The 72,089-nt window shown below is 36.7% G+C and overlaps 1 protein-coding gene and 1 pseudogene across 1 annotated transcript; both read right to left on the reverse strand.

Moving 5' to 3' along the window:
* Positions 1–7,391: 7,391 nt before the first annotated feature.
* On the reverse strand, positions 7,392–13,006 carry LOC128558052 (uncharacterized; annotated as a pseudogene).
* A 3,616-nt stretch (positions 13,007–16,622) lies between these two features.
* On the reverse strand, positions 16,623–42,056 carry LOC128557778 (ribonuclease P protein subunit p40-like). Its single transcript, XM_053546051.1, has 8 exons — positions 41,908–42,056; positions 36,743–36,884; positions 35,375–35,443; positions 32,465–32,557; positions 30,555–30,674; positions 26,389–26,602; positions 23,386–23,517; positions 16,623–18,571 (listed from the first exon to the last, which is right to left on the reverse strand). Exons 1-8 carry the CDS (start codon positions 42,040–42,042, stop codon positions 18,382–18,384), a joined length of 1,095 nt encoding a protein of 364 aa, XP_053402026.1. The 5' UTR covers positions 42,043–42,056; the 3' UTR covers positions 16,623–18,381.
* Positions 42,057–72,089: the final 30,033 nt, after the last annotated feature.

The raw sequence follows: 72,089 nt of genomic DNA on the forward strand, positions 1-72,089 counted from the left end.
CTCTCATCATCGAAGAAATTTTCACTGCATTTGCAGCCCCCGTGGCATGGTCATATACCAGCCTCTCCACACCCGTAGAATGTTTCAGTTGCTTGGCAATCTGTTCCCTCATATGAGGGAACCTCTCCCCGATTATCGAAGCAATGCGCTTTCTATTGTCAGTTGACGTGTAAAGCCCATAAAGGGCCCGCATGCCCGTCTCCTTCCACACATGGCGGAGTTCTCGGCATATCCGTGATGTAGAGAATCTTGTTCCGGTACAGGTCACAAATGAATGGGTGGCGGATGGAAAACGCCTTCTCAGGAATATTAACAGTTTTATAAGACACCTGTATTCCAATCTGTCGCATGGAATTTGAAAAGGGCCATTGTAGGCCGTCTTATGGTCCGATATACTGATAATATAGGAGGTATGGGCATCTTTTTTCACCTTTTTGGCATCCAATATCTAATTTATTGTCATATTAGCGATCGCCCCAGATCGGGCGCCACTATTCAAAAGCAATCTGGCAATTAGATGCCTTCTGTTAGAAATATTGAACGTAGTAACTTTCTCGGCCATCCCCTCCAAGCATTTTAGGGCTCCTTTATGATTAAAAAACTGATGCAGGTTAACTTTGGCAATCTTGGCTGCCTTTCGGCCAGCATTGACTATTCTGTCTTTTTGTCTCAGCTTAACAAGAGTTCTTTTCATCCCAGAGTGCGCAAGCTTGGAAGTTTGCACACTATGGGATGAAACATTCCCTTTCCCGACTAAGAAAGTATTAAACTTCTCAATATGAAGTATAATGCTGTACCCCCAAGAGGCGGACTTACGCTCGTGTTGAATACAAGATTCGATTTTATTAGAGTTTACTAAGACCTCTGGGTCATAAGAACCTACAAAAAGACAGTACCGTTGGAGAGCCCTTGCATACTCAAGGGCCTTTCACGTCCAGTGCTCCCACCCTGGAATGATTGGAGAAACTCAAACCAGTCATTAGTGAGATCGGAAAGACCAGACGGCATTTTACATGACCGTTTCAACCCAGTATATATAGGAATTGATATAGGAGAGGATAAAGGAGACATAGCATTGGAAGAAGGGTTACTGGAAGATATAGGGTGACGGGCTCGGGTTGTTGGTCTTGGTCTGGGTGATTGGTTTGATACTGGGGAAGGTTCCCTACTAATAGGGGGTCTTGGTCGGGGTAAATTGTCTGATACAGTGTGGTGTGATCTATCCCTCACAGGTTCCCTACTAATAGGGGATCTTCGTCTGGGGGATTTGTCTGATATGTGTGGTCTTCGTCTGGGGGATTGGTCTGATATGCGTGATCGTTCCCTCACAGGGGAAGGCTCACTGCTAATGTCCGAGTACACATCCGACCTAGCCACATCAACCTCCCATGTGAAGGAGGTGACGAGCTTGGCCATCTTGGATAACTCCCGTGACCGAGAAGATGTGCAACAGTGCAGATTTCTCAGGTGCACTTGCATTTCGGCCACTATTGCAGGACACCCCCTGATTAGACATACCCGGTATGCGGTACCCCTATAGGAAGTCTCCCCCTCAATCATGCAAAATTCCCAAACAATTTGCACCGGTATGTGGACCCTAAATCGTCCGTGTGAACTCTGGTGATGTGAGGTGTAATCCTCACAAAATCTTTCTTGCAAATTGGGCAAATAAAATTATTTCGTCCCATTTTGATCTGTAGAGAAAAACACCTCTTCTCTGGATGAAAACTAGAAAGAGACTGACTTTATCATGCAAAATCGAACAAGGACAGAAAAAGTTTGGTATCAAATTGTTGGTATGAAAGAGACAAATCATTTGGTATACTCGACAGCATTGTGCAGTCCTTGGTTCAAAAGATATTAAGATTTTGAGTTTGGGCCTCTGTTCAAATGGCGTTAAACATCAACCTTGTCCGATTTTCTTAATCATGGTCTCAAATTATTGGTATTAATGAGGCAAACACTTTGGTGTGTCACTTTTAAATGTGCGACTTCCGGTTCAAAAATTATAAGAGATTTTGCATATTCAGCTATCCGGTGTCATTTTGTTCTCAGTGTTTAATTTCTAAACCCTTCATTAGATTTTCCCTCATCGATGTGGGTTCGAAACCTCATTTGGGGCGTAGAATTCTTCACGTGAGGAAGCCATCCAGCTGGCTTACGGAAGGTCGGTGGTTCTACCCAGGTGCCCGCTCGTGATGAAATAGTGCACGGAGGGGCACCGGGGGTCTTCCTCCACCATTAAAGCTGGAAAGTCGCCATATGACCTAAAATTGTGTCGGTGCCACGTTAAACCCAACAAAATAAATAATTCATTAGATTTCCATTTTCTCGCTTATTATGTTTTGTTCTTACTAAGACGAACAATTTGATGTTACATTCAACCTTGTGCTAAATCCGGTTCAAAAGTTATAAGCGATTTTGCATATTCTGCAAAGTGGTGTCATTTCGTTTTCAGTGTTTAATTTCTAAACCCTTTATTACATTTCCGTTTTCTCGCTTACTATTTTTTGGTCTTGCTAAGACGAACAATTTGATGTTAATTCAACCTCGTGCTACTTCCGGTTCAAAAGTTACAGGCGAATTTGCATATTCAGCTAACATCTGGCGTTATTTCGTTTTCAGTGTTTAATTTCTAAACCCTTTATTATGAGACATATTGTTTTTGCCCTGTCCGTCCATACGTCAGACTTCATTTCCGAGCAATAACTGGAGAACCATTTGACCTAAAACCTTCAAACTTCATAGGGTTGTACGGCTGCTGGAGTAGACGACCCCTATTGTTTTTGGGGTCACTCCATCAAAGGTCAAGGTCACAGGGGCCTGAAAATGAAAACCATTTCCGATCAATAACTAGAGAACCACTTGACCCAGAATGTTGAAACTTCATAGGATGATTGGACATGAAGAGTAGATAAAAACTATTGATTTTGGGGTCACTCCGTCAAAGGTCAAGGTCACAGGGGCCTGAACATTGAAAACCATTTCTGATCAATAACTAGAGAACCACTTCACCCAGAATGTTGAAACTTCATAGGATGATTGTTCATGAAGATTAGATGACCCCTATCGATTTTGGGGTCACTCCGTCAAAGGTCAAGGTCACAGGGGCCTGAACATTGAAAACCATTTCTGATCAATAACTAGAGAACCACTTGACCCAGAATGTTGAAACTTCATAGGATGATTGGTCATGAAGAGTAGATGACCCCTATTGATTTTGGGGTCACTTGATCAAAGGTCAAGGTCACAGGGGCCTGAACATTGAAAACCATTTCTCATAAATAACTAGAGAACCACTTAACCCAGAATATTGAAACTTCATAGGATGATTGGTCATGAAGAGTAGATGACCCCTATCGATTTTGGGGTCACTCTGTCAAAGGTCAAGGTCACAGGGGCCTGAACATTGAAAACCATTTCCGATCAATTACTAGAGAATCACTTGACCCAGAATGTTGAAACTTCATAGGATGATTGGTCATGAAGAGTAGATGACCCCTATTGATTTTGGGGTCACTCCGTCAAAGGTCAAGGTCACAGGGGCCCCAACATTGAAAACCATTTCCAGTCAATAACTTGAGAACCGCTTGACCCAGAATGATGAAACTTCATAGGATGATTGGTCATGCAGAGTAAATGACCCCTAATAGCGATTTTGGGTCACTCTGTTAAAGGTCAAGGTCACAGGGGCCTAAAAATGGAAAACCATTTCCAATCAATAACTTGAGAACCTCTCGACCCAGAATGTTGAAACTTCATAGGATGATTGTTCATGCAGAGTAAATGACCCCTATTGTTTTTGGGGTTACTCTGTTAAAGGTCAAGGTCACAGGGGCCTGAAGATTGATAACCAGTTCCAATCAATAACTTGAGAACCTCTCGACCCAGAATGTTGAAACTTCATAGGATGATTGCTCATGCAGAGTAAATGACCCCTATTGATTTTGAGATTACTCCATTAAAGGTCAAGGTCACAGGGGCCTGAACATTGATAACCAGTTCCGATCAATAACTTGAGAACCACTTGATCCAGAATGTTGAAACTTCATAGGATGATTGAACATGCAGAGTAGATGACCCCTATTGATTTTGGGGTCAGTCTATTAAAGGTCAAAGTCACAGGGGCCTGGTCATGTAAAATCATTTTTTGGAAATAACTTGAGAACTACTTGACCTAGAATGTTGAAACTTAATAGGATGATTGGACATGCAGAGTAGATGACCCCTAACTATTTTGAGGTCACTTGATCAAAGGTCAAGGTCACAGGAGCCTGAACAGTGACTTGAGAACCACTAGGCCAAGAGTGTTGAAATTTAGCGGGATGACTGGACATGTCAAGTAGATGATCCCTATTGCAGCCAACCATCAGTGTCTCTTTGACTTTCGCTCCTGACCCCTATTGACTTCTTGCCTATAGGACTTAGCATTGGGGGAGACATGCGCTTTTTAACAAAAGCAATTTCTAGTTAAATTTCCGTTTTCTTGCTTACTATTTTTTGCTCTTGCTAAGACGAACAATTTGATGTTACATTCAACCTCGTGCTACTTCTGGTTCAGAAGTTATAAGCGATTTTGCATATTCAGCAATCCGGTTTTCAGTGTTTAATTTCTAAACCCTTTATTACATTTCCGTTTTCTCGCTTACTATTTTTTGGTCTTGCTAAGACGAACAATTTGATGTTACATTCAACCTCGTGCTACCTCGGAGGCTTCGGTTCAAAAGTTATAGTTTAATGAACATTCATACCATCGCATAACACATTTTTCTTCCTATATAAAGGCCTTCCCGTGCAAAGGCCCTGTATGTGTTTGTACTTTGTTTTAAATGGAAGGGGTAAGAAGGGGTAAGAGTGGTTTTGTGGCTCCTTCGATAAAGGGATCATGCACGCACAGACAGCCACAGCCTACTTGTAATGTTAGCATCTTCCCGTGCAGAGGCCCTCTATCTGTTTGTACTTTGTTTTAAATGGAAGGGGTAATAGTGGTTTTGTGGCTCTTTTGATAAAGGGATCATGCACACACAGACAGCCACAGCCTACTTATAATAATACAATCATCCCGTGCAAAGGCCCTCTATCTGTTTGTACTTTGTTTTAAATGGAAGGGGTAAGAGTGGTTTTGTGGCTCCTTCGGCACAGACAGCCACAGCCTACTAACCCTGCTTGTAATGTTAGCATCATCCCTTGCAAAGGCCCTCAAGTTATTGCACTTAGGGTTCTGTGGTGGTTCTGTGGTAGGGCCTTTATATAGGAGAGGGCTTTTGTATAGGATTGATTCCCATACAAAGGTCCTTGCCTATATAAAGGCCTTTACCCTAACCCTTAACCCCTTTCCCATATAAAGGCATTCCCTTGTGATAGCCCTAAAGTTATTACACTTAGGGTTCTGGTGTAGGGCTTTTATATAGGAGAGGGCCTTTGTATGTGATTTAAAGGCCTTTATATATGAATGCATTCTCATACAAAGGCCTTCCCGTACAAAAGCCCTCACTTTATTACACTTGGTTTTATTTCACAAGGCCTTTATACAGGAAAGGGCCTTTGTATGTGAGTTAGGGGTCTTTATATAGGTAATGCATTCTCATACAAAGGCCTTCCCATACAAAAGCCCTCATTGTTCCCATATAAAGACCTTCCTGTACAAAGGCTCTTACATTTTTGCACTTTGTGAGTTCTAGGGTTAGCTTCCTATACAAAGGACTTCCTATACAAACGCCCTCAACATATTACACTTCGACCTTTTAATACATGTCACATCAGCATGTTTAGTCATGGTTTCCGTCCATGGGCGTAACCTTGACCACCTCTATCACCCCTGACCCTAACCAGAGGCACACTCAAGGCCCTGTGCCCAAATTCACAGAGTAGGCGGGGTAAGGGGTAGGGTGGGAGGGGTAGTAAGGGGTAAGGTGGGGGTTGGGTGTCAGGGGGGGATACATGGCCTCCCACCCTAAGGGGCGGGGTCAATATCGCTCAAAAAAATGAGTTATGGCCAAATTCTCAGTAATACTTAGACTCTTTAACAGAACTATCTCTCATAAGTCCAATAAATGTCGAAAATTTACAAAGTCCCTGAATGAGTCCCTTTTTGGTGTGAGACCTTGACTCGAGGAGCCTGACCTTTGGGTAAAATTCAAGGTTGCTCAACCTTGAACTAAGGGGTATAATCCAGGGTCGAAGTTCAAAATACCGTACATAGGCCCATTGCTGTTAGGGTCACTTAGAGCAATGGTCAAGGTCAACTTGAGGCGGCATCATAAAGGGCAAGTGCGCCAACTTTCTGAAACAAGTTCGATAACTTTTATTCATCACAACAATGAGTTATTGCCCTTGAAAGTCTGCCCTGGGGCCACTATATAGGAAAAACAATTTGTAACCCCCTTGCAGACATTCAAACTTGGTTGCGTTTTATTGGACTTTTCCCTGGCCACCAAGCAAACGAGCCAGCCCGCGGGTCCGATGAAAGGTCAAGGACTTTTTTAATAAGAGGGCCTTTGTATAGGCTTTAAACCCTAACCCATCGTCCTACCCCTTACCCCTTAGGACCTTTGTATGGGAAGAGGAAACACCTGCATTTTTAAAACTAGGTCAGGCAGTGAACCGACCTAGGTTCCATTTTGGACCATTGGATGGCATCTAACACTTGGCATACCACCGACCGGTCCAGCTCCCTCACAACTGGGAACTAGGGTTTAAGATTAGGGTTTGAGTTTGCCACGAACTGCGACCTCGCAAGAAGGCAAACTAAATGCTATTGCTGCTGTAACATTTGGGGGCTCAACTCTGGCTGGTGTCTTCGTAAAATGCGAAGTCGGTGAATTTCAGGTATGTCATCCATTATTAGTTTTCTATAAAACCTAGTGTTTTTTTTTGTTCGTAACAAAGTTGATACAGCGGCAGGAAAAGCACTACGTGAAAAAGAAGACAACGTGTAAAATGGGGGATAAAGGACTCTACAGGTGGGGGAAAGAAAGGGGGACAAGAGGGGAAAAGAGGGGCAAGAGGGAAAAGTAAAATAAAATCACCATAAAACTTTCTAGATCTTTAATATTTAGATATATGTATATAGACCCAATATATGTTACTTCCCTCTGTAGCAATAACAAGAAATATCTTTCAAAAAGCTCGCCGGCGAATTGCAATAATACAAGACGTTTATAAGGGGTTCATACATTTTTGTTTTTCTATCCATTATCTATCATTTTGCAAATAGCAAAATTCAACAACACTAAAATGCATACTAAAACAATGTAAACAACTATCTTTTATTTTTTCACAAAAGTGTTTCGTAGAGCTCTTAAAACAGACGGTTTGGTCGAAAAAGGGGAATTTTGAATTCCTAGGAGTTCTCACAGAGGTATGGTGACTAATATATGCCATTTCCCATTTTCAAAATATAACAACAACTAAAATATAACTGAAATAAATGGTAAAAGTTTAGCAGTGTTAAGTCCAAAAAGTACAGAATATTCATTGAAAAGTAACTAATCCTTATTAATAATTCTTTCTTTCCATTGCTCAAGTGTTTCTCCTGACGAGGGACAATACCATCTTCCTTTTAACTGAGTGTGGCCAGTTTGTTTGGATTTGTACTTGCCACATTTTGTGCATTGATAATGGTAATTGTCCCCCATATAGTGGCGTTTCTTTGGTGGCTCACCGCGTTCATGTCGCTGCTCATCTTCTGTAAGCGCTCTTGCTTGCCTCCACTCTCGCTGGCGGGATGGCTGAACAACTGCAGAACACTCTTCTGATGGTTGAAACGGCGGTGGTGGGGGCGGTCTGGGTGGTGGTACAGTATGCTGTGGTTGTTGCGGATACCATGGCTGTTGCCACGGGTATCCATAATATGACCATGGTTGATAAGCCCATCCACTATACTGAGAATTAGGACCCATCCATCCTCCATACTGACCTGGTGCACCAGTCCATCCATAATCCTGACCTGGTGCACCAGTCCAACCCCATCCGCTACTTTGACCAGGGGCACCACCCGTCGCTGAATCATATGGGTCTTGTGCACCCGTGAATGAGATTGCCTGATTCGCTCCTTCTGTAGAAGCTGCAAGTGATGGGGCAGTGGCCATAGCAGTAACAGTTGTTTTTCTGCATCTAAAAGGCACCTCACCTTCTCTATTTGGCTGCTCTTCAAATTCCATTGTCCTGTGACCATGAGTCAATTGTTCAGTTTGTCGCTCCTTTGATTTCAGTAAAGGTTCCTTTGCAACAGATACCTGGGGTAGAAGTGCAACTCCCTGAAGCAACGAATCTCTGTCTGCTTTCTTCTGCTTACTGTTTAGCCTGAAAGACAAAATCGTTATCACACAAGAGGGCCATGATGGCCCAATATCGCTCACCTGAGTACCACTCCAGCCCTGCACAGCAGCCAAACAAATCCCTATGGCAGGATCAATTTTGACACCAGGGCTCATGTTATGAGTAAATTTGGTAGAGGTGTAGTACACAATGCTACATGTCAAATATCTAAGCTTTAGGCTTTTCGTTTTGGTTGCCATGGCCACATTAGTTCTGCATAGGACTGACTTTGTAACAATTGGGTACATGCAATGAACATACCTGTAAAGTTATGTAAAAAATTACCAAGTGGTTTAGTAGGAGATATTTAAATAATTTGATTACGAAACAGCAGACAACGACGCACGTCATACGGTCACAAAAGCTCACCCTGAGCACAAAGTGATCAGGTGAGCTAAATTGTTATCAAAAACATTAGTTGTTTAAAAATAACTCTCTTCACAACCTTACAAGCGGAAGGAATGACTGAAACTTCATATGACTTTAGACATAAGCAAATAACGTTGTCTTATATGGCAATGCTGATGAAATATGCATACACGCACGCACGCACGCAAGCAATGTTTATATGCAGGAAATTTGATCTAAAAGTAAGGCTGAACTATTATAACTTACCATGCAGACACGGTCGTTGTGTTTATTGTTACTAAGACCAGATTTGTATCATTCTGAACCTGCCTACTATCTTGCAGCAGCTGTTGGATATGGCTGTAGACTTTAACTATGGAATGTGGAATTGGCAAGGTCTTTCCACTGTTGTCTTTTGGCCTATTTCTGGCTTGCTCGAATTCTTTACTGAGATGCAAACAAACACACTCTGATATTCTATTGGAGTCTGGCTTCTGGGCTGCTTGGCCGTGTACCATAAAAAGTCTGCATGAAACACAAAATAACCGCATACATGTATGTAGTGTAATTTATCAAATATAAATGTCTCATGGCTTTAGAAAATCTTATACAACTTTGGATAACGTTAGGGGTTCGAGAAAATTGCGAATCGTTCCTGACAAGACGTTAATTACTGCCATTTCCAGGGTAATGTTTAGGGAAGTTTCAACACACCAATGCACATCAATTTATAGTCTTACTTATTTCATGGTAAATTTTCTTTTGTATTTGTGCAACACATATATTATTGATAATGAATGAAATACACCCCAGTTGCATGATCCATCATATATCATGAACAAAAATTCTACTCGTTCACATATTACTTTTGATTTTGATCCACTGTAGCTGAATACAGGATAAGTACAGGATAAGTTATCTTGTAAAAAATGAGCTTGTCTGCCTGAGGTTACCTTTCAGCGGCCTGTTGGCCCGGTGCTGACCCACTTTGCTTCCTAGAAGCCCTCCAAGGTCCATGCAAGCTACTCTTCTTCGACTTTTAACTATACTTTTGTGTCGACTTGTCCATTTGATTTAGTTTTCCATAAAGGCGTACAATCTCAGATGACTCGCTGATTGATAAAGCTGTTATTGACCTGTTGAGACCAACAAGGTAAGCGGCAAGATTGTCAACAGCCTCCCAGCCAGGATTACCTCTGGTATCATACCTTGTTCTCTGTAATCATGGTAGTTATTAGAAGGAGACTTAATTTTTCTTTTATTCATACAATCTTAAACACATACAATAAAACCAAGGAAAATTATGTGCATTTACTCTTATTCATGATCAATTGCAAATAACGTGGACACCCTATATTTAATGCAAACACTCGGACCATTAATAATGTTCAGCTGGATATCATTTGAGTTAAAACTAATAATGTTTTATCATATATATTTGCCATGGATGATTAGCATTAATTAATATCCAAACGAGCTTCATCAAATATTAGATGGACATGTGTCTTTATGTAAAAATCAAACTTCCCCGAGGTCTAACTTTAATTCTAGTCTTACGTTTATTAACGACAATAAAATGTTAAGAATAATCAATTCTGATAATCATATTCGTACCTGCTCTGCTGAGCCAAGTGGTATACTGCTGTCACTATCACTTCCATCTGATGGAAGAGGTATATCTTCTGTAGAGATAGAGGATGGAGATGCTGTTTGTTCCACTTGTGTTTGACTGATTGAAATTGGTTCTTTTGCTGGTGGACTGACTGGCCGTGTTGAATGACTTTGTTCTTTTGGTGGCGGACATACTGTTGGTACAACAATTATTGGCACTTGTTGTTCAGTTGTTGTAACAGTTGAAATTGAAACTGGTGTGATTGTAATTGATTGCTCTGATGGTGGAGTTTCTTGATGAATTTTTTTTGTAGTCCTTCTGTTGTAGTTGTGGACACAGGTATTAAGCCTTTAAATTTGAATGTTGGCTCAATATCGATAACTTCGCAGATAGTGACATCTAGAAGTTCATCCTCGGTATTTTCTTCAATCCGAGCTGGTAAAACAGCCCCTATCTCCTCTATCTCTGCAGAAAGTTCACCCTTTCCAGACTGCGAGAGCAAATATTCTACCGCTATACGTTCACCTGGAATTTTAGTCATCCCAAAATCATTTTATATCAACAGTACCTATAAATTATACTTTAAATAGATAGAATAAATGACAATGTGACCTCATAGGTGCATTTAAGATATAAAACAGGCTTCATTTTCATAAAAAATAAGCACATTTTTAAAAAGTTAAAGTAATAATAATATGTGTTTGTGAAACAGCTCCGGTAGCAACTCATTCAGAAGTTCACAAATTAAAAACTATGGTACAAACTCATCATCATGTCTTGTTAAAAGAAATGCATGTAAGAACATGAAAGGTATAAGTGTTACTGTTTATTGTGACCTTGTGTCAGAATGTGGATCTGGTTGGATGGTTTTTCACCTAGTTCACTCTTAAGAGAAGATGCCATATTACCTTCATGTTCTGGTTGGATGATATTTACTCGAGTTATTGCCCTTTGATTATTCAATAGTATACTATAGTACAATTCTTGTCCAAAGTATTTCTTAGTGTTTCTTTCGTGTTTCAGTTGGATGATTTTGCACTAATTTATTGTCCTTTGATTATTCAACAGTAGTATATTATAGTAACAATTTTTGTCCAGAGTATTTCTCAGCAACCACTTGTTGGAATTTAGCCATACTTCATAGAAAGCTTTACTGTTAAGAGGAGATATGCATATTATCTTCGTGTTTCAGTTGGATGATTTTTCACTGATTTATTGTCCTTTGATTATTCAACATTGGTAAACTATAGCATCATCACAGTCACAACCACTGCCTGGAATTCAGCAAGCAGTTTTTTTTACATCAGTTCTTACGTAATATAAGAACACTTCAGAAAATTGATTTCCCCATAAATTTGTATGCAGTTTAAGGTAAATTATATATCTAAGTTTCCTGATTGGGAAGTCAAATATCCACTTTGGGAAATTTTGAAATTCTTAAGTTGAATAAAAATTTATTAGGACTTAAAAAAAATCGGTAGGAATTTAGAAAAATCTTGGGCTCACAGTGGTGTGTTTTATTTAATGATACTATGCATATTATAAGTGGAAAGCAAAGTGCTATATTTAGTATTAAGTTTCCTGGATTGGAAGTAGGGAAAAACCCATAGATTGTTTCCCAAACGGGAAGTTTCACCAACTTGATAAAATAAAATAAGCTAAGTAGAGACCGTCATTTATATGACTAAAAAATTGTTGAAAAAGACGTTAAACCCGAACACACAGACACAGAATATGAAAAAATTCTTAAGTAGAAAAAAATTAATCCTGCATCCTGAAGATGGCTGTTTTTGAATCTCTTGCCTCTCACTGCTGTTATTTCAAACCCTCGCTTGGGAAGTTGAATTGTTTCATTTGAGGAAGTCATTCAGCTTGCTTATGCAAGGTTGGTGGTTCCACCCATAAAGCTGGCACCTACGGGCGTCCTCAACCATCAAAAGCTCGGAAGTCACCCTTTCCAATATGTATCATTTACTTGAATGACTTGCAGATGTGTAGTAAAATTGTATTGTCTGATGTTAAATAGTTTTGGCTGTCAACTGGCAAACCATTTTTAGCTTATTGCACTGGTCCTGGCGTCACTGTTGGTTAAAAGTTTTTGATGAAGTCAGATATCTCTGTTAAAAACTTTTTGATGAAGTCAAAGCTTTTGACTTGAAACTTAAAATAGTTATTTACTATCGAAGTCTACACCAGGAGAAAAAATCCCCATAACTTTTGATTTAAATTTTTACACAGTTATGCCCCTTTTTAACTTAGAATGTTTTGGTTAACGTTTTACAAAGTTTTTACTGGCAAAGCTCTAATTCAGAGTCAAGCCAGGGTTCATACAGAACTCTGTTACTCAATTTCCATGATATTTCCATCTTCAGTGATTTTCCATGATACAGTATTGTATCGCTTTTACATGAAATTAAGGCAAATTATTGCATATAACTAAATATTAAATAGATTCACCACTAGTACTGGTCTCAATTTTGGTAACAGGCTTAAAAAATAAGCTCAAATTGGCCGTCTTTTTATGTTCGTCGAAGTTTCTTTTATGGGTCGTGCCTTTCATGTGTGACTTTATTGCTGGCTCGCCCATATTTGATAAAACTATGATAGAGTCACAACAGTGCACAATGCTTTATTGAGATCGGTCTTGAATGGCTTCAACCACGCTTTATAGAGTTCCTTCCGACACCATTCGTAATTAAATTTGCAGTTTCCTTTAGATTTACTCATATTTCACGCTTGTCGTGGGCCTATTTACCGGAAATGTTGTCATAGCAACAGCTGGTGTCAAGGTAAAATACGCTGCTTGAGTCACATGTTCGTACTCAAAACTATTCGTACTTAGCGAAAACGCAAGTTCAGACATCTGTAATCAAAAACGACCTTCAGTACTCAATCTTTAAAAAACTTTCTTGAGAGAATTTTTCAAGGCAATTTCTAGATTTTCCATAATCTGTTTGGGATTTCCATGGTAAAATCTATCTTTTTGAAATTCCATGATATTTCCATGATAGAGTGATTTTCCAAGATATTTCCAGGTCTTTGCAAGCCCTGCAAGCTCTGAGAAAAGTCGAGCATGCTGTCTTATGGACAGCTCTTGATATTACATGATATAAAAATAAAATTTAATTAGTCATTTTTATAGTTTTGACTCTAGCCCAACAAAATATGGTATTGAACTTCAGACCTGTCATATAGTAGAAATGGACAGACAATTTATAGGATTCATGTAATAATATTGCTTTTTATACCCCCATAAAACAAGTTATGGAGAGATATTCTGAGTCTTCAAGGGACAGGTGGACAAGTTCATTTTTGGTACACAGTTAAAAGATCACAAGATATAGAAAGAGGATATTTCATTTACAATACATTATTTTTTGCCAGAGTTATTGCCCCCTTTTGACTTCAGCAAAATGTTGACATTAAATCTGATGCCTTGTGAACGGATATAGTCATTGAAACTATTTTTGACAGACAGGAACAGAAAAATCAGTGTGTAATTGAAAGTTCTTAAAACAGAAAAGTAGAATCCTACTATTGCAGGCTGTTCACTGATGGTAGTGGAAATGCTGCTACCGTTCATGCCCTCTAGCCCCAGAGCGAGCAAGAACTCAACATTTGCACAATCATGTTTCAAGAATTAAATTATATTTTCTTGTAATATGTGGACAAAAAATTGGCATTTTCCTGTTTGCTGTATAAAATTGGTATTGTTAATTGTATTACCGTATAACCCCGTTTAAACGCCCCCGGGGGCGATGCATTTTACGAAAAATTTGATCCAAACAATGTCAGTAACTCGTATAAACGCCCCCCTATTCATCCCAATTCATGCACTGACATATTAACCCGATACGTCATCGTATTGGGAATCTGTGTAAAGTCGCGCGCTGAGTGACGTGATCCGAGTTAAATTCGATCAATACTGTAGCGTTTATGAACCCAGATGTTTATGTGGATTTACCTGCACGTAGCATATTCAGTACTTACACACAGTAGATTTATTTGTGCCATGCCTGTTGACGTGTTTAAAAGTTTGTGTTAATAAAATGTGGGGGTTTTTTTTGAAATTCATTTGTATTGTTATGGAATTGTTATTATCTGGATATTATTGTGTTGGATCTAGGACCAATTTTTGAAGGTAAGATTTTTTTATTTTCCCCAAAAAACGTGGGGGGGCGTTAATTAGAGGGGGGCCGTTAATACGGGGTTATACGGTAGTTGTGTATTTTGCATAGTATAATTTTTTAGCTCACCTGTCACATAGTGACAAGGTGAGCTTTTGTGATCGCCCTTCGTCCGTCGTCAGTCCGTCCGTCTGTCAACAATTTCTTGTCTGCACGATGGTGGTTTCATTTATGATTTTATTTTAACCAAACTTGCACACAACTTATATCACCATAAGATCTCGGTTCCTTTCTTGAACTGGCCAGATCCCATTATGGGTCCCAGAGTTATGGCCCCTAAAAGGGTCAAAATAAGCTATTTTGAGCTTGTCTGCACAATAACAGCTTTATTTACAATTTGATTTTTATCAAACTTGCACACAACATGTATCACCATAAGATTTTGGTTCCTTTCTGGAACTGGCCAGATTCCATTATGGGTTCCAGAGTTATGACCCTGGAAAGGCCCAAAATTAGCTGTTTTGAGCTTGTCTGCACAATAGAAGCTTTATTTATGATTTGATTTTTACCAAACTTGCAGACAACTTGTATCACCATAAGATCTTTGTTTCTTTCTGGAACTGGCAAGATTCCATTATGGGTTCCAGAGTTATGGCCCCTGAAGGGGTTAAAATTAGCTATTTTGAGCTTGTCTGCACAATAGCAGCTTCATTATGATTTGAATTTAATCAAACTTGCACAAAACTTGTGTCACCAAAAGATCTTGGTTACATTCTTGAATCGGCCAGATCCCTTAATGGGTTCCAGAGTTATGGCCCCTGAAAGACCAAAATTGGCTATTTTGACCTTGTCTGCACAATAGCAGCTTCATTTAAGATTTGATTTTAACAAAACTTGCACACAACTTGTATCACCATAAGAGCTCGATTCTTTTTTATACGCCCCCAGGGACGTATTTTGTTATCACCTCGGTGTCCGTCTGTCTGTCTGTGTGTTGGTTAGCAATTTCCCTTCCGCTCTGTTACCTTTTGAACCCCTTGATGGATTTCAGAGAAACCGGACACAAATGTTTACACATTGAAAGGATGTGCAGAGCTCATGTTTTGGATGGCTAAATGCAATGTCAAGGTCACACTTAGGGATCAAAGGTCATGTAACTTTGTTTTATGTGAATATTGCTCTGCATTTGCGTTGTCTTGTGGTGCTCTTGTTTTTATTTGGCAGATCCTTCTTTTGTTTGCTTACAATATATTTTTTATTACTTCCCTTTTATGTTACTATAAATAGCTTATTTAGTCACTTTTTTATTATTGGCCGTAGGGAAAAACTGAGACCACTTTTTTGTGGTACAACATGGATGGTACCGCCAATTTTTAGGTGTATTTTGACATACCTGTACCTTGTAAGAATTTTTTCTTTTTGTTTTTGGCGAAAGCAGTGGTACTCAGGTGAGCGATATAGGGCCCTCTTGTTTTATTATGCGAGTGTATATACAGTGTGATATGCAGATGTATAAATTGTGTAATTTGCATCAGATATATAGTGTTAATTGCATAAAAGGTGTATCATGCGATTTGTATTTATTGTGTAAAATGGTAGTGTAAAATTGTGTATTGTGCAATTTGTATTTTGTATAAACTGTACAAAATGATGAGTAAAATTATCTATTATGCAAGCAATTTCTTTTTATTGTGGTCAGTGACTAAACTCAGGTGATCGATATAGGGACGTCATGGCCCTCCTGTTCGTATAAATTGTGAAAAATGGAAGTGAAAAATTGTGTATTACGCAAGACTGGTATATCATATGACTTCAATATATTTTTTGTTAATAATATAAGGTCGTATCTTTTACTTGTGACTCAATTTTCGGTAGGTTTTAGAAATATGTCCTGTGACCAGCAATTAAATATCATCAGCTCAGTAAGTATGTGACAACCGGTACTTTCAGTATTTAAACACTTTAGCTACGAGTTACAATATGGGAATTCTGAGAGTTACAATATGGGAATTCTGAAGAATTTCAGTGGGAACTATATTGTATTTCAGTTTTCTCAGGACTGTTTTTCTCTTACATTTTATTTTTTTGGATGTCAATATGTCTGGTACCTGTTTCAAGAAGCATATTGCCGACAATCTTTCATGATGATCGTTCTAACTATTTGACAAAACTTGTGGCCAGTTTAACATAAGTTTTAAAAATCTTCAATTTTATTCTAAGTTTGGTTTGATTAACACAAGCTGAGGACTGTGTTCTTTATTCTACAATTGTATTTAAATTTTAATTAAAATGAGCTTTTGCAAAACATGTCCCCGGTCATATCATCATAGACTGAGGTCGATAATATTATTTTAGAATGTACAGAAATGTATATAATGTCCAAGATTTTTCTATGCATGAATTGTACTTTCAGATCTTGTGAATCACATGACTGTATGGATCTTTTTTAATTAAATATTCTGATAATTGATTTTGTGTTTGTAATCACTGTTGTACATGTTTGTAATCACTGTTGTACAAAATAAAACCCTGTGTGGCTCTGCAATTGACAAAAGTCCTACAGGGGCCTCCGTGGCCGAGTGGTTAAGGTCGCTGACTTCAAATCACTTGCCCCTTATCAAAGTGGGTTCGAGCCCCACTCGGGGCGTTGAAGTCTTCATGTGAGGAAGCCATCCAGCTTGGCTTACGGAAGGTCGGTGGTTCTACCCAGGTGCCCGCTCGTGGTGAAATAATGCACGGAGGGGCACCTGGGGTCTTCCTCCACCATTAAAGCTGGAAAGTCACCATATGACCTATCATGTGTTGGTGCGACGTTAAATCCAAAACAAAAAGACAAAACAAAAGTCCTACATTGACCTGACACTTTTTATAAGATGTCACTGTCATAAAAATACAGTCTAGTTTCAAATGTGTCTGAAATTTTACTGATGAAATCATTCTGGCAGCCAAGTTTCATTGTGATTGGGCCAATATTGACCCCTAGAGTAGTAAAACTTCTGACAGCATAAAAACACCATCAAACACACAATGATCACAGTAGTAATATCACCATGAGCACTCCAAACACAGGGGAGCTGTAAAGCTTTATTAATTTCAAAACAATAGACAACAAGAGCGCCGCCAAGCAGGCAATATACACCCGAAGGGTTACATGAGAGGATGGGAGCAAAATTTAAAAAACTTGACTGTTGAAGCCCAAAGGACAAGAACAACAAAAACAAGAAATTCCCCCAAAAAAACAATTTCCAAGTCCACAAAAAAATTCTTACTTAAAAGTTATGTCAAGATGCATCTAAAAATTGGAAGGTATTTTGCCAAATAAAAACAAGAACACTGCAATGCAGAGCAATATACACCAAGCAAAGTCATATATGACCTTTGACCCCTAAGTGTGACCTTGACCTTGAAGTGAGTCATCCAAAACATGCGCTCTGCATTTCGCCTCAGTTTGGTGAACATTTGTGCCAAGTTTCTTTGAAATCCTTCAAGCAGTTCAAGAGTTCCAGAGCGGACACAGCAAAGTCATATATGACCTTTCACTCCTAAGTGTGACCTTGACTTTGAAGCTAGTCATTCGAAACAAGCACTCTGCATGTCGTCTCAGTGTGATGAACATTTGTGCCAAGTTTCTTTGAAATCCTTCAAGTAGTTTGAGTTACAGAGCGGACACAAAACACACTCATATGACCTTTGACCTCGACCTTGAAATGAGACATCCAAAACATGCGCTCTGCACGTCGTCTTGGTGTGGTGAACATTTGTGTCAAGTTTCTTTGAAATCCCTCAAGGGGTTCAAGAGTTACAGAGCGGACACTAAATTGCTAACGGACAGATGGACAGACACTGGGACCATAACATAATACTTCCCTTCGGGCGTATAAAAACATGATTTCTGGTAACATGCATCTTGTCCATTACAAAGATTATAAGGTCTTGTATAATTTTGTTTCTTTAATACATAAGACATAAAACAAGCTATGGACAAATATCACAGCCTCCAATTGCTGAAAACAACCAATAGTCTTCATTCTCGAACATAAGTAATGTGTATAAATTGTCCCCATTGCTATGGAAACCATGATCATTCTGCCACGATAATGGAGTATCCATGAAACCATTAACTGTTACACTGCACCATGGGAGTTTCTTCTCCTTCATGTACTTCCTGAAAAGGAAAACTTTACACCTGTATTTCGGTAAGATATAAAATCAGAGCTGTCAAAGCAACGCTACACTATAAACAGCCTAGTCAATTATTATGCCCCCAAAGGGAGGCATATTAGTTTTTAACTGTTCGTTAGTTCGTTTGTCACAACGTTAACTTTTTGCATAAAGGCAATTCAGGACCTTCAAACTTCACATGCTGATGGTACTAATTGAGTACACGACCCCTATTGACTTTGGGGTCACCAGGTTAAAGGTCAAGGTCGCCAGGTCAAAGGTCAAGGTGCTGTGGGAGCATTTGTCACCATTAGTGACAGCTCTTGTATGAATATAAAAGTCGATAAAGGGACATGGAACCTGTGCGCTGCATATCAGTTTCAATCTATTCCCGAAAATGGATACTGAGATACTAGCTTACAAACAAAACTTAACCAAAAAGGGGCATAACTAGAAAATGCTTTTGTAAAAAAGCGCATGTCTCCCCCAATGCAAAGTCCTATAGGCACGAAGTCAATAGGGGTCAGGAGCGAAAGTCAAAGAGACACTGATGGTTGGCTGCAATAGGGATCATCTACTTGGCATGTCAAGTCATCCCGCTAAATTTCAACACTAGTGGCCTAGTGGTTCTCAAGTCACTGTTCAGGCTCCTGTGACCTTGACCTTTGATCAAGTGACCTCAAAATAAATAGGGGTCATCTACTCTGCATGTCCAATCATCCTATTAAGTTTCAACATTGTAGGTCAAGTGGTTCTCAAGTTATTTCCAAAAAATGATTTTACATGAACAGGCCACTGTGACCTTGACCTTTATTAGACTGACCCAAAAATCAATAGAGGTCATCTACTCTGCATGTTTAATCATCCTATGAAGTTTCAACATTCTGGGTCAAGTGGTTCTCAAGTTACTGATCCGAACAGGTTATCAATGTTCAGGCCCCTGTGACCTTGACCTTTAACTGAGTGACCCCAAAAACAATAAGGGTCATTTACTCTGCATGAACAATCATCCTATGAAGTTTCAACATTCTGGGTCGAGAGGTTCTCAAGTTATTGATTGGAAATGGTTTTCCATGTTCAGGCCCCTGTGGCCTTGACCTTTAACAGAGTGACCCTAAAATCTTTAGGGTTCATCTACTCTGCATGACCAATCATCCTACGAAGTTTCATCATTCTGGGTCAAGTGGTTCTCAAGTTACTGACCGGAAATGGTTTTCAATGTTCAGGCCCCTGTGACCTTGACCTTTCACAGAGTGAACCTAAAATCGTTAGGGGTCATCTACTCTTTATGACCAATCATCCTATTAAGTTTAAACATTCTGGGTAAAGTGGTTCTCAAGTTACTAACCGGAAATGGTTTTCAATGTTCAGGCCCCTGTGACCTTGACCTTTAATGGAGTGACCCCAAAATCGATAGGGGTCATCTACTTTGCATGTACAATCATCCTATGAAGTTTCAACATTCTGGGTCAAGTGGTTCTCTGGTTATTGATCAGAAATGGTTTTCAATGTTCAGGACCCTGTGACCTTGACCTTTGACGGAGTGACCCCAAAAACAATAGGGGTCGTCTACTCTTTATGACCAATCATCCTATGAAGTTTCAACATTCTGGGTCAAGTGGTTCTCTAGTTATTGATCGGAAATGGTTTTCAATGTTCAGGCCCCTGTGACCTTGACCTTTGATGGAGTGACCCCAAAATCAATAGGGGTCATCTACTCTTCATGACCAATCATCCTATGAAGTTTCAACATTCTGGGTCAAGTGGTTCTCTAGTTATTGATCGGAAATGGTTTTCAATGTTCAGGCCCCTGTGACCTTGACCTTTGACGGAGTGACCCCAAAATCAATAGGGTCATCTACTCTTCATGACCAATCATCCTATGAAGTTTCAACATTCTGGGTCAAGTGGTTCTCTAGTTATTGATCGGAAATGGTTTTCAATGTTCAGGCCCCTGTGACCTTGACCTTTGATGGAGTGACCCCAAAAACAATAGGGGTCGTCTACTCCAGCATCCCTACAATCCTATGAAGTTTGAAGGTTCTAGGTCAAATGGTTCTCCAGTTATTGCTCGGAAACGAAGTGTGACGTACGGACGGACTGACGGACGGACGGACAGGGCAAAAACAATATGTCTCCTGGGGGAGACATAATTTTGTAACAAGAGCTCCGCCAACCGGGACAATATATGCTCGAAGGGTTTTATCTGAGAAGGTAAAAGCAAAATTTAAAGGAAAAGCCAAAGTGCACAGGTCCTGTAACTCTTCTTTCCATTTTTGTACACCCATTTTGAAAAAAAAGGACGTAATTACGCCTCTGTCCGTCAGTCCAACCATAACTTGTGTCCAAAGCATAATTGTAATGTAGACTGCTGCAGTCTGCATATTATCTCATCACCATCTGCCAAGTTTCAAGTCATTACCTTTAATACTTTTTAAGTTGTGTTCCGGACACAAAATATGATGGGCAGATTTGACCTTGTTGCGACTTGACCTTTGACCTACCATCCTGGTTAATCACCTACCTACATCTCAAGTTTGAATGGTTAATAAATCATGTTCTGGACACAAAATATGACATTTGAGCTCAATTTGTGACCTTGACCTTTGACGCAAGACCTGGTTCATAAGCTCTGTACATCATCTCATTACCACCTACCTACATGCCAAGTCTGAAGTCAATACCTTTGCATGGTTATTTAGTTATACTCTGGACACAAAATATGATGGACAGTTCTGACCTTTTAGCTCAATTTGTGACCTTGACCTTTGGCCTACAGAGCCAGTACCAAGGCTCTACACATTGTCTCATCACTATCTTCCTATATGCCAAGTTTAAAGTCAATACCTTTAATGATTATAATGTTATGCTCCGAACATGTTTGATGAATGAACGGACAGACAGATGCATGTGCCATCAAATAATACGTGACATCCTGTTTTTTCAAAATGGGCATATAAAAATGAAAAAAAGAAAAAAGAGTTACTGAACCTGTGTACTGCAGGTACGATCATTACAGTGAACAAGTGCGTAAAGTTTCAATCCATTCCTATTAGTGAGTACTGATACCTGCTTACAAACAAAACTTAACCAAATCGGGACACCAATGTGGACATCCACACACCGGTAAGTCCAATAGTTCTACCCATTCTTTAAATAGTCTAGTGAAAAGGGCCATCCCCTCAACTGGCAAAGTAACACATGGCTAAAGGGCAAACAACTCTACAAAGACACACAGTAAAACCTGTATCAAGGGAGAGATATATCTGGATGCTTTAGACAACTTGAAAACAGAACAAAAATTCAATCTGAGAAGTTACTTGACTGACTACTTAAGGCAAGCGGCTGCTTAACACAGGCAGCTGCTTGGCAGGTTCAACAGTGTATCTTCTTCTCCATTAAATGAAATTTATTGTAAATTAACCTTTGCAGAGCAACAAATAGTCTTCAAAGAAACAAACTGTTAATTAACACACTCAAGTTCTGTCATTAGTGTACTATACTGAGGATGCAGATAAGGGTTGTTCTACACACAACCTGCATCAGTTATGGCAGTCAGCTATGGCAGTTTCATCAAGGATCAAATGTTGCAGAACAGAGGGGGGTGGAAGGGGGGCATGAAGTCCATGAATGAAATCTTTGTCATTTGTCCACTTCAACTGAACTTAGAAAATAAACTAAGTGATGCTGTATTGTGACTGATCTTCATTCAAACCAGTTTAATAACCAACAATCATGGGTTTTTACACACAAGACAAAAAAGTCATTTTATGAGCACTGCTACTAGGTCTGATCTTTATTATTGAATTTTTGGTACAAAACGTTTGCTATTAGGATTTAAAACATGAACCAACATTAAGGCATAGCTGATACTGAGGACAAACTTTTCTCACCAGGAGTCCAACTTTCACTCTTAATGAGCACAAACCCCTCTCCAGTCTTGAAGTCATTATGACCTTTAACCTACTGATCCCCTAAAACAATAGGGGTGATCTACTGACAATAGGCAATCATTTTGTAAAGTCTGACCATTGCCAGACCAAAGAGACCGTGAACAAATAAGTATACCCCTTTCCTATTCAAACGGGAGCATAAAAATTTAACATGGGTGGGAAACTGTCACAAAATACCCTCATCACAGCAAATTACTTTCGACTTTTTACAATACTCTACTTATTCAGCAGGTCACTTAATTCAGACTAATTCAAGGGCCATACCTCCAGAACAACAAACACTATCCGTTTGGTTAAAAAACTTGGCCAAAATAAGATGCCCATAAATGTTGTAAGTTTGGTAAACACAGGATAAGAACTGCTCAAGTTAATAAGAAGACACTTAACCTTTAGCGGCGAGTGACTCTCCCTATTGCGACTAGTGCAGACCAAGATCAGCCTGCATGGTCTGCACTGTTTGCTTTTAAGTCAGTAAATTTTCAGTGAACATCCCTTTAAATAACAAATGGTGTTGTCCAAACTGAATGTTTGACCAGTACATTTTAGAAATGTAGCAGGATAAAGGTTAAATGTTTGCAATATCAGGTTATTAAAGGATCATAACTCCAGAAAGACTGGAATTATCTGACTGGCTATTAAACCTATCCCAGATATTATGCTCATAACACTGAGGAAAAGAAAGGTGAGCACTGGATAAGAACTATTCTAGTACAAAAGGTGGATCAAACAGAAGGCTTTTCCACCAGCAGGGAAAATATCTTTGAGTATCTGCCAGATAATGTGTTTAGCACTTAAAATTTTGATATAATTAAGTAAATGGCTGGTCTTGTCAAAATGCCTGCCATAGCTAGACAAACAATCTTACCTTAGGGAATCTATAGTCTGCTGTACAGTGTCTGGATGGATAAATCCCTCATACTGTAATCCCACACAACACTTCATCTCTCTGCTAGGACATGGACAACTGTATGTTGATACATAGCCATCTCCCTCATACCTGAAATATGCATGGACAACAGTATGTAGATACATAGCCATCCCCCTCATACCTGAAATTTGCATGGACAACAGTATGTAGATACATAGCCATCCCCCTCATACCTGAAATATGCATGGACAACAGTATGTAGATACATAGCCATCTCCCTCATACCTGAAATATGCATGGACAACAGTATGTAGATACATAGCCATCTCTCTCATACCTGAAATATGCATGGACAACAGTATGTAGATACATAGCCACCCCCCTCATACCTGAAATATGCATGGACAACAGTATGTAGATACATAGCCACCACCCTCATACCTGAAATATGCATGGACAACAGTATGTAGATACATAGCCACCACCCTCATACCTGAAATATGCATGGACAACAGTATGTAGATACATAGCCACCACCCTCATACCTGAAATATGCATGGACAACAGTATGTAGATACATAGCCATCTCCCTCATACCTTAAATATGCATGGACAACAGTATGTAGCTACAAAGCCATCTCCCTCATACCTGAAATAAGCACAATCTCCTGAAGGAAATACTGAATGGTCACTTTTCACAGTAAGGATTAAACACAATTTAACAAAAAGAATTTCACTTCTGTAATAACTGTCACTAAAAGAAACCAGAGTTTAAAATTTAACTATAGCAGCAACTTGCTCTTGGTAAGAAACTGGCAACTCTTCCACAAGAAATTAAAGTGAACAAGGCAGTCTGAAAGATAGCTATATCCCCCGCCACTGTTATGGATAGTGAAAGGGTTGATGGTATTGAGTGGAAGCATTAATGTTGTTAAGTATATTTTATAGTTCATGTATGACGACATCAATACCTTAAGTTGTGACCTTGACCTCGAGCCTGCATGGCTGACTCATGGGTTTTGCAAACCATCTCAATAAGGTGAACACTTAACCAAAGTTTTAAGAAAATCCTTCAAGTGGTTTAGCAGAAAAGAAGGGGACAGGAAATTGAAGGCTCAAACATTTCAGTAGTGACCTTGAGGGTGAATTTAGAATTCTGCATATCGTCTCGATAAGGGGGATACTACAGCCAAATCGTATCAAAAGTCTTCAAGGAGTTTAGGAGATATAGAGCGGACACAAAATGGAAGGCTCAAACCTTTGACCTTGGGTCGTGACCTTGACCTAGAGTCAACATGGCTGACTCATGAGTTCTGCATTTCGTCTTGATGAGGTGATCATTTGACCCAAGTTTCATGAAAATCCTTCAAAGGGTTTAAGTTATATGGAGCGGACACAATTTTTACATACGGAAGGACGGAAGGAGCCTATCTTATAACCCCCCACCACACCTGTCAGGAGACTAATTAACCTTGTTGGTTCAATTTTTGCTTAATAGCACTTGTTTTCCAGTATTTTTTTTTTGTCATTTCATCACCTCAGTAAACCTAAACAAGTGTTTCTGGATGTAAGTATTAGCTGATAACTTCCTAATAAAAATTAAAACTTCTTAAAAATGCTATATTTTCTTTCTGCTCTGACATTGTCAAATTACAAATAGTAATGAAACTTTGCACGAATGTTCACTTTACAGCTACAAACAGCACTGAAAAATTTAAACACTTTACATTTTAATATAATCAAAGTTGCAGCAAACTGAAACTTGAACAGTTGCTATTCTTGAATAAAAGGCAGTGTTGGACTTTAAACCATGATAAATATGGGTCTAGCTGTACTGCTTTTTGTCAAATTGTCACAGAACATTACCTCATCCTGGAATCAAACTTGCCTCCTCATGCTAATTAGCAGGAATCAGAGGTGGAAAATGAGTATCTTCAGAGGTACAGTCATCTGCCTTGATGTCACAGAATGCCCGTCGAAGTTGCAAGCATCTGATTGGTTCCCGCTTCCATCAAAACTGCATAAGCAGGTTCGACATTATTTTGTTTTGTTCGGTTTTAAGTGACAAAGACACAGTTCCACCTTTTATGATGGAGAAACCTCCAAGGTGCACCTTCAGGCATCAGCCATAGCAGAACCACTGACCCTCTGCATGCAGCTCAATCACCTCATATGACGAGAAGAACAGGCCCCAGAGGTGAAGGGCAACTCATATAAAGTCAGAAACATTCAACACCTCACTATGGTTAAGATACTGACGTTTGAGCCCTGCATGAGAAAACCAACATAGTGCATTTGCGACCAGCATGGATCCAGACCAGCCGGCACATCCCTGCAGTCTAGTCCGGATCCATGCTGTTCGCTTTCAAAGCCTATTGCAATTAGAGAAACTGTTAGCGATTAGCATGGATCCAGACCAGACTGTGCGGATGCGCAGGCTGGTCTGAATTCATGCTGGTCGCAAATGCACTACTATATAACTCCGTATTAACGCCCCCCCCTCTAATTAAAGCCCCCCCATCCCCCCACCCCAAGTTTTTTGGGGAAAATAAACAAATCTTACCTTCAAAAATTGGTCCTTGATCCAACACAATAATATCCAGATAATAACAATTCCATAACAATACAAATGAATTTAAAAAAAAAACACACTTTATTAACACAAACTTTTAAACACGTCAACAGGCATGGCACAAATAAATCTACTGTGTGTAAGTACTGAATATGCCACGCTATAAATGCTACAGTATTGATCGAATTTAACTCGGATGATGTCACTCAGCGCGCGACTTTACACAGATTCCCAGTACGATTACTTATCGGGTTATGTCAGTGCATGAATTGGGATGAATAGGGGGGCGTTTATACGAGTTACTTACATTGTTTGGATCAAATTTTTCGTAAAATGCATCGCCCCCGTGGGCGTTTAAACGGGGTTATACGGTATGTTGGTTTTCTCATGGTGCAGCTCATTTATTGATAAATGAAAAATTATCTTACAAATCAACGCCTACAGCACAGGCACCAAGCCATTCAAACATCTCCTCATACCCACAGTATTCCTGGTCACTGTTTGGATAGTATACCTCTGAATCTATGATAGGGACATTGATATCTCTGAACTCATGTATAGTCTTTGACAATTTAAGTCGGCTACACTGCAAACCTTTGGTAATGAAGTAGTTCTGTATGGAAGATGGGCACACCTTTTCATCTGGTAAAACATGTTAAAAAATAAATGATGCTTTTAAACACTACTGATATCTGAACTGTATATGAATAATATTTCTAGTGTTTTACATGAAAAACCCTTGAACTGACAATTTTTAAAGAATATTATTTATTCAGCAACACTGATATCGTATTAACCTACTATTTGGCACTATACACACACCAAGAAATAGTGCTTCCCTATTCCATCGACTTTTTTACATTTTTAAACAAGAGCTGTCTGTAAGACAGCGCGCTCCACTATTTGGTGATTTGACAGTAAAATGAATTTACGTCTCAATAAGAGACCTCTACTTTAAAAGGAAAATACACCAAGATGATGATGGTAAAGATAAATTTCGAGTTTCAAGTCATTATCTTATATAGCACCAAAGTTATGTCAAGAAAACGAAGTATAACAACTTGGTGACCTTGACCCTGGGTATAATGGGCCCAGCCCCTGCATATACTTTGCTTGTATGCTGGACAATATTTATGTGAAGTTACATAAGATATAAGCAAAAGTAACAAAAGATATAACAGAAAAACAAAGGTTGCCGAAAAACTTTAACCTTAAAAATGACCCAAGTACAACACCTTGGTGACCTTGACCTTGGGTATAATGGGCCCAGCCCCTGCACATACTTTGTTTGTATTCTGGACAATGTTTATGTGAAGTTACAGTAAGATATAAGCAACAATAACAAAGATATGAGTCTGCCCGCTTAGCTCAGTAGGGAGAGCATTGGTCTACGGATCGCGGGGTAGCGAGTTCAATCCCCGGGCAAAGTTATGTTCTCCGTGACGATTTGATAAAGACATTGTGTCTGAAATCATTCGTCCTCCACCTCTGATAATTCATGTGGGGAAGTTGGCAGTTACTTGCGGAGAACAGGTTTGTACTGGTACAGAATCCAGGAACACTGGTTAGGTTAACTGCCCACCATTACTGGACTGAAATACTGTTGAAAAACGGCTTTAAACACAAAACAAACAAACAAACAAACAAATGAAGATATGACAGAAAAGCAAAGGTTGTTGAAAATTTTTAACCAAGAAAGGGCACACCGATGCAGAAGCAAGTAGAATAGCACCCCTATTCTCCAAATAATGGAGCTAAAAAGACATATCAGAATCAAAATCATTATATAGCTGAACCATATTAAATATATTTAAATACTATGAATCGGTCATATCGGCAGGCTTATAACCTACCGGCAGGCTTATAACCTCTTTGTGTTCTAATATATTATAAGAGGCTAAAGTCGCTCACCTGAGACCAACTTTGACCTAATTAGAGCTTGCTTGTGACAAAGTATTAAATTCAAAAAAGATTAAATTAACAAGAGGACCATGATGGTCCTGAATCGCTCACCTGTCCCAACATGACCCAGTTTTGAACTGAGTATGACGTCGTTTTTTTTCTATTATTTGACATAGTGACCTAGTTTTTGAGCTCATGTGACCCAGTTTTGAATCTGACCTAGATATCATCAAGATGAACATTCAGACCAACTTTCATACAGATCCCATGAAAAATATGGCCTCTAGAGAGGTCACAACGTTTTTTTCATTATTTGACCTGCTGACCTAGTTATTGATGGCATGTGACCCAGTTTTAAACCTAACCTAGATATCATCAAGGTGAACATTCTGACCAACTTTCATGAAGATCCATTCAAAAGTATGGCCTCTAGAGAGGTCACAAGGTTTTTCTATTAAGACCTAATGACCTAGTTTTTGACCGCAGCTGACCCAGTTTCGAAACTGACCTAGATAACATCAAGATGAACATTCAGACCAACTTTCATGCAGATCCCATGAAAAATATGGCCTCTAGAGAGGTCACAAGGTTTTTCTATTATTTGACCTACTGACCTAGTTTCTGAAGGCACGTGACCCAGTTTCGAACTTGACCTAGATATCATCAAGGTGAACATTCTGACCAATTTTCATGAAGATCTTATGAAAAATATGGCTTCTAGAGAGGTCACAAGGCTTTTCTATTTTTAGACCTACTGACCTAGTTTTTAATCACAGTTGACCCAGTTTCGAACTTGGCCTAGATATCATCAAGATGAACATTCAGACCAACCTTCATACAGATCCCATGAAAAATATGGCCTCTAGAGAGGTCACAAGGTTTTTTCATTATTTGACCTACTGACCTAGTTATTGACAGCACGTAAACCAGTTTCGAACTTGACCTAGATATCATCAAGGTGAAAATTCTGACCAATTTCCATGAAGATCCATTCAAAAGTATGACCTCTAGAGAGGTCACAAGGTTTTTCTATTTTTAGACCTAATGACCTAGTTTTTGACCGCAGCTGACCCAGTTTCGAACTTTATCTAGATATTATCAAGATGAACATTCAGACCAACTTTCATACAGATCCCATGAAAAATATGGCCTCTAGAGAGGTCACAAGGTTTTTCTTTTATTTGACCTACTGACCTAGTTTTTGAAGGCACGTGACCCAGTTTCGAACTTGACCTAGATATTATCAAGGTGAACATTCTGACCAATTTTCATGAAGATCTTATGAAAAATACGGCCTCTAGAGAGGTCACAAGGTTTTTCTATTATTTGACCTACTGACCTAGTTTTTGAAGGCACGTGACCCAGTTTCGAACTTGACCTAGATATCATCAAGATGAACATTCTGACTAATTTTCATGAAGATCTTGTGAAAAATATGGCCTCTAGAGAGGTCACAAGGTTTTTCTATTTTTAGACCTACTGACCTAGTTTTTGACCGCACGTGACCCAGTTTCGAACTTGACCTAGATATCATCAAGATGAACATTCTGACCAATTTTCATAAAGATCCCATGAAAAATGTGACCTCTAGAGAGGTCACAAGCAAAAATTTACGCACGGACGCTGCACGATCACAAAAGCTCACACTGTCATTTTGTGACATGTGAGCTAAAAAAAAAAAAATTAAATTAAAAAGACTTTTAAAAGTATTTCTATTCTTAGCTCTAGCGGCCCCTAAAATGGGCCAAGTGCCCCATTTGAACAAACTTGGGAGAGAACCATATAATTATGCTACAGACCAAGTTCGATGAAGATCCATCAAGCCGTTCATGAGAAGTCATTTAAAGGTTTTTCTATTTTTAGCTCTTAGGCCAAGTGCCACCATCTGAACAAAATTGAAAGAGGACCTTATAATGATGCTATAGACCAAGTATGATAAGATCCATCAAGCTGTTCATGAGAAAAAGTTGATTCAAGGTTTATCTATTTTTAGCTCTAGTGGCCCCTAAAAGGGGCCAAGTGCCCCCAACTGAACAAATTTGGGAGAGGACCATATAATGATGCTTCAGACCAAGTATGATAAGATCCATCAAGCAGTTCATGAGAAGAAGTTGTTTAAAGGTTTTTCTATTTTTAACTCTAGTAGCCCCTAAAAGGGGCCAAATGCCCCCATTTGAATAAACAGAATAGGGGACCTCACCAGGATGCTACAGACCAAATTTGGGGTTATTCTGACCAGTGGTCTCAGAGGAGAAGGTATTTAAGTAAAAATGCGGACCATCCACCCTGTACGAATAGTTCACCCTGAACCTTTGGTTCAGGTGAGCTAAAAACATGATTCTGCTATATATAATTTCTTAAATGACAAATATACTGCTAAGCCAAGCACTACAGTAAAACACTGATGGCTCAAAGTCCCAAAGTAGAGGTATCCACTGTTTTGCGCAGCTCAAACAAAAGTAAGTATTTGAGGATACATGCAGCAGTTTTGTGTAAAAAAAATCCCAATAATAGAATTTGTTCAAACTTTGTATATGAACACAGTATCATGTTAGAATAGAATTATTATACAAAAAATCGAAGGTCACCATGCTTGTTCAGGAGTTATCTGCCTATCCTCATTTTAAAAAGAAATAAAAGAAGATATTAATGCCTTTGTAATAGTAATTTGAACATACAATTTGCTTCTTACCATTAGGCTTCCAAGTAACTAGAAAATCAATGTGCTGAAGTTGTGCGAGACACCACTTCACACGGTCATACTGTTTCATTCCTGGGTAAAATTTCTCTGCCACTGTATCTACTTGTACCACTGAAATAATACGCTATGTTACACATTCTGATATATAAGAAAGGATCAATGTTTAAATAAATTGAATTCCAAATAAAATAACAGGTGGACGAAGGTGGGTAGGGTGGACAAATGGCATGCACCAATACCCATAGCACCCATTGCCCCTCAAGTATGCAGTATGAAATTTCACACTTTTAAATGGATTCCAATGAAATTTCACCATGATATTTAAATGTGCCTGACATATTTCTTCTGGGTGGGAAGAGGTAAGGGTACATATACCTCAACTACCCCAGATTTATTTTGCTTACATAAACCACACCTAGTGTCATTTTAAGAGCTCAAAAAGGCTAGGGTGCTGTCTAAAAGGGACAGGGTACTGTCTAAAAGGGGCAGGGTGCTGTTTTAAACTGGGCAGGTATGATAGTAATGGTTCCATTTTTTTCGATGTTTCTGTCTTTCATTCCATTTATGATTATTGCACACTGATCACAGAGCAAGGTTGTAAATGATGTCTTTCCAATACCAGTAACAGAGCTTACAAAGAGTTTTTACAATACTTTTTTTTGTTAAACCATTCATTATCTGCAAGTTTTTTCTTCCTAAAAATGTTGATGTTATTCATATAAATAATATGAAGAAATGGAGTGCCCTTTCCCCATCCTCCTATATATTCTTAGTGGTACAGGTGGACAAAATGTCCTCTACTCAAAAATTTTGTACTTAAGAAATAATAAATCTGTTCCTATATTTTATCAGTTAATAAAATATGGGCAGGAGTTTGGATGCGTAATAATTAAATCACGAGTGCGTATGTTTTATTAATTGATAAAATTATTAGAACATATTTATTATTTCTGTTCTAACAACGCAAATAATTCGCATTTTACAGTACTACATTTTCAGCGTAATACGTCATTCGGGTCATATGCTGTTACAATTTACCCCCTATGGTTAGAAAGTGTTGCATAGCCAATGGAACGTACAGATATTTGTTTCTTTTTTATCAGAATTTTGAGAAGTATTCATAAATTAGTAATCTAACAGCTCGCAAACTAATTATGAACAGAATCATCAAATTAGGCGAGTTGACCCTGTGTTACGAGTGACGAGCTTAACTTTTATATGACGTCACATCATTATGATGTCATACTTTATGTCATACATTTATGATGTCACCGCTGAATCATAACTAAGCTAAATGAATTCGCTCGTAGAGATCAGAACGTGTTTTACGGACCTACACATAAGTCAGTATGAGTTTTTATTATATTTATGTTTTAGAAATGCTGTTTTCAACCGTTTGGCCCTGAAATAATTCGTATGTAATGGAACTGAAGTAAAATCTCTTATGTTACAATCACAGGGGGGTGAAATGTAACAGCCGACCATATTTTATCGTAGATTCATGTATAGGCAATTTCGCTATATGTTTATATAGCAACTGCTGCGGATCGTGTTAGAATAATATGTATTTACCTGCCAATATACCATTATGGAGATAATAAAAGACAGCCCTAATTTAAACTAATTTTTATATGCCTTCCAAAGAGTCTTGAGAAAAATTAAGATACCGGTATAAAATACTATACAAACTTTCTTTGAAGAAATAACCAGCAAAATAAAATGGAAACATGTTCTGTTAATTTACAATGAAAGTGAAAACTTGGTAAAATATAGCACACTCATTGACTGGATTAATGATTAATAATTACTGTGGAATTATTGATATTTATGGGGGACTGATTTTCAAACTAGACTATGAGAAAACCACATTTTGTAAATATAAAAGCATAAACTATACAAACCATATTTTCCAGTGTTCTTGCCTGCCTTTGAAGGTTGACCATTTAAACCAAGTTGTTGAAAAGTATCTTTGCACAAGTTTAGCACAAGCTTCCCTGGAAATAAATTCCAAGTGGTAATAAATACAAGCAATGTCCTTCATTGCACAGAACTGAACTTTTATGGCCAAAGGCTCAAGGGATCTGTAATTATAGACTGGAAACTATTTTCTGTCAAGCGGTCATTGTGACCCTTGAAATACTGACCCAAAAGAAAAGAAGAACAATTTATTGACCAATGGCTATCATCATATGATTTTGTTTGTTTGTTTTATTTACTTTAGGTTTAGCACCATTTTTCAGCAGTATTTCAGTTATGTGATGTCCAGTAGTTAACCTGACTAGTTTTACTACAAACTGTACCAGTACTTACCTGTTCTCCCCAAGCTACTGCCAACTTACCCACATGAATCAGATGATTTCTGACAAAAAGTCTTTAATCAGGCCTCGTCTCTATGAAATCTGACACCAGTAGGTCTGGGAGTTTCCCATTACATACATACTAAATGACCTGCTTGCCAATAGTCAAAACTATTGCCCACGGTCCGAAGGATCCAGGAGAAATGGTTCTGACTACTGATCGGCAAGCCATTCAGTAAGTGTTTTATTACATGATTTCAATTTTTTGTTTGGCTTTAGTCTAGCAACCTTTAATGTTGAACTGAAGACCAGTCAATAGCACAAACTATGTATGTCCTTTTCTCGTTATTCCGAGCCCCTTAACTGGTATTTCAGTTCTGGTCAGTAACAGATTCAAGTTTCAAAAGAATATTTTCTATAGTTTGATACTCCGACATCAAAACTTAAAAAATCCCCACAGGGAAAAATTCTAAGGATTGTTGTCAATGAATAATCCAGGCTTTCAGATGATGACCCTTACTCTCTGAAACAGCCAGATACTTTCTCGTTGAACCGAGACTTGTGATCATTTGTACTAGCTCTCAAAAACTAAGGCTTTTTTTGAAAAAGTTCTTTTTTAAAATTAAGGGCAGATATATAATTTAGTTTTCAGACAATTTTTTTTTAAAATAAGTGGTATCTTTTTCCTACAAGAAGGTTAAATATTACCCCAGTGATTTTAGATAAGCAAATTTTGTGCCAAAATTTTCTGTTGTGTATATTTCTATTTAATGTAAGTAATACTATTTTATTTTTATTCTTGTTTAACTGTCATATAATTTGCCACAACATGCATAAAATTTAGAAACAGGAAATAGCTGCAAGTGCAAATTTCCCAAAGGCTCGGATCAATGAGAAGGCTCGGAATTACAAGAAAAAGGCATACAGGTGGTTTACATAAGGAGTCTGAGTCATGTAATAATTACTGATAAGAAACTTTTCAGTCTTAAAAATTCACAGTGACCTTGACTTTTAACCTACTGAACCACAGAACAATAAGGGTCATCTACTGACCATAGAAAATTATCCAATTAACTTTGACAGATGTATATGAAAGCTTTCTCCAGTAATAATCTGAATCTCTGTTCAGGCTAGAGGTCAATGTGATCTTGATCTTTGACCTACTGACACTAAAAACTACAGAACCATCTACTTACAACTGGTAATCATGCTACAAACTTTGACATTTCAAGGCCTCAGTATTCTTCAGTTAGTGACAAAAACAGTTTTCAGTCATAAGGTCTCTTTACCTTGACCTAATAACTAACAGACCCCAAAACAATGGAGGTCATCTACTGACAACAGGCAATCATCTTGTGAAGATGATAACAAGAGTGCCAGAATGTCACAATATACGCCACAGCTAATTTCTTTACACTAGCACCTGTATTTGCAAATGGAATTTTAATTTTGTGGTTGTTTACAATGGTTTTTTAGTAATTACTGTAATTCTTTTGTTTTTCTTAATCCACAAAAAAACTCCTTACCAGGTAGAGATACCTTAAAATACACCTAAAATTTGAAAGTAACATCTATGTTGTACCACAGAAAAGTGGTCTTGGTTTTTCCCTACGGTCAATTATAAAAAAGTTACAATGTAAGTTATTTATAGTAACAACTAAGGGAAGTTAATCTTTAAAAAAAAAAAAAAAATAAGTCCACATAAAAATCTTACCAGGTAGAGATAGATCAAAATACCCTCAGAATTGGATGTAACATACATGTTGTACTACAGAAAAGTGGTCTCGATTTTTCCCTACAACTAGTAATGAAAAAGTTACAATATAAGCTATTTATAGTAACAACAAAGGGAAGTAATTCTAAAGAAAGGACATGCGCATGACACTCCGTCTCATGATGGTGAACAATTATGCCAAGTTACATCAAAATCCCTTCATGCATGCAGAAGAAATGCTCCGGACAAAGTCATTCTTGTATCTGACCTTTGGCCTCTAAGTGTGACCTTGACCTTAGACCTAGGCTCCTGGTTCTTGCACATGACACTCCGTCTTGTGGTGGTGAACATTTGTGCCAAGTTATATCAAAATCCCTCCATGCATGAAGAAGAAATGCTCCGGACAGTTTTCATTCTTGTATCCTTTGACCTCTAAGTGTGACCTTGACCTTAGAAATAGGGACCTGGTTCTTCCGCATGACACTCTGCCTCATGATGGTGAACAATTGTGCCAAGTTTCATCAAAATCCCTCCATGCATGAAGAAGATATGCTCCGGACAAAGTCTGTGGATGCCGCCTGCCTGCCCGCCAGGGGCGTTCCCATATGTCCCGTTTTTAAAACGGGCGTATAAAAAGTAAGCAAAAGCGTCTTCTAGTTAATGATTGGAAACCAAATCGACTACCAACTGACAGATCAATCAACATAAGCAAAAAATAATATTCTGCATGATTTTCAATTAAAATGGAGAAGTTATATGAGAAGTTGTATGAAGGCAGACAAAGCCCATGATATACTTACCAGTGGGTAGCAATGCAACACAATCATCTGCATCAACTGAGGTCCCCTGGGAGAGCATATACACACTGCCTAGAAAAACAACAAGTATTAATATACATCAAGGTAGTTCTGCACAACCAGATCAATTTTTTTCTATGATGTTACATTATAGAATTTAATCAAACTCGGATATTTCAAAACTTCAGAATATCCTAAGAAAATCCGATAATCAAAATGGGAAGTGTCATGTGCTTGATTTTTAACATGACTGATTTGAAAAATTTAGTTCTCATGCAAGTTTCATATCTTTTTTTTTCTCAACTTTTATGCCATTTTTGTGAATAAGTCATTTTTCTGTAGTTTTCAGTTTAGGCAAAGAACTGCTCAAGTTACAGAGTAGATACATTTTTTGTAACTAGTGGATGCTGCCCACTGTCTGCCACAGGTGAACACTAGCATATAAAATGTAAACCCACTTAGAAAACGTCTAACCATAAAATTTACAATGCAAATTCCAATGAAAAACTGCGATAAACAAGAAAAATATGGTAAAAATTAACTCTGGCCATAGAAAAAGTTATAAATTTTCATTTTATAAATAATGCTAGTCTGGATTGCCTTTCTTTCATTTGTCACACATTTTCGCGACCCCAATTTCCAATTAATTTTGGTCATTCAGAGAAGACCTATCTATGCAAATGTATTTTTTAATTTTTGCTGAGAAGTACCCTGATATTTTGGCAAAGGAATAATAATAATATTCTCAAAATTTAGACCAAGAAACACACCAGAGGCCACCATTCCATACCTGTATTTTATAAATTTTCCAGGGGGAAAACCTCTGCTCTGACCCCCCTCCCCCCCACACTCATAAAGAGGGTACTAACCCCTCCTTTACCTCAAAATTTTGGACCTATACATGCACCAGAGGCCACCATTTAATGCCTGTATTTCAAAATGTCCCAGGGGGAAAGCCCCCTAACCACCCCCCCCCCACCCACACACACTCATCAAAAGGGTACTAACCTATCCATTCTCTCAAAATTTTGCACATAAAAAATTTTAAAATGCACCAGAGGCCTTCATTTCATGCCTGTATTTCAAAAATTTCCAAGGGGAGAGCCCCCCATCCTCCAATAAGAGTTTTACAATCAAATAATGAAAAAACTGTAAAAATGACAAATTGTTGCAACATGCACAGTGTGTTGGAGAATACACCCACTGGACGCCCCCTCCCCCTATGTGTCGTTGACTTCGATATTTTGTGGCGGAAAAAAAATTGGGGCCAGTGGAAACCCTGTACATGATTGTGTGTTCAAGTCTACAAGTCAGTGCCTATTTTCATACAATAATAAATTATAAAACAGTGAATATATAAATATATTCTACCTGCTTTTATAAATCCTTCTATGAAGTCTATATCCAGCAACTTATCTAATGGCACCTGTTGTGTGAAATAAGCCTGCTCATCTGATAATAAATTGTCTACTGACTTTGGAATCTGCGAGCACTCAGGAAGCATAATATGAACCTGAAACAACAAAACTGAGCACATGAACAAGCAACAACTGATGACAATTCATAGTGATATAACATCACAAACTATGGACCGCTAATTTATTGGAAGTATGTTATAACTAGATGCTTTTGTAGAAAAGCGCATGTCTCCCCCAATGCATAGTCGTAATAGGGCAAGAAGTCAAAGGGGGACAGGAGCGAAAGTCAAAGAGATACTGATGGTTGGCTGCAATAGGGATCATCATCATATTCTCGGCATGTCCAATCATCCCAGTAAGTTTCAACATCCTGGGCCAAGTGGTTCTCAAGTTATAAATTGAAAACGGTTTTCCATGTTCAGACCCCTGAGACCTTGACTTTTGATCGAGTGATCCCAAAATCAATAGGGGTCATATACTCTGCATGTCCAATCATCCTATGAACTTTCAACATTCTGGGTCAAGCAGTTCTCAAGTTACTGATCAGAAATGGTTTTCCATGTTCAGGTCCCTGTGACCTTGACCTTAGCTCAAGTGATCCCAAAAACAATAAGGGTAACCTACTCTGTAAGTCCTATAACCAAATGAAGTTTGAAGGTTCTGGGTCAAATGGTTCTGAAGTTATTGATCGGAAACCGTTATCCATGTTCTGGTCCCTGTGACCTTGACCTTTGATCTAGTAACCCCAAAAATAGTACGGGTCATTTTAGTCTGTAAGCCCTATCACCCTATGAAGTTTGAAGGTTCTAGGTCAAATGGTTCTCCAGTTATTGATCGAAAATGAAGTGTGACAGACGGATGGCCCCTGTGACCTTGATGTTTTCATGGAGTGGCCCCCAAAACACTAGGCGTCATCTACTCTGTAAGTCCTATCACCCTTTTAAGTTTTAAGGTTTTACGTCAAATGGTTCTCAAGTTACTGACCGTAAATGGATTTCCATGTTCTGGCCCCTGTGACCTTGACCTTCAACAGAGTGACCACAAAATCAATAGGGGTCATCTACTCTGCATGTCCAATCATCCTATGAACTTTCAATATTCTGTGTCAAGTGGTTCTCAAATTATTGATCAGAAATGGTTTTCCATCTTCAGGCCCCTGTGACCTTGAACTTTGACAGAATGACTCCATAATCAACAGGGTTCATCTACTCTGCTTGTCCAATCATCCTATGAACTTTCAACATTCTGGGTCAAGTGGTTCTCAAGTTATTGATCGGAAATGGTTTTCCATGTTCTGGCCCCTGTGACCTTGACCTTTGATGGAATGACCCCAAAAACAATAGGGGTCGTCTACTCTTTAAGCTCTACCACCCTACCAAATAATTTAGATTGCCAGTCACAAAATATAGAGTGGTGGAACCTATGCTCGCGGTATTCCTATGCTCGCGGTATCTCGATACATACGCTCTCTGCAGAAGCACAGATAAAAATATTTTATCATGCTATGTTCAACACCGACCAGTGATGATATGGCTTAACAACAAACGTAGCGATAGCCGCGCGTGCAGCTTACGTGACATATACCGCAGCCGATAAATTTTATGCAATCTGTTTTCGTTGCACAAATCTCAGACAAATATGTCAAAATCACCCAGTCTAAGTTAGTACATTAGAAATCATGCATTACATTCAGATATAAAATATGTATAAGAGCAACTTTGATAAAAAATGTAAAATCCAAAGTTATAATGAATTTCCCCCAACTGTCAAATTTGACACATAGCGCAAAATGGCGGTATTTTACACACACTTCAAGAACTTTATAATTTTTAATTAATTTGATAAAAACAGAATTATTATTCTTTAAACTGAAGTTTAAAGAGTAATATTTATATAAAACAAAAATGTTTACTGCCAAAAGAATGTTTACGATGCAAATATTTACGTCTTTTTAATCTTTGTTCTTATAGTGACTCCATTTCTGTAAGAGATATTATACATCTAGGGGCACATATACTATTGAAATTTCATGCTCATTTCTTTTGTTTTTCACACAATAAATGTGCAATGTTCTAAATATTATAGCAGAGCTACCGGCGCCGCAAAGCGGCGCCGACAGCGTTGCATTACGGTTAGACGTATGAACAAGAAAACGAATAGAGTGATCTAACTGTGTATACTATCGAGTTGAAAATTCGTGGTACTTTTTGGAATCGGTGTTGTTCGGATTTTTCCATGTGCACTATGCACATAGTAATTAATCAGTAAAGACGTCAGTAGACGCTTACTGTTTACGGTTGACAAAAGCGTCTCGCTTACTGCTTTGAATATTGAATAAAAAATGTAAATGCGCGTTTGATAATAAAAAATTAGTGCTAAATACATTTTCTACGAAGAAAAAAGAAATAAAATACAATACTTTCATTTTGAAACCACTTTCGTCACGCTGCCATTACCGAACTTTCTAATATATGCTTATGTTTGTCATGACGACGTCATAACTCCACAGTGGTGTAGTGGTTAGCGAGTTCGCGTTGAAAACTAGAGGTCGTGAGATCGAACCTCACCTGGACCAGATTTTTTTTTTCTATTCCTTTTTTTTATTTCATTTTTTTTTGTATTATTATGAGTTTTGAAAATATTGTATAACTAAAGTCATTCATGTGAAATTTAACAAGTATTTAGTTTTGATGTCAGGTTCCAACAGCTTTAGGATCAAAATATACAGGCATTGAACTGTGAGAAGCAAATAATGCTCTTCTCCCCGTTCGCATATATTTCATTAGTGCTAAAAGGTTAACCATAAAAAAAACCATAGAAATGTTAACTTAGAACTTCAGTAAATAAACGGGGTTTTCTGAGAATTTCGGCAAACACTGTTTTTCTCTATGTAAAATTCTGATCATTAATTTTTAAAAATTGCTAGTCTTTTGGGTTTAAAACAAGCTTTGTACAGTAATGTAAATGATTGTAATTTTCCCATACCAGGCGTCTATTATAGCTGTATTTTTGACTGAAAGTTGGACACAATCATTCTTCCTTTCAGAAAGAACCAAAATTTGACAATAATGACATTTAAAAGAATTACAATAGTCATTTCCAGTATTACGTAAATTCTAATTTTTAACAACTTTGGAATTGAAACATTAACTTTTTACATTAAGTCCTCATTGCCAAACATTCACGAGCAAAGATACAGAATTCCTTTGGCTATTGGACTAATGAGATTCTGTTAGGTTTGAAGCTTTTCAATTTGAAGGGGTTATCATTTGTGACTGGTTTCCAGTATGATAATAATTTATGTAAAATTGTTGATGCAGTGCGTTTTAATAAAAATAACAGAAGTTATTCAAATACCTGTTTTTCTCTTTATCTTGGTGCAGATTTTAATCTATACAGTATCGAACTTTCTTTTAATTATATACAGAATATCTTTCGAGTATTTCACATGTCAATGATTAAATTTGATGCAGTCGAAAACATGCATTCAGAAATCATGAATTATCATTAATACTTGTAATTTTAATAGATCTAATAGAACATAAACTTCCTAAACGAATCCATAATTCCAGACAATTCCAACACCATTCCTTTATTTTTTAAGGGGCACTGTGATTTTTCAAGGGAGCTCTGCCATTTAGGTAGCACCTAATTTCATATTACTCGCATATGCTTGTTTGTTCATTTTTAGCCTTTTGAATTTTTTTCTCGGCTTTAGTTTAATAAATATAACATACAGCCAGCATAGGTTCCCTTCAGGGCGAAATTTCACCTTTTCATGTATGCCGTGTCGATAGCTCACAAGACGAATAAGTCACGTGATGACGCACATCAACAACATGTTTCGATAAAAGGAGGATAACTTTATGTTTTTGCATAGGCAAATCGAAATGGTAAGTTTTTCTTGCTTCTTAAATATAGTATTTATGTACAAAATACCGCGAGCATAGGCTCCACCACTGGCGCCAGATCAGAAAGAAATGCCTCTGTACATGTTATACCCTACCCCTAGATATTCTATAAGAACCATGGTCGTGAACGGGAAAATATACTAACCCATTTCAATCGCGTATTTCATATCTAAAACACGCAGTTCAGTAAAAGTGTACTATTGATATTAAACAAGTGGTAATTTATCTTCCGTTGTGTACCGGTCACATTTCTTCAATAGTTCTTATCTTAGAAAAACAACGTGTAGTTTACAGTTTTTTCACAGGTACACAAAAAACTTGCTTGAACTTCCCTGGTGAAGTTCCGTTCTAGATTATAGACACACTCTGATTGGCTGATGTGAAAATGTATGTCAGTCGTCATTTTACTACACGTGTACGCTAAAATGTTTATATGTAGCATAAATGTGCAAAATGAATTAAATAAACAGAATTGATGTATAACTATGTATGATTTCAAATTCAAAACCATATACAAGATGAATTTCATTCATCATTTCGAGTCTTTTCGTAAAACTGTGAATATATTGCATTCTGTTTTTGTTTGTTTACATTTCGCTTAACATGTGCATACTGTCGTGACCTCTAGACCGGATGTTCATTAGGGAAGTTCACGCAAGTTTTTTCTGTAACGTTGACTAAAGCATAAACTATACGGAGCATCTCTGCAACATGGAATATTGAGACAAGGTGACTGGTGCACGATTGAAGATAAATTATCGCTTGTTTAACATCAGTAGTACACATTTACTGACCTGCGTGTTTTAGGTATGAAATACGCGATTGAAATGGGTTAGTATATTTTCCCGTTCATGACCATGGTTCTTATAGAATACCTAGGGGTAGGGTGTAACACGTACGGAGGCATTTTCTTTCTGATCTGGTGCCAGTGGGCTCCACCACTCTAAAACAATCTGAACATCGAATTATTTTGACTACAACCATCAGAAAATAAAAATAGTGTCAGATAAGTTATGGTAGCCAGAACTAAGAAGTTTATAGTTTACCATGTCTTCAGGGTTGATTAAAAGCCAGATGGTACTGGTTTTTGGAACCCGCTTGAGTGCAAAAAGACAGAAAGATTTGAAAATTATTTTCCAGTCTCACAAAATAAATTTCTTCAGGAAAAAACAATAAAATTTAGCATCACTTTTCGTAGCTGACTTACTGAAGAATTAAAAGGATGTTCAAAAATTCGCTTCCTATGTTTTTCTTTTTCATTCAAGAACGAAGACCTCTCAAAAACCAATTTTCCAGTTGGAGACACTTTTTTCATGGGCGCAGACATTTTGAAACGGTGCATATAAATCTTAAAACATATGATGCCCGATTATATAGGTTGAACACCATTAAATCAAGCTAATGCACTAGCGTACCAAAGGTTATAACACACTAAATAGTTGTTGTTTTTATTCTATATGAAATTGACCCATTTCCAATGACCGCAGCACACATCAGGACCCATTTTAAATTTCTGTAACTTACATTTTCTTGAAGAATATTGTCAGTGCTAACTAAAAATCAAAAGAAAAGTGGGGGTCATGTTTGATGCAAGAAAAATAATTTCAGTCAAACACACAAACTGCAAAATCAGCTAAAAAATGAGACCCCAAATTATACTGGTGGTGTATGATCTAAGTTTCCATGAAAATTTTTGTCATGTTGTTCTTTCATTATGAAAATGCTACCTACATGTCAAGCATAGATCTGCCATGTGATTTTAGCAAAAAATTGCAAAGAAAATAAGGAAAATAGCTCTACAGAGCAAAAAAACTGAGGACTATTTGTGTCCGCCATTATGCGACTACCATTTTTTTTCGCGCCATTTTTCTATTTAGTGTCTGTATGCCCAAAGCCACATACGTTATTTATATAGTAAAAAAAAGTTATTAGATGTAGCTAATAGTGAAAAGTGATGCGTATTCAAATATGCAATATCATGAATTATATCAATTGAATATATAATAGATCTAAAAGCAGAATACTTAGAAAACAAATTGGAAGAGAACAAAAATAATCCTAAGGAGCTTTGGTCGCAGATCAAAAGTTTAGGGTGTAATAATAAGAGTAAATCTAACACAGATGTGGTTTTGAAAATAAATAGTGATAACTGCTTTGAGCCAAAGAAAATCGCAGATCATTTTAATAACTTTTTTACAACTGTAGCTTCTGTTTTGGTGCAAAAATTGCCCAACCCATTAAATTTATTTACTGTTGATTCAGAACTGTTCAAAAATTTTTACTTATGATGAACAGAGAAATCCTAAGGGTGTTAGATTTAAACTTCATACAGATGTGCGGCGCGCACTTATTTCGTCGGACCGGAGCGATAAAAAATTCGACTTCTCGATTTACAAGCCGATTCCTGCAGAGATTTTCACCATGGTTCTTCCTTTCCATTCCCCACGTCGACGTTCCATAAATCCACCGATCCTGAAAGCTTCAGACACTTCCAAATCTTCAAGTCTCCGTCAGCTGATCGAGTCCTTTCAGCGAATGTTAGACGGTTTGACCCATTGACATCTTGACCCCTTAAAATTTTTCACCAAAGATGACACCTTGACCCATTAGTGACACTTTGACCCCTATTTTGAGTGACACCTTGACCCCTACTTTTTTTTTATTTGACACTTTGACCCCTTAGATTTTTTTTGTGGCTAGGGGCATATATTTCTGCAGTTTAATTTCTTAATGTGCATGTAAGTCGTTGATAAAAGCTATATTGATGGACTTCTCCAAGTAGACTATGAGTAGGTGACAAAGTATATGGTCTATGGGTGTTGGTTTATTCACGTTGGTATTATTAACAATGATTTTTCACACACGTTTGCAATTATCTAAGGAATTATTTAGATGAAATTACTGATCATGCTAGTAATTAGATATAAATAACTTCATTTACTAATTGAAATAATAAAATAACTCTCTGTTTGAAACTTCACATTTATTAGTATACTACTTTATTCATAAATGTACATTTTTATAAATAAATACAAGTAACGCTAAAACTAAATGTTTTTCTCTTCATTTATTTTTTCATTCACTCTTCACGATCAAAAAACAATTATGAATGTAGTAACAGGTGATGAGTCTTGGATACATTTCTCCAAACCGCATCGAAAAATTAGTAACCGAGTATGGCTCACCAAAAATGCCAGAAGGCCTTGCATTGCCAAAAGGATTGCAAGTGTGAAAAAGGTTATGTATGCCATATTTTTCACTACTAAAGGTCTAGCCATCCAGGTTCCTGTACCTAAAGGCAAGTCAATGAATGCCATGTTTTATAAGAAAAAGTTCTTAAAAAGCTTCTCAAGTATTTCCAGAAACGTCGCCCAAAGACGGGTATCCGAGGCATCCATTTGTTACATGACAACGCCTTGAGTCACAAGGCTGGGATTGTGACGTCGTTTTTGAATGAACAGGGAGTATTATGTTCTAGAACACCCACCCTATTCTCCGGATCTAGCCCCCTGTGACTTTTTCCTTTTCCCTCGTCTCAAGAAAAAGCTTGCAGGCAGAAAATATACATCCTGCCAAAGGTTGGGGGCCGCCATATTTAACATCCTTAGTGATATACCTGAAAAAGACTATCAGGAAGCTTTTAAGGATTGGATTAAAAGATTGAGACGTTGTGTATATCTGTCAAAGGAGATTACTTTGAAGGTCTGAAATAAAGATTTTCTTAATCCAACCTTTAGTTATCATTTAACACCATTGGTTGCATTACTTTTGATCCCACCCTCGTATGTGAACGTAAAAATGCATTTAAAGTGTTTAAAAGATTTTGCCAAGATTTGGTGACATAGTAGCCTACCTTTAAATCAGTAAACATCATTGCTATAGGTATCAACATAGTGGTAATTGGAACTTTATAAACTTTCAAGAAAATCTCTATCTTAATTAAGACATATTAAATATCATATTTATAAATTAAGCCATTTATTCATTTCATCATCATATTTTAAACTGAAATGTTTTGATTAAGGTACCACTTTTTCGAAAGGAAATAGGGTGCACTTGTGCTGCATCAAAGAAGTTGCATCAGTATATAAATGTGTGTAAGATTATTGAATTATTATGATTAATTAAATCACTTTGATTTTTTGCTCATATTTTCTGTAAAATTAGTTCACTATCCAACTTTTAATTAATATTCAACTAAGATAAAAATTAAATATTTTGATATTAAGGAATTTTCATAAAATATTAGCCTGATTTCCTTTAACACCATATATTTCAATTATTTCAAGTTTCAAGTTTATTGGCATAATCAGCAAAACACAATTTGCCTTTGGCCATTTACAAATAATAAACAAGAAATATGGCAAAGACAATAAGCACAGCAACATATTACAAATAGAAAATATACAGTTCAGTTTAAGAAACAGTCATAACTTCCAGAGTGCTATTACGAATTTCAAAAGCTTCTTTAATAAAACGACACAAATTATACAATGTTTTTTTATTTGTAGACGACATTAAAGTATTAAATTTATTAATTGATGGCCATGATATGTGAGTCAGGTATTTTCTACGGATTTGCAAGTATTTTGTACAGCATAATAAAAAATGATATTCAGTTTCTGTGACATTCGCATTACACATTTTACATAACCTGTCAGTTCTATTAATCCCTCTAAATCTACCCATTTCAATTTCTAATCTATGTGAGCTTAATCTTAAGCGAGACAACTCAATCCGAAGTGAATCATTTTCAATTTTATCCAGGTAATGTTCGTAACCGAATGAACTTTTAAATTTCTTATAATAGTCTAATTTAGAGCAATTATTAAGTGAACCATTCCAGTCCTGAATATATTGATCTCTTAATCTTCTTTTTATCATAGGAAAATAATTAAAATCTTTGTTGAAATTATTCAAAAGATGTGAAAACCCCAAATGGTCAATAATAGAATTAATACGACTTGCCCAGCAAGTTCCAACAATATTATTACACTGGTCAGTATACATATTATATAATGATGAATTGTCATATTTCAATATCTTTAACCAAAATCTAATAGACCTCTCCTTTGATATACCTACTAATTATATGTTGTGAAGGTGAGACCCCATTAGGTAACACTTAAAGGACACATGTTTATTGTATTGTACCTAGATTAGAGTAATTAGGGGCACATGTCAGTTTATAGTGTAGTGTAATCCAATTATCACACCTCAATAAGTGTGTAATCCAATCATCACCCTACTGATGGAGTTCAAGTATGCCTTTAAACAATAAATTAAATGATAGATAAATTTGATAATGTGTTTGAAGAATAATTGTAATACATGTTATTTTTGAAAAATTTTATATTTGAAATTAATTCAATATTGAAACATCATTTTTATGAAAATACATTGAAAAATTGATAAACATAAAATGAAATACTAATATAACAAGAGCTCGTCGAACACGAAATGCCCCCCTTGATGCATTCAGTAATTGCACAAGGAACAGAAATTATATGAATATATAGAAACAAAAGTTCTACCATTCTGGTTTAATCTGACCTTGACCTTTAACCTATTAACCTAACAAGAGATTACAGAGTGATCTTGACGCCATCCACTGAGCCATGTATGAATGTTCCAAATTTCAAGACTAGCTCAAGGTCAAAATCAATGTCAAATTTCATTTCGGTACAAAACAATGTGTATGTGGTCCAAATTTGAAAGCTGTGGCTTGAGAAATGTAAAAGCAGGTCACTAGATCAATTTCAAGGTCAAAGTTCATTTCGGGTAGACAGAACTATGCATGTGCTTCAAATTTGAAGGCTGTAGCTTGAAAAATGTGAAAGTAGGTAATAGGTAAAAATCAATGTCAAATTTCAATTCAGAACACAAAAATATGCAAGTGGTCCAAATTTGAAGCCCGTAGCTTGAGAAATGTGAAAGACAAATAACTGCCCATCTTCATTGTATGAATAAAGTTAAAACACTACAGTACTGTATGCTGTATATTATTTCAGAATGATAACTGTATATAAAAATCTGATGGAATTCATAAATTGTTGTTATATACCTATAAATTCTGTCAAAAATAAAGCTTGTATTTCACAAGGAAATACGAACAGGCTGAAAAAAATCCTGTATTGTACCTTCCAAAATTCTGTATTGTATCTTCCATATTGTATGTTGCTGGACTACTTTCATTAATATGCATGAGCTGACACAGCTATATAAATCATCTCTCAATTCATTTTAAAGCGACTAACCCACACATTGTGGTGTAAGATTTTAAAAAATCAAAAGTTTGTTATATTCACCGACATGCTGCATATATTCGATGTCCTTACAATGTATTTTTAATCATATTCTGTTGAAAATCGTTGTTTTCCTAATAAATTTAAGATAAAAACATTCGTCTACAATTTCTGATAATGGTTTCCCAGTTTATAAAAAAATGGAATTCCCATCGGCAAACATCACTTGATAATCAACAGAGCGACACAGGTATAGGTATTGCATACTGTTGTGACTTTTTAAAATAAAAACAAACAAAACAATAACATAAAATGAAGTCAGTACACTTAGTACGTCTACGATGCAGTCAGTGATTTCTCGGCCTAGTGCGGTTACAGTATTCATATTACACTTTTTCGTCGTGAGTTCGATTCCCAGATCCGTTAAATTTTGTCTTATTTTTTCTTCACTTCAATGAAGACAAAATATAAAACAAGTTAGTAAATCTTTTTTTTTTTATTATTATTATTTAACATCGCACCGACACACGATAGGTCATATGGCGACTTTCCAGCTTGTGGAGGAAGACCCCAGGTGCTCCTCCGTGCATTATTTCATCACGAGCGGGCACCTTGGTAGAACTACCGACCTTCCGTAAGCCAGCTGGATGGCTTCCTCACATTAAGAATTCAACGCCCCGAGTGAGGCTCGAACTCACATCGATGAGGGGCAAGTGATTTGAAGTCAGCGACCTTAACCACTCGGCCACGGAGGCCCCCAGTTAGTTAATCTAGTTCTAACATGTTTACTAAAATAATATGTCACACTTGACATGTAATTATGTCTAAATACACTCCACCTTTAATATGATCTAATGTTTTTAAGCTTTCCTGTGATATTTTCAAACCTGTATGGGTTAGTTTTATAACAATCTTACACTTCTCTTTAATAAAAGCATTGGTAACCATAATTTTAGAATTGATTGATTTATAGATACATGTACTACTAATTTTATATGAAAATAAGAAAGAAAACAATAAATAAGAAACCAGAGAAAAACTTGCACAAAGTATGTAATGTAAAAACGGGGATTGAACTCGTGACGAAAAGGTATACCGGTAATACAAATACTGTAACTGCTGGGCCAACGAGGGTTAAATTGTAAACTTAGTGTATTGACTGAATTCTATGTTATTGTTTTGTTTTCATTTCTAAATGCCATAATTCTGTGCGCTACCTATATTTTGGTTTTGCGGTAAGTGATGTTTGTGTACTTTTAATAATGGAACAGTCCGTTATTTAGGTAGTGTTATTCTGTACAATAAGACTTAAGTGTTTCGCATCTAAATAAGGCAAAGTGAGTTGTGCTTACTTCCCTAATGGTAGACTAGTATATCAATTGACCCATCAAACTACATGTGCACTTCTGGTTTGCTGCCCACGTGATAATAGTGTCTAAATTTACTATCGCATCTCATTCTATAATTATCAATGTTTACAAAATAAAGTGTAATGGTTTATAAAAGTTCATGAAAAAAAAACTGCAAAAATTCGAATGTTCCTTGGAAACTATAAACTGGTCAACCATTATGTTTCATGTAAATATATGAAACAGTGGCGGAATTTTGCCCAATTTACAATGTGTGGGTTAGTCGCTTTAACATCAACATTTAAGATTTCGTTTTTCATTGTCCTTTAATAATTGCTGTCATAATCAAACATTTTATGGATCTATGACCGAGGGTCGCCACCAGGGCAGTTGTTGTGTTCTTTGTTCCTTTCCAGGTCGGGGAACTCACTAGGCAGTGTGCCCCAACAAAAAGGTCGAGCCTTGACTTATACTGGAATGCTGGGTTCTTAAATCCAGTGTCCAAATGTATAACAGAGGTATTTACTCTTTCCTAAAACTGGACATGGTGATAGCACACAAGTGTTGATAGTTACAAAGCTATTTGACAAAATGTGGACTGGTCATTGATTCTACGTCAAATCGTCGAATTACGATTTCACTTTTTACGCTTATGTTTAGTCATTCATCAACAGCAGTTACATATATAGCCCAGTTTTGACTATTTTTGCCTGTCCCTAGCATAGTTGTGTATAATGCAAGCTATTTTGTAAAGTCAGTGCATACTGAACACTTGTGCATAAAGCCTCCAGAACTAAAAGAACTAGGGTGTGGATTTTAAAACAAAAAATCTTACTGTATTGAGTGATATTCTTTTTCATTTTCCGATATACTTTGTCCTGATTTTCAAATAAGATACATTATGCGAATTTAACTGATAAAATAACCAATGATTTAAGTTTTATGGGACTCGTATAAGTTTTAAATAGAACACACAGCATAGCTGTATATAGTTTCAAGTTATTTCATAGTATCATATTCTTTTTAGACCTAAGCAAGTTGATCAGCCGTGACTCGGGAATTATTCAATAAAAACATAAGATACGTTATACAGAGTTTGCAAGAAAATGAAAATATCTGAAATGGTGACCACAAACCGTATTATAAATAAACCAGCTATGCCTTCTTTATATACGTGAAGAAAATGTAGTAAATAGACGACCTTTTTTATGTCAGGTTCAGTTTCATAAAATGCACGGTCGGCATTAAATTACATCTACATTTATAGCTTTATATGAACCTAAAATTTTTAATAAATTGTAAGTGTGTAGACCATCATATTTAGATTTTAATTCTTAAACGATATGTGAATGAGATCCTGATCATGACTATGTATTCTTAAAAACAGTTGGAAAAACATTACCTGCGTATCATTTTAAAAGTAAATTCGCTGAACATGTAATATCTAATTCTGAATAAATTGTTCACGTTTTTCCTTGTGTGTGTCACTGAAGGTGATGGATATCTAAATATTTTAAACAAATGAGAGAAAAGCTGTAACCAGTAATATTTGACTTTATATAAATGGTTTTAGACTATGTTTTTTTTTTCGTATTAGACATTAATAATTATTTTTAAACAATTTAAGAAACATATCACATAAAGCATATTAGATATGTTATGTTAGTGACAGTCATGTTATATCATATTTGCAAGGTTTGCAGGCGTTAAAAAATTTACTTTCAAAATACGCATTGCAATAAACGGATGCATCGGGAGTCTCGATTGATTTTGATATAAAATAATTGGATTGATGTATTTTTTCTTAAAAACTATTTGTTTGTTTTTGGGCTTAACGCCGTTTTTCAACAGTATTTCAGTCATGTAACGGCGGGCAGTTAACCTAACCAGTGTTCCTGGGTTCTGTACCAGTACAAACCTTTCTCTGCAAGTAACTGCCAACTTCCCCACATGAATCAGAGGTGGAGGACTAATGATTTCAGACACAATGTCGTTTATCAAATAGCCACAGAGAACATACGCCCTGCCCGATGATCGAACACGCGATCCGTAGACCCACATTCTACCTACTGAGCTAAGGGGGCATTAAAACTTTTAGAAATTGAAAGTAGAAAGTTTTAAAAATTCCATCAATCAGATCTGTCAAATATGAAATATTTTATTTTTATTGTTATTAAAATTTCTTATAGAATTGTTCATTGTGCCATTTCTTACAGAACTTTCTTTTGAAAAACACACACAAAAATTTTTGGCCTTGGGGAAATGTGTATCATTCAATATAACATATTCGACACTGTACCTTCTGGGTGTTTATTTCTTATATTCTGGTATTTTAGGGCCTGTTTAGGCCCACTAGTGACTTAAGATGTTGACTGTTGAAAACGTTGTTCTATCAAATAAAAACACTCCAAAAAAATACTGTTTGAAGATTGGTGTTTTTTATCTCTGAATTTAACAAGTTAAGGTAGAATCAGTGTGGTATGAAAAACTTAATCCAGGTGTGACGCAGACGCTGACACCGTGTGAGTAGGATAACTCTTCTTATTCTTTGGATAGTTGAGCTAAAACTGTATACCCAACAGGTTTGTTCTGTAGGTGGAGCACAGTGTACATGTGTATGTGATTCAAGGGAGATTGCAGAGATTTTTTGGTCTCTTGTGGGAAATGTATGCAACTACTAACCAACTGAAAATGATCAAAACAGTTTGTCTGGTTTAGTTCTTTAGGTAACTGTTTCAACGAAATGATATAAATACACTGGAACAATCGGTTACACTTTATTATTTGACATTATCAATCAAAACGCATATTATCCACATTTTACTGTACCTACTGTCACTTTTAAACATTATTTTAATATCTAATCTGAAGATTTTTACTAGTAACTACAACTGTCTTTCTTTCCCACTCATTTGAACTTTGATGTCACATTCAGTGAGTTTTCACTACCACCTTTGAACATTACTTAAATGTTACTTAAAATAATTTTAATGTCTATCTCATGGTCACATTTGAAAATATTTTGCACTAATGTCACACAGTGAGTTGCATGTTTCTCTCTGCTTTTTTTCCAGTGTGCAGCAGAGTCCAGCCTTCAGTATCAGGAGTGTTAACAAACAGATAATAAAGTTTATTGCCCCTACTGACAGGTAACTTCAGTTATCTGTCTGAATTTTCCATAGAAAAGCTACACTTTGGGGTCAGTATTACAGTGTGGAAGACCACACATCCTAAGTTATCCTAAGTGTTTTTCCTGTTTGGACTACTCTGGTCAGTGTAACTGCATGGAAATTCTTGATAGCAATGTCCTAATTCACATTACTGTGTGGTAGACTCAGTAGCAATGTCCTGAATCAGAATTACTGTATAGGAGACATAGTAGCAATGCTCCGGGTTCCTGTCACTGTGTGGTCGACTAAATTGCTATTTCCTAGTCGGCTTTACTGTGTGGTAGACTCAGCAGCAGTGTTCTGGGTTAGTGTTATTACATGGTAGATTTTCCTGATGGTAGCCTCAGCTCTTTAAATTCCAGCCAGATAAGATAAAGCGATTTCATTTGATCAGAAAACTGTATCCTACTACTTAGTTGAACATCAATGACTCTCTGTGAAGCAGATCCAAGTTAACTTCTTTGCTAAGATGCAACTGAAATAATGCAACAATATTAATCAGTAAGAGAAACAACAGCTCTTAGCTCGACAGCGAATAATACTATGTATAGGACACTAGAGCTATCACTGGAATAAGCAATACCCTTCTTTACCTAAGAAACAGCTTTTGAAGTGTAAAGTTTCTGTACTGACAAGTATATTTTGGTTGTGTTCTATGCAAGATATCTTGATGAAGCAAATAACTGATGCTTCTTTTATAAAAATCTACCCAACAGTGTAAAAGATATGGAGCAGACATGAAGTTAAGCTACTTGACCTTTTACCTTAAACTGTGACCTTGATCTTCGACCTAGTGAAATGGGTTATGCACTCTGCACCTTGTCTTGATGAGGTAAAAAACTGATGTTAGTTTTGTGAAAATCTTCCAAGCAGTTAGGAAGATATGGAACTAACATGAATTATAGATGGAGGGACATGGGAAACTATTTTGCGTTAGGAGGTAGTAGAGAAATGTGGGAGCGATGTGGGGGTTGGGGAGGGGGAAGGAATTGCTCTGATTGGATCCCGGAACAGTTTTTTAGACCTAAAGGAATAAAGAAGAAAATTGTTTGCTTCTGGGTGAGTCGAGGGTTGGAAGTGGGCAGGTGGCAGATTATTGGAGGATTTGTTTGTTTTGGGTTTTTCAACATTATTTCAGTTATGTAGCTGTGGGCGTTTAACCTAACCAGTGTTTATAGATTGTGTACCAGTACAAACCTATTCTCCACAAGTAACTAGCAACTTTCTCATATGAATCAGAGGTGGAGGACAAATGATTTCAGACACCATGAATAATAAAATGGTCATTATGACCCTGGATCGCTCACCTGAGTAATATGAGCTACATATATCTACATATATCAAATGTCAAACTGATGCTAAACTATTAAGAAAGTAGGTCAGTAGGTCTTATTCATGGTCACTGAAAGTCAGTTTTAAGATCAGTGTGCAAAACTGTACATGTCACCCAAATTTTAGGGCTGTATCTTAAGAAACAAGAAAGTAGGTCGGGGCATAATTCAAACAATCTTGTTAGAAATCAACTAGGCAATGACACATACCAAATATCAAAGGCCTAAGGCTTAGATTTTTTTACGTTTTTCCTATATAAGTCTATGTAAAACTTGGGACACCCTGGGTGGGGCCTCTTTTCAACTAAGGGGCATAATTTGAATAATCTTAGTACAGAGGACCACTAGGCAATGCAACATACCAAATATTAAAAGCCTAGGCCTTTCAGTTTCATACAAGAAGATTTTTAAAGTTTTTTCCTATATAAATATAATATAAAACTATGGACCCCCAGGGAAGGGCTTCTTTTCACCCCAGGGTAATAATTTGAACAATCTTGGTAGAGGACCATAAGGCAATGCTACATATAAAACATCAAAGAATAGGTCTTGTGGTTTCAGACAAGAAGGTTTTTAAAGTTTTTTCCTATACAAATCCATTTAAGCCCTCTACAGACGGTAGGTTTTTGTTGTACAACACCAATTAAATTTAAGATGTGCAGCCAAATATTATCGTGTGTACGATGCTATTCCTTGATTTCGTAAATCTTAAGTCTTGACTTACAGATTAGGACATGTTCTATTTCGTAAGTTTTGCCTTACGTACCACCCACGTTGACAAGCAACAAATTGGTAAATAATTAGTTGATAAGAGGCAAGTGAACGAAATTCCAGAAACAATTGCCCAAAAAATGAACACAAATCTGAATATAAAATGGCTTCTAATGCATAATGGAAAAAGGATGACACTGAAAAGTTAAATGATTTGAGCCGCGCCATGAGAAAACCAACAAAGTGTGTTTCCGACCAGCATCCACACAGTCTGGTCCATGCTGTTCGCTAACAGTTTCTCTAATTGCAATAGACTTTGAAATCAAACATCTTTGATCCTGACCAGACTGCACGAATGCACAGGCTGGTCTGCATCCATGCTGGTCGCAAAGTCACTATGTTGGTTTTCTCATGGCGTGGCTTATTTGTGTCATGCGTAATCAAATTCATGGGACATAAAAAGGTGAATATCATTTTTATTATCAATGGTTACATTCTTTTCAGTACCTGATGCACTATATGTTTGCTAGGTAAATATCTGTGATTTATATTAGAATGGAATACTGTCTGTATGTGAAAAATGTACAATTTCAAAATTGTACATCTTTGAGATAATTAGTGTTGTACAACAAAAACCTACCGTCTGTAGAGGGCTTAAACCATGCGACCCCGGTCTGGGCTAGGGGGGTAAAATTGAACACACTTGGTAAAGGACCAATAGATGATGCTAAATACCAAATATCAAAGCTCACTGCCCTGCAGTTTTGGACAAGAAGATTTTCAAAGTTTTTCTCTATATAAGTCTATATTAACCATGTGACCCCGGGGGCGGGGCTATATTTGCCCCTAGGGGATACTTTAAATAAATTTGGTAGAGAATTTTGATGGCTCATATCAAATATAAAAAGCCCTGGCCCTATTTTTTGGACAAGAATTTTCAAGTTTTTCCCTATATCAGTCTAAAAAACCATTAATTTTGACCCTAGGGAAGGCCAATTTAACCCGGGGGGAAATTTGAACTAACTGTTAGAGGACCATTAGTAGGCCAAAAAACCAAAATATCAAAGTCCTAGCACTGTGTTTTGGACAAGATTTTTTTAAGTTTTTCCTTTCAGTTGCCATGGAACCAGATTTCTGATGGATTTCAATTCTTTGGGCAATTTCCCTGGGGGGGCCCCCAAAGGGATCTTTTCGTAAAGTAAGTGTAATCTGCCCTGTGTTTTGAAGAGTTTTGAAATTCACAATGAGCCATATGGGAAAATAAGCCCCGCCCCCTGGTGGCCATGTTTTTTACTGAAACAGAATGGCTGGGGCAATTTTTTGGTGGGGGGGACCTAGAGATCATTTCTACAAAATTTTTTTTGAATCTGAAAACAGTTTCTGAAAAGACAAATTTCAAAGTTTTTCCTTCTGCAGGGAATTAAATTTTTTGGGGCAATTTCGAAAGGGGGCCACCCAGCATTCCTGTGAAGAGGGGTTAAATCTGCCCGGGTTTCTGAAGAAGTTTTTTTACAAATTTTTGACACACAATGGAGAGGACATAAAAGCGGTCACAAAACTCACCTTGTCACTAATAAGGTGAGCTAACAAATGTTTAAGGAGATTCTTTTGATTAACCCTAAAATTTAAAGTCAACATGCTAGACGGGGGCTGCGTCCCTTTAAACCTTTACCCTTGGGGGAAAGTGATTCTGTTTTTGGGCATTCTGTCATGGTTTTCCACTGTTCGCTATTCAGTCAGAAAATTTTTTCAGAAACCCCCCTTCAAATCAAAACTTACGCCCAAATGAATGAGGGACCATCATTATAAAAATTTAGAGGCAAAAGGTTAAAACATTAAATAGGAATTAGAAATTTACAAGAAGTCTTTTTTTACTATCTGTTTGTGTGATCTCTCCGTAATCACTTGAATTCAAACACTTTTGTTAAAATTGTGATTTTTTTTTCACTTTTGGTCCTTTACAAATGCAAAAATGTGATTAATTTATTTCATCTTTTTTAGATTTGGACACATGACAGAGTTACAAATAGGCTAGATCTTTGAAACAAGTGTTCAAACGGAATTTTTCAGAACACATGCTTTTTTTGAAGTATTTCGCTAGTTAGCCGATAATACCAGACTATAAATACTAAAGTTTTTTAAAAGCTTTTTTGAGCCCACCATGAAAAACCCAACAGAGCGTTTGGACCAGAGGGACCCAGACCACCTGTGCATCCCCACAGTCGGAAAGGGAAATTCAGCTGTTTGCTTTCAAACCCTATTGCAATTTAAGAAACCTTAGTGAACAGCTTGACCCGAAAAAGACGGCCCCGATGCCAGGCTCTCGGGCCCATGCGGGGCAAAGCCTATTTTGGTTTCTCATGTGCGGTCATAATAATACATTTAAAAAGAGGTTAATTTAAACCCGATTTGGAGAAAATTCTCATCAATAATTATTCACTTAAGAATGAAGAACCCTACATATGAAATGTCGGGGTTTTTTCAGGGGTATTTCCCCGGGTCACTTTTCTGTCTGCCCCCCAACAACCAGGGGGTTTTTCGGGAGCGAAATTTTTCATTTTCTGATCAGGTAATGGATTTGGTCGAAAGTTTAACAAAATTAATGGCTTAACACATGTGGGGTTTTTTACGACGCAAATACATTTAAAAATTTTTCATTTTTCTACCCTACAACCAGGATAGTTATTTTCGCAGTGCAGAATTTATTAAGATACTTCGCGTGAATTGAATTTTATTAAGTTTGTCAAATATTTACTTTAAATTTTAACAAATATTATCACCCAAGGTTCATGACAAATTCATTTGACATCCTTTACCTCCCTTTCTTATCTTTGCTGCACAATCGGGATATATTGGAAATAAATGAATTCCAAAAGTAAACTATATTAACTATCTCAAGGGTCAAGATTCTACTCTACATTTTGATACTGTGCTTAAAAATTACCCTGCAAATTTTCTAAAAGGACGGGGTTCACGTTCATTTTGGGCATACCAATTTTATTCAAAGGGTGTTCCTAAAAAATTTTCAGACAAATAGTAACATGCAGACCATGATCAGTCGCAGGGAATGCAGGCTGATTTGGTCGCACTAGTCGAAAAGGCAAAACCCATTGCTCCCAGTAGTCTAAAGTTAATTTTAAAAAATTAACGACATTTCAGGAATACTTTTTTATTCCAAAAAAAAAACCAAACTTTGGTTTTTTCTACCTTTTAATATAAACAATGGGGGAAATCAAGAAAATAATGTTTGAATCATTGAAACAACACGTTACAACTTTTTTCAGAGCTCAAACCCTGATAAAACTTATAAATAAATATGATAAAATTTCCTGGGTCAAATTAAGTTTATACAAATTTTTTTTAAAGCTTGATTCTAAAACTTCGACTTTTTGGGAACCCTCGCGAGCCATTTCCTAAAAAAACCATAGGGTGTAATATGGGGTCAGGGTCGTGACCCCACTGGGGCTCGGGCCCATGATCCCTGGATTGAGGGGCTGACCCTTGTCAACTAGAACACTACTCCCCAAAAAATTTATATCATAATTATTTTCCCCCACCACACAGTGGGGGGGAGATATTTGATTTACTCCACCTCTGTGTGTGGGTCTGTCTTCACAAATTTGTACGCACTATAAGCCAAACATTTCTCATCCGATTTTCCCCATACTTGAACAAAATGTTTTTTTTCCAAAAACCCTTGGCAAAGTTTGAAAACTACCAAATCTGCCAGTTTTTTAAATTAGGGCTGTTAAATTACTGGGGGGAACCATTTTCTGAACCTTTGGGACAAACTAGCTTTAAAATGAAAACCACCATCCAAACCATCCAGACCCCCAAATACATTACTGATCAGAACCTTCTTCCCACCCACCCCACTTTGAATCACAAAAGGATTGGGCATTGTGGGAACATGCGTTTTTTCCAAAAAGCAGCTCATTGAGTTTAATATCTTCAACATTGAAAGGGGCAACACACGGGTTTTTTTGGCCTATACCATATCAAAGTCTATGAAAAGGGCATCAAAAGTGCAATACAACGTGAACTGCTACAGAGTTTTAAAACAAATTCATTTATTTCCATATTTAAATTTTTGCTTGCTGTGTGAGCCTTTTTCCCAAAGGTTTTTCTATTTGTTCGTGTAAATTTACAGTAGAAAAAGGGGTGAAAGCCTTGTGTCAAGTCCGACAATTGATTTGCAAAACCCTTTTAAAATAAGTTCGAAACAAAATACTCATTTTAAATTAGAGGTTTCACGGGTTTGGGTTGATTCATAGATGTTTTCCCAAAACAAGGCCCCGGGTATTTATGCTTACAGCCACGGGGAAACAACCACTCCACTAAATTTAAATTAATAAAAAAAAAGAAAAAGCTCCCAAAAGAAAAAAACCGGTTTAAAAATTTTAATCAGTCAGATTCAAGTTATAAAAGTGATACTGTAAAATTTTTTATTTTTAAAATGGAGAAAATATCAATTTCACAGAATTGGAAAACCCGAGATAAAGAAACAGAATTTTTAAATAATTTTCTACTGTGACACTGGATTATTCAAAGAAAATTTTTTTGTTACGATGCTATTAACTTTTACAATTTTTACCATTTCATTGATCTAAACTATTTGACCTATTTTCGGATAAAGTTATATTCAAGAAGATTTAACAAAAATTTAAACCCCCTTGTGTAAGTTTTTTTAAATTTAAAAAGTGCATGTGAGCTTGTTCTGCATGAGCACACACCAGGCCCTTTTCATGTCCAAAAAATTTTAACTGCTTACTTTATAACACTTTTTAAAAAGAAATTAGACGAATATAAACAAGAGCCCGCCGCGGGTGCTGACGTAAACTGATTTTTTTTGGTAATAGAAATATTGCCTACCCTGATTTTCAAGTCTAAAAAGGGCCCATTCTTGCAAAAAGCAGGATGAGTTATGTTTTTGTGTACAGTGCCATTTATGAGGGTGAAAAACTTTGCAGTTTTAAAGCAATAGCTTTAATATTTTTATGAAAAAGTTGACTTAAACAAAATACTCAACCCAAAGAAATATTTTCTAAGCCAAAAGGGGGCAATAATTATTGCAAAACAGGGGGAGTTATGTTGCTTGCTGTAAAAAGGGTCACTTATGAGGGTAAACGTGTTGCAAGTTTCAAGCAATAGCTTTGATAGTTTAAGAAAAAAAGTTGCCTAAACAAAAATTTAAACCCAAGAAATCTGATATTTTCTAAGTAAAAAAGGGGCCCCAAAACTTGCAAAAAGCGGGAGGATTTATTTTCTTGTGTCGGGGTCAACTTATTGGAAAAAATGTTGCAATTTTTTAAAGCAATAGCTTTGATTTTAGGAAAAAAGCTGACCTAAACTAAAATTTAAACCCAAAGAAAAATGATTTTCTAACCCAAAAGGGGGCCAAAAAATCTTGCAAAAAGAAGAGGAGTTTGTTTTCTAAAAGGTACAGGTCTACCTAATGGTGAACATATTCCAAATTTTCAAAGCAAATCTTTAAATTTTAGGAGAAAAGTTGACCTAAACATAAACTTAACCAAGAAATCTGATATTTTCATACAAAAGGGGGCCATAAATCTTGAAAAAGCAAGATGGGTTATGTTTCTTGCTATACGGGTCAGCTTATGATGGGAAAAATTTTCCCAATTTTAAAACAATAGCTTTGATAGTTTAGGAGAAAAAGCTGACCAAACTAAAACAACCAGGCAACCCCGACGCTGACGCCGAAAAAACCCGTAATGATGCAATACTCATCATTTTTTTTCAAAAAATCAGAGGGCTAAAAATTAAAAAAAAAATTTTTGACAGTCTTGGTTTAAAAAAATCAGATGGCCTACAAAAAATTTTGTCATATTTATCATTTAAAAAAATACTTTTTGGAAAGTCCTTGAAAAAAGAAGTTCTTCAGTTATATTGCAAAAAAGTTAAAAAGATTCAGCAATTGGGGCAATTAAGCCCTAGTACAGAGAAAAAATCTTAAAAATCCTTGATCCACTCTCCAACACGGGAAAAACAGCGTTCAAACCCTGGCCCAAAATGTAGATCTTTTACCCGAAACGCATCTGTTGCGGAAATTGTCCCCAGAATCCAAAAGGGCATCTTTTGTAGTCTTGTTGGCATCAAAAGGCAAAAAATTTTATCACAGACAACCTGAAATATGGAAAAGAAAAAAATGCTAAAAATGGAAGGCAAAAAAACCCTGACAATTTCCGATTCCCATCTCTCTCAAACGGAGAAAACCTCATCTAAACCTCCCGGCCCAATTGTGCCAGTATCTCCAACCGTTTCCCCGCTGGGGATTATTGTCACCGGGACCTAAATGGCTCGTAGCTGTGTATCAACAGAAAGGGATCTGTCGCCTCGAATCAAAAAAAAGGGAAAAAAAACAAATTGGCCACAGCCAAAAAACGCACCAATGGAAACCTATCTATCAGAACTTTATTTCCCAAAATTTAACAATAATAATTAAAGCAAAATCAAAAGAAAATAACAAATTTAATGAAGAAAAAAATTATAATAATTCAAAGACATGTTTAAAAAATCTCCAAGGTGTAGCAAACTAGACTATCTTAAATCTATGGCACTACATCACACGCTACTTTTTCCTTCCTATTTTTTAACCTTTCACCTGAAAAAAAGACGAAAAGATGATAATCAAAAAAAAATTTTAGCAAAAATGAAAATTACTTGCCAATGTTTTAAAAATTAATGTTTAAAAGTAAATCCTGAATTAAAAGGCTACATTCTTTATTTAAAAATGACTTTTTTAAATTTTAAAACTTGTTCTCAATAAAAAAAAAAAACTTACTTTGTAAAAACAGGGCGATATGTAGTGGCTTAAAACACTCAACAAGAAACCCAAATTTTCACTTCATTGCAGAAAAAATTGGCTATGTACAACCTTCTATATACCTATATGAAATACAATTTTTTTCCCATGTTTTATTTGAATAATACAAAATCCTATTTCCCCTTTTGAGTGGATTCTTTTCAAAGAAAAAATGCAAACTTACTCGAGTTGTGCATTAACCACTTAACTTGAAAACATAGAAATAAAAATCCATTAAAAAATACTTCGCCAGAATGTACAAAATTAAAAAACTTTAACGTTGCCATTGTTTTTAAAATAAATAAACTAAAAAGTTTTAAAACTTTATAAAAAAAAAAATACTAATATCCCAGCCATCTCAACGAAAAACCAACCTGCCACTGCTTTACAAAATCACTATTCTACGTCTGGTCATTTGTGTTTAAAAATACAATTTATTTTAAACATTTTGATTTGATATTCACCACACAATTTTACAATAAAATTTTCATTTAACTTTCATTCACTGCACTTTCTTACACTGCATTATACAAGTAATTTTTGACAGTATTCAATGCCAAAAGCATTACATGGCACAACTTATTCATAACTTTTTTCTTTTTAACATTCTCGAAGGGGCTACATAACTGTTACAGAATTGAGCAAAAATAATGATTTTATTTTTTGGGCTGGACGCCCCAAGTTCGACAGGGGCTAGAAACAGTACAGTCCGCAGTACGTCCGCAGTCCTGTCCAGGGGGTAAAAAAAACCTCCAAAAGTACTCCCGCAGTAAAATTTTTAAAGAACAAAATCAAAACGCCAAACACACACAAATAATGAATAAAAAAACGTCTGTAGGAAACCAAAACCAAACAATTTTGTATTTCCCTTTTCAACTCAAAAATAATATCTTACTACCTATAAGTATCAAGAGTACTAGAAATCATTCCCAAAATGCTGCCATTCCTAAACAGATGTGCAGGCAGTAGTGGAGGAAAAATTTTTGGCAGTGTCTAGCAAATAAGAATTTTAAACTAAACAAAGCTTAAATGCTTCTATTGTTTTTATATTATATTTAACACATACAACCATTTTTGATACATTTTGTCCCCAATTGTGAAAATGTGAAAATGTTTACGGCCCAAAGATCTTAAGTAAATTGTAATTTAGCAACGGTTGTAAAATCCCTAAAAAATACAAAACCCTCAATTTTTTCTGTTACAATGGAATGAGACTGGTATCTACAAGACAAAATTTTTTTTCCAAACCTTGAACTAATTTTAAGTTATTATAGCCAATACTACAGAACAAATATTTTAATTGACCTGCTGAAAAAAATGTTCCCCTTTGTTTGTTTCTACAACTAGACATAATTTGGTGTATTGCTAATGACTCTAAATTAAAATTTTACTTTTTTAGTAACAGTGATTTTTTCAATTTTTTTTTAACAACTCCCTTAGAAAACCAAAAATCAATTCCTTGCTGATTCCCCTTGATATTACATGAATCAAATTAAAAACACAAGTTAAAAAATGTTTTTCCCCATCTACCACGTTAATCTACCCTCATGGCAAACAGTAATGGTAAGCTGGTTAGGGGAATTTTCTTCATAGCTGCCCGGACAGACGGATTACAAAATCCTTCCAAATGTTGTACAGGACAGAGGGCTCTTCCCCACAACAGCGGGCTGACAGATGGTTGGTGGAATTCCCCTAACGTGGTTGGGACCTTTAAAAGCGTTATACACCTACTTGGCTATAAGTTAGCCATTAGATGGTTTGGTGGAATTCCCCCAAAACCCTGTTGGGACCGCGGTAGGAAGAATTCCTCGAAAAAGCTGGCTTGGCAGAATTTTCACCATTCATTTTGGGTCAAGTGGCTTGGGGGATTTCTTCCTGCAAAAGGGGATGGGGGACAGCGGGGTTGGTAGATCCTCCTTTTGAAGCTGTTTGACAACAAATTTTTGACTAAAAAGGGGACATATCGGGTGGTTTGGTGAATTTCTCCGCAATGGGATGGCGCTGGCTTGGTAAATTCCTCTTTTAAAGTTGTCTCGCGCTAATTTTGGAAAGAAGTATAACATAGGGGGTTGGGGAATTCCTCCCGCAATAGCTGAGGGGGACGTGGTTTGGGTAAATTTCCCTCCTTCAAAATTGTCTCGACATTTTTTGGAAGAATATAGGATTTATTGGACAGTAAAGGGGGGATGTATGGGGGTTTGCTGTTTTGGGGAATATGCCTCACATTGAAAGAGAGCTGGCTTGGTTGAATTCTACAAGGCAGCATTTTTTGGCCAACCACTGGTGTGGTTTCCACTCTTAGAAAAAATGGCGCTATTTGGGGGAAAAAGTGTGGGACGAGCGGGTTAAATACCCCCCAGCAACAGAACTGGAAAATTGTTTTTGAGAAAATAGCCATGGGACAGAAGAAGCAGAATAGAAGAGACTGACTTTTTCTTTGTAAAACAACTTATCCATCCCCGTTCTTCAACAATTTAAATCAATGAGTCAGTTAGTAATACCAAATTCAAAGGGGAAATGTTCAGTTTTCCTTGAGGTAGAATTCTAAACAAAAAAATTTTAAATAACATAAAAAAAACCTTTTGAACTATAAAATTTTGGAAAAAAATTTTTGACCTTTTTTTTTAAAAATAATTTTTTTGAAGTAAATCCCCATTACCCAATGCTAATTTTGTACCATAAATACTTTTGAAAACCTGTCACAGAAGTAGTTTTAGGTTAACCTCCCTTTATCAATCTTTAAACAGGTCTCCCTCTTTTATTTAAATGTATAGGTAAAGAATTTGAAGGGGTGTAATTTTAAAAAAACACAATGTGTTCATTATTTTTCTGCAATGCAGATATTTAATATACGTTTAGAAAGAAGTGAAGGCTGGATTCCTCAGTCTAACCCTATCGCCCTATTCACTGAAATTTTTTTCCAAAAAAAATTTTGATGGCCCAAAATTTTCATTTTCCCCTTTCAATGTGTTGATATGATTTTCATACAAAAACCCGTAGCCGAATTGAACCTTTGCCTATCTCCATATCCCACACACAGGTTTTAAAATTAAGAAAATTTTCAAATATGCAAGAAGAGTTTGTTTAAATTTTAACCCGAAGCCATTTTTTTTTGGGTTTTTCACCCGTACCAGAGTCCCAGCAATGATTGTGTTCTCCCTAAGTTTCTGTGATGTCGATTATCTGAATTTTGGGCAAATTTTGGGTGAATCCCCCCAAAGAAATTTATAATTGCAAAAAACACAAGGGTTAGTGGTTATAATTAAACAATGTTAGGTAGAAAACTGAAAACATATACAAAAAAAAATGATGGAAAAATGTCCTACAAATGCCCAAAAAAAAAAAAAATTACCCGAACCCCCAATTTTGATGTGTGGGTTTTCCTAACCAAGTAAAAGGCCCCGGCTACAAAGTTGCACACACTGATAATGGTAGTACCCATTACCTTTTTATTTTGGGGCTGACTTTTAAACACTATTGTCAGTTTCCCTTTTAAACCCAACCGGGCAAAAAACACCTTTTCTACCTTATCATTCCCCACCAAAGAAATTAAATCCAAAAATACAACCCTTTTAAAAGCAGGGAAAGGTATTTTTTAGAAACCTGAACCAGTATGCCTTTTCTTTTCCTACCATTCCCCATCAATTATTTTTTTAAAAGTGAAAAATCGTAGTTTTTAGTCTTAATTGTAGTCAGTTAATTACCTGGCCTCCCTTTACTTTGTTTAAACCGGGCCCGGCATCTATACGAGTTTACAAAGTAAATATAAGGTAGTATCTTAAACTGTATTTAATTTTTGGGGCATAAAACATATTGGCAGGCATCTTTTTTAAAACACTACTATGATTTCGCATTTAATCTAGAACATTACAAAGCCCCGCATTTTTTAACATTATATGCTTTATTAACCAAAAACCCTCAACTTTAATAATGTGGTGATATAATTTTAAAAACTAAGTAACATTGTTTCAGTGACTTAATTTTGACCCTTCCCCAACCAATGGGGACCTTCCTCCTAACAGGGGGGTCCGACACTCAAAAATAGAAATTTTCTTGCTAAAAACATTACGTGGCTGTAAATTTTCTTTAAAAATTTTTTTCTTTAGGGGTTAATGATTAACTAATGTAATATGAAAATTACATCCCGTATTGAACCCAATGGTTTTAAAATAAAAGTACTTCATGAAATATAGCTGAAAACCAACCTGCTAATTATAATAGCAGTTTTTATAGCCAAAAATTTCTGCAATAATAATTTAATTAATTTTTAAACATGTAGCCAGACTTAATGACATGTTTTTTACAATAAAAGGGGAACACCAATTAAACTATAAATGAACCTACTTAATTAATGACAAAGTTGTTATAATAAAAGGTAACCTCAAGTTAATACTTGCAAAATGCAGCCAGTACCTTTTTTCAAAGTTTGTAAAAAATAAGGGGAACCCCAATTAATACTTAAAAAATGTAGCAAGTACCTAGACTAATTCTAACAAAAATGGGAACCATTAATACTTATCAAAAGTAGCCAGTACCTTTAACAATTTTTAAATTATAACAATAAAGGGTAACCCTTTAGTTAATTCTTTTAAAAAAAAAATTCTTTAAAATGAGCCAGTACCTAATGCAAAGTCCCCCAACAATAAAGGTATCTTTTTTGTAAATTCCCACTCTCTGTCGCCTTAAACGCAAAAACATTAAAAATAATGAATCCATATCTGAAACATTCAAGTATTTGAAAAAGAGAGCCAGGATATTTGGATCGACATGAAATTTTTAGATTCTTTTAAAAAACCTGAATAATGATTAACCCTTTAAAAACGGCCAATTAAAATTTGCCAAAATAAATGAAAAAAAAATTCCATTTTTTGGGCAATAACATAATTCCGTTTCTAAATTTTAAAAAACAAGGCGGGAATTTTTAAATCTTACTTCTTAATGCAGTCTACATTTACCTGCATGATGGGTTTGGGATTTCACAAGAAAGAGGGGTCATTTATTTTTTTCCTTTGCCTTATTCTGTCATTATAATTACAAATAACCAGTAACCAAACATTGAAAAGGGATTTTGAGTTTATAAATAAAAATTTTTCCCTTTGTCTTTTTCTACTTAAATAAGAGAAAGTAAGATTACTTTAGATGATCTTAAATAAATAATGGTGGATGATGACCAGTGGCCAAGTGGCGACGTTCGGTTCCCTAAGGGCTACGAAATTGAGCCAAGTGCACCGTATACCTCCCAAAACCCGAAAGGATTGAAAACACCGCATATAAAAAAACGCTTGTTTACTTAATTTAAAAAGTTGAGAAACTAGAAAAAATCTTCACCCCAAAAATTTGGGAAAATTTTTTTTCCAACCTTTAACTTGGGTTTTTACAGAAAACAGCAAAAATGCAAAGGCATGCAAGGGGAAGGGGTGTAAGGCAAAGGGGGGAATGATGCACCTCTCAACGAATGTTCCTTGTCAAAGATCAAGAAATAAAAAACTGCAAAAAGTTTTTAAAGCAATTATAAAGAAAAGTCAAAAATAAAAGTTTGTAATTAAGCAAAGCAAACTTGGGTTCAGCTTGGGGGAAAGTAAAATAGACCCTTTTTGAGTTACCAAATGGAATTCTCCCCTGAAAATTTTCAAGACCTAACCAGATCATATCTGACATTCATAACATAGGCCATCCTATAACATTAAATTTGGACTTTAACCATCCTTCTTTGAATTTAAATTTTTCAACACGCTGATCAATGCGTAACTCTTAAGTTTGCTCTAGTTATATTGTTTATAAATTCAAAGGGGCATAGCTCGAATAACTTTTCCCAAAAATGGCCCTTTTTTTCAAACTTGACCTACATTTTTCAGAAATAAAGTAAGACCAAAACAAAGAAAATATACCAAGTGTATTTAAATGCATACACAATTTTTGAACTACTAATTCAAGGGGATAATTTTAAAAAAACCCTTTCTTTTCTAGAACCTACAGATTGCCCTAGCCAAAAAAATTCCCAAAGGGTTTAAAAATTTACACTATTAAATGTAAAACAAATTTACAGGATGCCACAGATAAACTGGCAAAAAGTAAAAGAATGGCAATGACAAAGGGGATTTTTTTTAAAATTTTTGTGGTTGCCATCAAACTGAAAAAAAGTATCAAACTTTTTAGAGAATCTATATTGTAAAACAAAAAATCAAGCCAAAGTCATGTATTCTAAAAAAAAAAAAAAAAAAACCCTTTCCTGCCAGATCACAGCTCCGCATTGACACACCTTGTCGCTTGCTTAAAAAACATAATGCTGGCATTACACTGTACACAAATTGCTATGTGGGAAAACACAATTTAACTGTAACCCTGTTGAAGATTTTAGAATATTTCCTCAGTGTCCCCACATTCCCACAAAACCCCGGGGTCATTAACCTCAGATACAATAAAAAAATTTAATTTTTGTATATTTTCTAAATTTTAAAGTCCAACAACACAATATTAACCTTAACCTTTAGCCTGCTGGTGAAATGATAGTGCCTTTGCACAGTGCAGACCAAGATCAGCCCAACATCCTTGCAGATGACAAGTCTGTACGTTCACTATTTTTAGTCAGTAAATTTTTTAGTTAAAATCCCTTTTAAAAAAGTGAAGAATATTGCCATTCAATACAAAATCCCCCACGGCAGGCAACTAATTTTCTCTACACATAAACATAATGAAATGATATCTGTCAAAAATGTATAAACAATATTTTAAAAATTTAAAAATTGTTTTATAAAAACCACAGTTTTGGGCCCAAATTTTAAAAAAGGAGATCTTATAGAAGTTATTTTTACTAAGAAAAAAAAAAAAAAAAAAAAAAACAGCAACAAAAAAACAAAAGTGCCCGAAAATCACATGTTGCCAGTCTAGCAAATTTTTTTACACAGCACCCCTATTTGCAAATTTTTTTGGAAATTTTTAAATTTTGCAGTTGTGTAGCAATTATTTAATTCTTTTTTTTCTGAATCCACCTAAAAACTCCCTTTCCAGGGAGAGATACCTTAAAAAAACACCTAAAATTTGAAAATAACATTATGTTTTCCACAGAAAAGAAGGGTCAATTGGGCCAATTTTGACTATTTCAATACTATTGATATTTCTGAAAACATATTGCGATACTATTTTATTGCAGGTTACTATTTCAATACTATGCAATAGTTACGGCCACCGTTTTTTAAAATAAAACTAAAACTGGCATTATTACAAGTGTAAGAATGGCACTGTTTTTTAAAATGCTGTTTAAAACACATTGAGATTCTGTTAATTTTAATGGCAGAAATAAATCTAACATTTTAAAAATTTTTTTAAAATTTTTTTTTTTATTTTTTCCTTTCCCTTGGGTTTGAAAAATAAGTAAAACAAAAACCTATGCAAGGTATACTCATACAATCGGCCCCTTTTGTTGCGAAAGTCAAAAGTTTATAACCCAAACGTTGAAAAAGACGAAAATTTACGGATCGGACTAAGGGTACCCGCACAAAAAAGAAGGGGCCCAAACCCAACAGTTTGCTATAACATACAAGTAGCTTTCTTTTTCAAGCCACAGTACTTTTTTTTCATTTAAGATTAACAGTTATTTAAATATATTTAATCAAAGTTTTTTAAGAAACTAAATTTTTTAATTATCTCCCCGACTTCCAACCTTTATGGTATTTAATACGTGAGGTAAAATTTTGAATGGAGACGTAAACCCGGCAAATGAAAGCGGTCTGTTTCTTGGTTTTTTAAACATAAAAAAGTATTGATTATTCGTATTTACTAAAATTTCAAAACATCGAAACTATTGATTGTTTAAGGAACACGGGGTTTTTTTTGGGTCGTACTTTTTATCGAGCAGCTTCGGGACACACAAATCGAGTGCATCGATATTTTCGATTATCGTTACACCCCTACGAAAAGTGATCTTGGTTTTTCCCAATGGTCAGTTAAAAAAAGTCAATAAAATTTTTATAGTAACAACTAAGGAAAGTTAATCTTAAAAAAAAAATCAATAAAAATTTTAAGTCCCCACAAAAAAATTTTTACCTGAGGAGTTTTGGAAAATACACCTCAAAAATTTGGGTGTAACTACAGTTGTCCAGAAATGTGGGCTCATTTTTTTCCCCCATACTATAAAAAAAAGTTACAATTAAAATTTTATAGTAACAACAAAAGGAAGTAATTCTAAAGGGGCCGCACATGACACAGTTCATGAGGGGTAAAAAATGTGCCAAATTACATCAAATCCCCCCTGCATGAAGAAGAAATGCTCTAAAAAATCTTCTTGAATCGCATTTGACCTTAAGTTTGGGCCCTGACCTTATACCCCGGGGCCTGAATCTTGCCATAACAATCCCCTTTTTCATGAAAATTTATGCCCAAATTCATCAAAAAATCCCTCCATGAAAAAAGAAAAAAGTTCCAGACAAAGTCTTCTTTTCTGAACTTTGGCCTCTATGTGTGCCTTTAATTTTTTACCTAGGGGCGGTTCTTGCGCAAGAGTCCTTATGTGGTGAACATTTTTCAAGTAAAATTTTTAAATTGTTTGGCATGACAAAGTTTTACACAACAGGGAAAAAAACCCCTTTTAAATTTTTTTCCCCCCAATTGGACCTTTTACCTTTGAGCAGGGTTCTGGGGGTTTTTGCATGACATGTGTCTCCCTCATGGAAAAATTTTGTCCCTGAATTAAAATCCCTTTTTTGAATGACAGAGTTATGGACCTGAACAAAAAAACCCCGTTCAAACCATGTTAACATCGACTGCCAAGTTGACCTTGACCTTTGAGCAGGGGGCTGAAAATTCGCATGACACAATTTATTATGAGGTATAAAGGGGAAAATTTGTGCCAAATAATATTAAAAACCCCTTTATAGATGGCAAGTTAAGAACTGGAAGGAAAAAAAACCCTGTTGACCTTTTCCGCCAATGTGACATTGACCTTTAATAAGGGCCAGGTTTGTGCATGACAGATTGTCTCATCATGGGGAAATTTTTGCAAATAATATTAAAAACCCTTAGGATACAAGTTTTGACCGGACAAAATTGCGGGAAGACGAAAGACCGACAGAAAAGCTATAGTCCATGTCCCCCCAAAATGGTTTTAACCCGAGGGAAAATAAATGTTTTTCCCCCCAAATTTAAAAGATGGAAAATCCATTTAAGGAAATTGTTGAATTCAGTAAATTTAAAAAAGATAACTTACCTGTACTAACTGAAAATACTGAAATCCAGGCAGTATGGTGATAGGGGAAGGAGAAGCCCAAAACAACACTTTGCAAACCTTTCACATCACCCTTGGAACAAAATGTCTGGATCCCACAAACCCTTATTTTAGTTTCCATGCAGGAAAAATGAAAGCTCTGCCTCAAGCCGAAAAATTTAAAAAACCAAAAAAGGGGAAAAAAAAGCAAAATTATTTATGTTAAGTTTCTTTAAAAAAGGGAAAAAATTCATATTGCAGAAGTGAGCTACATAAAAACAATTCGACGATGGCCCTTTTGGGGAAGGCAAACTTTACGAAATCTGAAAGAGAGAAAATCCTGCCCGGTCCTGGCGGCCTTTAACCTGAAAAAAAAAACAAAACCCGCCCAAAGTATGTTCCCTCCAAGTAAAAAATGCATTTGAAGACATGCGGGGATGACCCGAAATAAATAAGAAAACCTTTCAATCCCTGGTTTTCCCCTCATCAACAAAAACAACCCATTACAACCCGCCCGGGAAAGGGTTGAGATCAGTCACCCCCCCAAACCTTTTTCTTGCGGACATATAGGCACCGGGCCCCCGTATCAATGCAGTTTGATCAAAAGTTAAGGGGCCCCGCGGCCCTTTAAACCGAAAGAAATATTCTGCGTTTCGTTCTTTTGCAGTCTTAGGCAGACCTTGGACCCGGAAAGATGAAATCCTGCCCACCCCTTAAAAGGTGTCCTAGGGAGGTCTTGAGGCTGAAAAAAAATCCTGCCGACGTATGTTTATGGAGGGACACACGCTTTTCAGGGAGGCGTGTACCCAAAGAAATTTAAAAACCTCACAAACCCCCATTCCCCATTTTTCCAAAAAAAAGGAAAAATTTTTTCTAAACAGCGGGCACGAATTTAGAACCAGTTCTCCCCAACGTCAAAAAAATTGGGACATATTCCCCCCTTGTCCTCGTATCACGGTACAAGTCTCGTCAATATAAAGGGGTCTGTCAGGCCTTTTGGGAGCGTAACAAAAAGCAACCTGCCCAAACTTCTGAAGCGATCCCTCCCCAGCAAGGAAGTTGGCAGAAAAAAAAAAACAAAAGGAAAAAAAACTCACTCCAACTATCTTAAAAAGTAACAAGGCAGTCTGAAAGACAGCTAAATCCCCCGCCACTGCTATAGATAGTGAAAGGGTAAACCTTTGATTTTGCTTTGACCTTGACCCTTTAAACATGGGTGACTCATGAATTTGCACAATATCTTGTGAGGTGATCATTTTGACCAAATTTCAGAAAATCCTTCAAGGGGGTTTTGGAGATACAGGCGAAACCTTTTACCTTTAGTTGTGACCTTGAACCTTTAGTTTGGGTGGCTGACCCTGAGTTCTTGAGGGTGACATTTTACCCAATTTGATGAAAATCCCTTTAAGGGGGTTAAGGAGATACAGAGTGGACCCAAATGGAAGGCCAAACCTTCGACCCCATTGTGACCTTTACCTTGAGTGGCTGGTTGACCAAATTTCTGCACATCGTTTTGATGAGGGAATCATTTTACCCCGTTTTATAAAATTCCTTTAAGGGGTTTAGGAGAAAGAGCGGACCGAAATGGAAGGGTCAAACCTTTTCCTTTTAGTTTTACCTTGACCTTGAGCCGACAGGTGACTCATAATTTTGCACATCGCCCTTATGGGATCTTTACCCAATTTGATGAAAAATCCCTTTAAGGGGTTTAGGGGATATAGAGCAGACCAAAAAGGAAGGCCAAACCTTTGACCCCAAGTTTGACCCCACCTTGACTGGCATGACTGATCAGGGTTTTTGCACGGTCTTGTAGGTATCTTTGACCCAAGTTTTATAAAATTTCCTTCAAGGGAAATTTGAATATAGAGCGGACACAAAAAGGGGAGGCCAAACTTTTTACCCCCCGATTGTGCCTTTACCTTGAAAACCCACAAAGGGTGCTCAGGGTTTGCACATCGTCTTGATGAGGTGATCATTTGACCCAAATTTCATTTAAAACCTTCAAGGGTTTAGGGATAGGACCCGCAGATTTGTTCGGAGGGGGACGGACGGGCGACGCAAAACCATTCCTTAAACCCCCCCCCCGGGGGGGGTTAAAAAAAAAAAAAGAGCTTCTCCTAGGGGAAAGCCCCCGATGGCACTTTTAAAAAATTAGGCCCATTTAGAGTTTTGGACCTTTGACCACGGACCCAGTTTTGCGCACGACACGTCGCTTCTGTGGGACACATTCAGCCAAATTTTTTGAAAATCCTCCCTGGATGACAAGATAGGACCCACACAATCACTATCATGAAAAAAAAGAAACCCTTTTAAGCTAAATGGCCTTGCCTTTGAGCACGGACCTGGGTCTTGCGCGCAAAATGCGTCTTACTGGGTACACATTATGCCAAGTTATTTGAAAATCCATCCAGGATACAAAGATAGGGCCCCGGGCACAAAGCCTATCATGAAAATGACCTTTAAAGTCTAATGTGACCTTTACCTTTGAGCTAAAGGACCTGGGTCTTGCGTGCGACATGTCGTCTTACTGTGGTACACATTCATGCCAAGTTATTTGAAAA

Source organism: Mercenaria mercenaria, chromosome 6 (assembly GCF_021730395.1).
Source record: "Mercenaria mercenaria strain notata chromosome 6, MADL_Memer_1, whole genome shotgun sequence".
Lineage (NCBI taxonomy): Eukaryota > Metazoa > Mollusca > Bivalvia > Venerida > Veneridae > Mercenaria > Mercenaria mercenaria.

What these genes read in the sequence shown, in the direction of transcription:
- LOC128557778 (XM_053546051.1), bottom strand. Translation starts at nt 42,042, where the DNA reads ATGCACCGTTTCAAAATGTCTGCGCCCATGAAAAAAGTGTCTCCAACT. An exon ending in CAAGAACACTGGAAAATATG is followed by an intron (nt 30,675 to 32,464) that starts GTTTGTATAGTT and finishes GTATTATTTCAG; the next exon opens with TGGTACAAGTAGATACAGTG. An exon ending in TGTGCTGTAGGCGTTGATTT is followed by an intron (nt 23,518 to 26,388) that starts GTAAGATAATTT and finishes TGCATATTTCAG; the next exon opens with GTATGAGGGAGATGGCTATG.